Source organism: Bos indicus x Bos taurus, chromosome 1 (assembly GCF_003369695.1).
Source record: "Bos indicus x Bos taurus breed Angus x Brahman F1 hybrid chromosome 1, Bos_hybrid_MaternalHap_v2.0, whole genome shotgun sequence".
NCBI classification, from domain to species: domain Eukaryota; kingdom Metazoa; phylum Chordata; class Mammalia; order Artiodactyla; family Bovidae; genus Bos; species Bos indicus x Bos taurus.
The window spans coordinates 1,949,107-2,021,195 of record NC_040076.1 but is presented as its reverse complement, the minus strand read 5'-3'; the positions used below and the strand labels follow the sequence as shown (position 1 = coordinate 2,021,195).

The window sequence follows — 72,089 nt, the reverse complement described above, 5'->3', positions numbered from 1 at the left end:
CACACTCAGCTGCATTTCTTCAAATCCCACACTGGTTTATTCTCTTCAAAAAAAAAAAAAAAAAAAACTGAGAAGTTGAGAGCATCCCATTCTGGGCAAGTGGGAGTGAGATACTATATTTAGAGAACTCCTTCATCCAATCCCCCTCCCCTATCACAGCTTTTCTCTCCCTGCAGCACTTAACTTGGCTCAGTGTATATCAATAGAATACATCACTGTGCAAAGAGGTGCTCTTGAACCTGGGTATCCCTTCTCTGTCGGTCTCTGCTCCCTGGCTCAGGCTCTCATGAAATTCCTTCTCCTTGGGCTGAAATACAGAGACCAAAACAAACCAACAACTACTGGCCAAGGAACAGGGCACAACTGCAGACAACTACAAGGAGAGGAGTGGGGGGAAGGCGAGGGGAGGAACAAGGTGGGAAAGAGGGGAGAGGAGACGGAAGGAAGAGGAGCAATTGTGTTTGATTCATCTGTTTTCCTGGGTTGAAATTTCTGAAACTGTGGGGGTTACAACAGGGGAAATATTAAAAATCAATGAACTAATAATTGCACTCCTTGGTATTTACCCAAAGGAGTTGAAAACTTACGTTCACACAAAACCCTGTGCACCTAATGTTAATAGCAGCTTTATTCATGACTGCCCAAAGTTAGAAGCAACTGAAATGTCCTTCAGAAGGTGAACAGGACAAACAAAACCAGACAATGGAATATTATCCAGCACTGAATAAATGAGCCATCAAGCCATGGAAAAAATGTGGAGGAAACTTAACCACATATTACTTGGTGAAAGAAGACAATTTGAAAGGCTACAAGCTGCATGAGTGAAGTCGCTCAGTCGTGTCTGACTCTTTGCAACCCCATTGATGGTGGCTACAAGGCTCCTCCGTCCATGGACTTTTCCAGGCAAGAGTACCAGAGTGGATTGCCATTTCCTTCTCCAGGGGATCTTCCCGACGCGGGGATCAAACCCAGGTCTCCCGCATTGCAGGCAGACGCTTTACCGTCTGAGCCACCAGGGAACACAAGCTGCATAATTCCAACTGTATGACATTCTGGAAAAGACAAAAAACTAAGGAGACAATAAACAGGTTGGTGGTTGCCAGGGGTTGGGGGGTGGGCGAGGGAGTGGGGACAGCAGAGCACAGAGCATTTTTAGGGCAGTGCAACTGTTCTACCTGATACGATGATGGTGGATGCCTATCACTACACATTTGCCAAAACCCGTACGTGTCCAACACCAAGAGTGAACTCTAATGTAAACTATGAACTTTGGGTGATAATGTTGCATCATTGTAGGCTCATCGATTGTTTCAAACGGATCCCTCTGGTGTGGGACGTTGGTAGTGAGGGACGCTGGGCTAGTGTGGGGTCAGAGTGTAGACAGGAACTTGGTCCTTTCCACACAGCTTTGCTATGGATCTAATACTGCTCTAAACATAAAATTCACACAGCAGAAATTAACATACCATTGTAAATCAACTATACTTCAACGTTTTTAAAGGTTATTAATTTTTCAAAAAAAATTAATGAACATTGGGAAATAACTGTAAGGGAAGAAGGTAAATGCAGAGATGGTTAGATAGCATCACCGACTCAATGGACATGAATTTGAGCAAACTCTGGGAGACAGTGGAGGACAGAGGAACTGGGTGTGCTCCCGTCCTTGGGGTCACAAAGAGTCAGACACAGCTTAGTGACTGAACAACAACTTTTTAAATCATCTCGTATTCTCGCCAGTAGTGTAGAGCTTAATCAGAGCTCTAATTATCAGTGCAACTGGTGGGCAAGGACTAACCTGTTCATCACTGTATTTCATCATTTAAAGGCTCTCAATAAATGTTTGCTTTCTCCCATTTAACTGAGGAAGTTGAGGATTTGGGGGATGTTTTTGAGTCAAAAAGCCAGTCATTGGATTGTCATTTAGACTTGAAATAAGGGTGTGTTATCCACAGATGAGTCTGCAAACTGCCAAGGGGTGCAGGGAGGTTGGCAGTACCCAAGGATACGTTAATGCATGCTGGCATTACCCACGGACATGTAGAGGCCTTGATATCTCCTAGAGCCACAACACCTGTCCTTTGTAAGATTCTGGCATTACCAGAGAACCCTGGTGAATGCAGCAGTAATCAGAAGCCATCTTACTTTGGATTTCTGGAAGTTAGGGCTTGGCCGTCAGGAGGAGAAATTCCTTAAGAAGGAGACAGCTGTTTCCTATGTGTGGCTGTCCCCAGGCCCCTGTGGCAGGGCAAGTTACTAACACAGAGAAATCAAATGCAACTGAACACACAGTTTGCAAATTCTCTGCCACCTGCAGTGCCTTCAAGTGCCTCTTAGAAGCTGTCCTGGGAAAGGGATCTGCCTGGCCAGGAGTGGTTTGGTGTACAACCTCGGTGCTCACTGAGCGGACTTTGGTTTTCTTGGAAAACTAAAAGACAAGCCTCTGACTGCTAACCATGTTATCTGTATAACTGGAGATGATTTCAGTGGTATTTCCCTCTTAAAAAAAGATAAATTGTGCCACTTGAGTGCAGCTGTCACTGATTGGGTCTATGTGAACAAGATAAAAGAGTTATGTTCCCCAGCAGCTCTGTGATAAATTGTTGAAGAGCCACAGCAATAAACAAGAAAAGCTGACCACAGGAATGTCCCAGACAGAAAGGAAAAGGCCAGCAAGGAGGCTCCCTAGGGGGCTGTCATGGTCTCTCGGGGACCATAGTCAGACTCTCTGCTGTGGTGCAGCCCACACACCAGCCCAGGACCACCATCCTCTGGTACCCTCCTACCAAGAGCACCCCAGACCCACCTTTTGCACTGAGCCATGAAAATCAGATTTCCTTTGGGAAAAGCAGGTGACTCCCACTATAAAATACTCTTAAAAATAGTAATAATAATCTTATTTATTTATTTTTGGCTTGCTGGGTCTTTGTTTCTGGGTGGGCTTTTCTCTAGTTGCAGCAAGTGGGGGCTACTCTCTCGTTGTGGTGTGCGGCTTTTCACTGTGGTGGCTGCTCTTGTTGCAGGGCAGGGGCTCCAAGATGCATTTGGGCTTCAGCAGTTGCGGTTCCCAGGCTCTAGAGCACAGGCTCAATAGTTGTGGCACATGGGCTCAGTTGTTCCGAGGCATGTGGGATCTTCCTGGACCAGGGATGGAGCCCGTGTTTCCTGCATTAGCAGGCGGATTCCTCACCACTGAGCGACCAGGGAAGCCCTCCTTCCAAAGAATGTTCTTGAAATGAACCAAAGTTCACTCTGATATCTGGAGGAGGCGACCCCACACACCACACTCAGGTCTTTTCCAGGACTCCACATCCTTAAATACGAGAGGGTGAAGCCGCGAGCACCAGGGGCTGAGGTCGGAGAAGAAGATGGGAATCCAGGAAAGAAGCTTGTGCCCAGCACAGAGGAGTTGGGGTTCCACCTGAGTCAACAGTGGACTCTGTGGGCTGCCCTCAGGGACTGCCCAGTGGAGGGCTTGTGGTGGGAAAAGCGGCAGGAGGCCCTTGCTGTAGCCAAGCTAGAGATAATGGTGGGGTCTGCTGGAGGTGGGGGCAAGACAGCAGCGGAGGGATTCTCGGAGGCAGAAACAACCAACTGAAAGGGAGAAATCTGGGCTACAGACCAGGCTTCTAGCTCTGGACAACTGGAAAGAAGGGGTGCCATTTTCCTCAATGGAAAAGGTCAGCCGGAGAAGGAGCAGCTATAGAGTGAGCTGAGAAACCAAGACATCCATTCTGGCCATGTCGAGTATGAGATGCCTGTGAGATAATCAGGTTAAGATGACAAATCGGTAGCTGGTTGTATGAGCCAGAAGTTCGGAAATCATTTTGGGCTAAAGACATTAACATTGGCATCAAAGACATAGTTTGTTGTTGTCGTTGTTTCTGTTTTGTTTTTTTCTGTTTGTTTTCTCTCTTTTTTTTTTTTGTAATTTGCCTGCACCGGGTCTTAGCTGCGGCACGTGAACTCTTAGCTACAGCATGTGGGATCTCATTCCCTGACCAGGGATTGGCCCCCTGCACTGGGAGCATGGAGTCCTAGCCCACTGGACCCCCAGGGCAGTCCCAAGGATGTAGTGTTTTTTAAAAAGATAAGACGGTACAAGAACACTTGAGAAGAAGAACCAGAAGAATGGAATGCCCAAGAGAAGAAAGGGAGCTTCATGAAACGGCCTGAGCAGAAATAGTCAAACAAGTAAGAAAAAGAAACCCACAAGAGTATGACATTCTGGGAATTGAGGAAAAGGGATTTTTCTAGAAGGAACTGGTCAGCTGTGTTGAAAGCTAGTAAGGTAGGTAAGATAAGGACAGGAGGTGTAATAGATGTAGTGGCCCAGAGGACATGTAGTAGACATGGTGGGGTACCTCCCAGTCCCTCCGTCAGGACAGAAGAGCTGAGGGAAGGGCTTTGTGCAAGCTCCCACCTCCCTCGGGGGAAGCCCACATCCCTTGGGGGAAGCCCACGTCCAATGTCTGCTTCAAGCAGGAGTGCAAACCCAGTCCTTGCCTCGACTCCAGCATCTCCGAAGTATCACCCCTCGGCAGAGCTCCCTGAGGGTTTGGCTGAGATGTGACCGAATCCGAGTTCAGCGGTTCCCTCTGCCCAGCCGTCCATTCCTCACCTCTTACAAAAGTTGTTCCCAAAATCATTTCCAGATGCCTTTCCCTTCTGGGTCCGACTAATAGGCAATTACAAGGCTTTACCTGGCAGGACCTGAGGAATGTTCCCTCCCTACCTGAGAACTGGTGACAGCCAGGCCTGAAGTCTCTGACCGGAGCTGCAGTCCGGGACTCGGGTCCCTGGCTGATCATGCTCTGACGCTCTGTGCTTGCAGCCCTGGCACCTTCATTCCTAGGTCTCTTGATCTGTGGCCTTCTTCAGGGGCCTCTGCTGAGGCCCCCTTATGAGGGAGGAGGAGAAAGCCTTGAGGTACGGTTGGCCACCGTGCCTTGCACCCAGTCGCCCTCCCCTCTCTCCAGGCCCAGATCCACAAAACTGCAGAAGCCTTTGATTCAGGCTCCCTCAACAGCGAGACAACCCCCACTGATCCATCTGACCTGGACCAGGGCATGTTCTACCGGAGGATATGGAAGGGGTGCCTCTGTGTATGCCATCGCTGTGAGAGATAGAAACCTCACTGGTACTCTCGTCTGGGGCTGTTGCTTTATCAGCTACCCCGATCCCTGGCAGCTGGATCTCCCTCTCCAGCTCAGCTGAGCCCTGGATGCAAACACTGATGATACCCATGGGAGCTGGGAGGATGCCCTTGGAAAGGACAGGAGAGGGTGGCAGGACCCAGAGCCCTGGTCCTGGCCTTGGGCAGGACAGACAGAAGAGAGCATGGGTCGTCACAGGCAGGCTCGCCGACTGGGGAGCAGGGAGGGAAATTCAGAAAGTCTGGCATCTCCTCCATTCCTAATAAATGTCATCAGCTAAAGGAGGGAGCAGAGGAGTTTGGGGGAGAAATAAGGAGACGTGAAATGATTCTCCGGGACAGTGATACAGTGAACTCACTCAGTGAGGGAGCAGGCTAACTGGGCAGTGCTGGGAGTGTACTTGAAAACCCAACTATCTGCAAAGTGCCTGGCTCTGCGATGGGCAAACAGCAGGTGCTTCGCTTCATTAGCTGGAAAAAGGGCTAGAAGAAGAGCCCTCCCGGGGGTGATGCTCACCTGTTGCTATGTTTCTTGTTTCCACAACAGTCCTGGGAGAAAATGATCCAGCAAGTAGAAGAAAGTGTGTCTGAAAGTGACTTAGAGGCACCCAGTTGAGCAGCCCACGTCCACAGGTGGGGAAATTCAAATATCAAATTGGTTTTCACAGTACAAGCAGTAAAACTGCCACACCTACTCACACATAACAGTTTGTATCAGAAAGTTCTCAAGTGTGAAATCTTGGGGTCTTTCTCTTCTTGACCCCCGGGCAGCTAATGAGACTCATCACTATGGTTGTTCTCTTGAAAGCCTGAAATTGCCCCAGGCAGGCTACCCTAAAAGGCCCTGTCATTTTGACCGTACTCGCCGCCCTGGAGGCTTCAGTTGTCCCTGAGGTCCTAAGCAGACGGAGAGGTAGAAAGGCCTCTTCTTGTCAGTCTTAATGATTACTGAGAAATAAAAATCATTGTCTATCCCATACATGCGGAGTCTAAAAAGAAGTGATAAAATGAACTTACAAAACAGAGACTCACAGACGTAGAGAAAAAAATGTATGGTTACCAGGGGGGAAGGATGGTGGAAAGGGCTTCTTAGGGAGTTTGGGATGGACATGGACAGGCTGCTATACTTAAAATGGGTAAGAAACAAAGACCTACTGCATAGGCACAGGGAACTCTGCTGTGTTATGTGGCAGCTTGGATAGGAGGGGAGTTTGGGGGAAAATGGATACATGTATGTTTGTCTGGGTCCCTTCACTGTTCACCTAAAACCATCACATTGTTAATCAGCTATCAAGTGCTCAAGTGTTAGTTGTTCAGTCGTGTCTGACTCTTTGCAACCCCGTGGACTATATCCCGCCAGGCTCCTCTGTTCTTGGAATTCTCCAGGCAAGAATACTGAAGTAGGTAGCCATTCCCTTCTCCAGGGGATCTTCCCAACCCAGGGATCACAGCACTGTTAAATCAGGTTAACAATGTTAACCTGTTAATGTTAATCATAACACAAATTTTTTTTTTAATTTGTAATTTTAAAATTAAAAAAAAATATCATTGTCTAGGTCCATTGAATTGACCATGATGAGTCAATCCAAACCAGGCACTTCTTGGAACAAGCAGTGGCAAAATGACTTCTATTGGATGCATCATAAAGACTTATGTAATTGGACATAGTCCATTATCAGCCTCTACTTTCAAGATAAGACCTCCAAACAGCATCATTTCTCAAGGAATTACAAGACTGAGGACATTAAAAAAATTGAACTGAAACTATTTAGAGCCAATAACCCGGGCAGGGTCTCATGTAATAAATAAAGTCCATGCAAAAAAGATAAAGAGGCTCTTCTGCCTGGACACGTCCCTTGGATGGCAGATCCAAGTCTCCTGTCCCTGGTTCTGAGCTATCAACTGATAATGCTGTATTGATTATCGTGGGCTTCCTATGTGGCACTAGGGATAAAGAACCTGCCTGCTAATGCAGGAGACATAGGAGACACAGGTTCAATCCCTGGGTCAGGAATATCCCCTGCAGGAGGGCACGGCAACCCACTCCAGTATTCTTGCCTGGAGAATCCCATGAGATTCTTGCCTGAGAATCCCACAGAGGCGGCTGCTGGGCTAGGGTCCATATGGTTGCAAAGAGTCAGACATGACTGAATCGACTTAGCACACATGAATGCATTGAACAGCCTAACTGGTCAGCAAAGGTCACTCTGCTTTTGAAAGTTAGGCAACTGAAATTGTAACCTGATTATCAATCAGGGGTCTAAAAAGAAAGAGACATCACACTCCAACAGAGCAGTTGAAGAGGATCACAAGAGGGAATATCCTTAGCCGGGTGGACAGGGTAAGCGAAACCAACAGGAAGAATGCTGTAGCATGAGGGTGGTGGAGAGCTTACTAGCTCCAGGCCTGGAGGGGAATGGGAGGAACCATTATTCCAGAGAGAGTAAAGGGGTCGGCAGCAGGGTCTGTAGCCAACCCACGGAGACCCTCCAGGAAGGGATCTTGCCTCAGTGTCCCCCATCCTCCAATCTCTGTCTGATGCCTCCCCCTGGCAGGACCCAACCAGAGTCATAAGGTAAAGGACTCCATTGCTGCATTTTATACAAGTGTATCCCAGGGCAGACCAGGGGGAGAGCGGATCTGGAGGGGCAAATGGAGGGCTCCAGTACCCCAGAAAAGCAATAGGAAAAAGAAGGAGCTCAGCTTGGTCCTCTGTGGTGACCCAGATGGATGGGATGAGGGTTGAGTGGGAGGGAGATTCAAGAGGGAAGGGACACAGGTACACATGTGGCTGATTCACTTTGTTGTACAGCAGATACTAGCACAACATTGTAAAGCAACTCTACCCCAATTTTAAAAAAGAAAATAAGAATAAGAACAGAGATAATAAAGGAGAAAATTTAGATATATGACAGTGGCATTTTTGCAACAAAGTTTTGTGGGCTGAATATTGAAAATTTCATAATCATTGCATTATATGTCAGATTTTTAAGATATTTAAGGCATTTTATACTATTATATGGGGACTTCCCTGGTGGCTCAGTAGTAAAGCCTGCCAACACAGGAGACCTGGGTTCCATCCCTGGGTTGGGAAGATCCCCTGGAGAAGGAGATGGCAACCCACTTCAGTATTCTTGCCTGGGAAATCCCATGAACAGAGGAGCCTTGTGGGCTACAGTCCAAGAGGTTGCAGAGTTGGACACAACTTAGCAATTAAAGCAGCAGCAGCAGATACTAACTCATAATTTGGCTTATAATTTTCATCAAGTTTTCATTTGGAATAGTTTAACTGATTAAGATAACTGTTAAAATGTTTGGGGAACACTTGTTTGTGAAATTCATGTTTTTGATATAATAATCATCTAGAGAGAATGTGAATATTTAGATAATTGTTAACTTTGAAAAAAAATAATTTAATGTGCATTCCTATCGGTATACAAGAATCCCTTGGACATTAAGATTTCTAAATGGGGTAAGTGCAATGTCATTATAAGCCAAGAAGGAGGTAAGTGTCAGGTGACCTTGAAAATCTCCTTTCCCAAGTTCCTAGCTGATTCTGTCCTGGGTTGGCCTTCAGAGCCCAGTTCCAGAGCCGTTTCTTAACCTGAGGTCTTATACAAGTTGTTCTAAGTAGAAGCACTGGGGCTTTCAAGAGCCTCACAGGGTAAAAAAAGACAAATAATCCAATTTAAACATGGGCAAAAATTCTGAACAGACATTCCTCCAAAGAAGAAACACAGATGGCCAAGATGCACGTGAGAAGTTGCTCAACATCATTAACCATCACAGCAACACCATCCAAACCACAGTGAGATACCACTTCACGTCCAATAGGATGGCCGTAATTTAAAAGACAGATGATAACAAGTGTTGGCAAGGATGTGGAGAAGTCAGAACTCCTGTTCCCTGCTGTTAGGATTGTAAAATGGTGCAGCCACTTCAGAGAAGAGTCCAGCTGTTCCCTAAACAGAATTGCCATTTGACCCAGCAATTCCACCCTTAGAGATATACCCAAGAGAAAGGAAGACGTGTGCCAATATAAAACTTTTACTCTTGCTACCCAAAAGAAAAAGAAGGCAGCTAGCAGTTGACCCTCAGGGCATGCTAGTGTTAACTATGACCTCACTTGCTCCTCACCACCAGCCTCAGATGGGTGCATTTCACAGATGAGCAAACTGAGGTTTGGTCCTTCCATTTCTGTGTATTGTCCAGTGTTCCTTAGAATCTTGGACTCTCAGTGCTGGAAGGAGTGTTAGACATGGCCTAGTCAAATCCCCCTCGCTTTAAATATGAAGAACCAAAGACTTACAGAGTCAAGGACCTGGCCAAAATGTTGGAGTCATCTTTTTCTCCTCTTTGTCTCTCACTCTTAAATACAATCCATCACCAGACTTGCATGGCTTACCTTCAGAACAGTCCAATGTGGAGCTTTTGGGGGAGGGAAGGGTGCTGTGCAGGGTCTTCGTTGCCTCTCATGGGCTTTCTCTAGTAGTAGCTAGCGCGGGCTACTCTTCGTTGTGGTACTCAGCCTTCTCCTTAAGGTGATTTCTCTTCTTGGGCTCCTTATGGTGGCTTCTCTTGTTGGGGGGCACAGTAGTTACAGCACACAGGCTCAGTAATTGCGACTCCAGAGCACAGGCTCAGTAGCTATGATGTATGGGCTTAGTTGCCTGGAGGCATGTGGGATCTTCCCAGACAGGGATTGAACCCATGTCCCCTGCATTGGCAGGCAGAATCTTAACCACTGGTCCACCAGGGAAGCCTTTTTTTTTTTTTCCTTTTTTTGCTGCAATGTGCAGCAGTTCTGTCCACCCCAACCAGCTCTCCTTTAACCAATCACCTGGATTACTACAGGACCATCTCAACAGGTTTCTTTACTTCCTCTCCAGCCCACCACTCAATACTGTAATCAACATACAGAAACCAGAGTGATCCTTTTGAGACACAAGTTCATTCCTCTGCTGAAATCCCTATAATGGTCTCCATTTCACTCAGGACAAAACCCAAACCCTCCCCAGAGCCTGCAGGCCCTACAGACTACTTGCCTGGCTCCTTTCCTCTGCACCCCTCCCTCTCTGCACTCCAGCTCCTTCATCCTCCTTGCTGTGCCAACGACATGCCACACATGTATGTCTCAGAGGCTTCACACATGTTTCTCCTTATGCCCAGAACATTCTCTGTTTACACAGCCCTCTCTTCATGTCCTTGCATTTCTGCTGCAATGTCTCCTTTTTGGAGAGGTCTTACTTATCTCTGTCCCTTGTCTTGCTTGGTTCTTTCTCATAGCAGGTATCATTACTTGACCTTCAGTTCAGTTTAGTCGCTCAGTTGTGTCCAACTCTTTGCGACCCCATGGACTGCAGCATGCCAGGCTTCTCTGTCCATCACCAGCTCCCAGAGCTTTTACGTTATTTCAGTTCAGCTCAACAAATATTTGTTTACAGAGCTGTTTGTGTCCATGTTAAACTGCAGGCTCTGGGAGGTCAGAGACTGTGTGTCTTGTTCACTGCTAGATCCCCAGCCCTTAAGACAGAAAGCTTCGCGTTATAGTTGAATCCACTGCACCACAGGCAATGTTTTTTCTTTTTCCCCCACTGAAGTGAAATTCACATAACATAAGATTGACCTTGTGAAAGTGTACACTTGAGTTTCATTTAGTACATTCACAGTGTGGAACAATCACCACCCATATCAAGTTCCACTTTCATCACCCATACCTATTAAGTAATCACTCCCCATTCTCCCCACCCCCCAGTCGGCAACCACCAATCAGCTTTCTGTCTCTACAGATTGGCTTATTCTGACTGGAATGTGTATAAATGGGGTTACACAACATGTGCCCTTTTATGTCTGTCTTCTTTCACTTAATGTGAAGAATAATAGTCATATATACACATGCACACAGCACTTGCTCATTCACCCATTGATGAATATCTGGGTAGTTTCAGGCAATGCTTTTTGCAGGGGATCTGTAAAGATAAAGGTAAGACAGGAATTTAGTGCTTTCTAAGTAATGAAAGAATCTCGACCACAGTGAAGAATTAAAATAACACATCACTGGTTTAGCAGATCAGTTAGTTTTGGCATAGATTAGAGTGGTATGTTAAGTATGACTAGTGTGCTTATTTACCATCTTTGGAGCAAATTCCATTTCCAAAAACAAACAGACCTCATGTATTTGTCATCAAATACATTATATTTCTCCAGAAAGCCTCATTTCCTTTTTCATCTTAACTCTTGATAAACTTGAGAAGATTTGGCATGGCAGAATGGATACACGCGTATGCATGGCTGAGTCCCTTTGTTGTCCTTCTGAAACTATTGCAACATCATTAATCAGCCCTAGGCAATATAGAATGAAACATTTAAAAAAATAAAATAGCCTCTAACCTTTTCTGTATCTTGCTCTTCAACAGAGCGGTTGAAGCTTACAGTGTTTCTTATTACAGAAAATGGTAGCATATTTCCTGATGAGGGCCCTTCAGAGACAATTTCTGCTTAAGTCACACTGGTGGTGCGACAAGCAGCTGCATCTCTGCTGCTTCCAACTCGGGGAGTTCTTTTGGCTCCCCACCCCACCCCTGGGACCACTTTTCTCTCTCTCCTGCGTCTGTTCCTTGCTCCGCGCCTCCCTCCTCAGAGCCGCCTAGCCCCTGTTCCTTTGCTCCTCCTCTCCAACCTGCCCGCACCGTCTGGGTCCCCACGGTGCACCGGTAAGCTCTGCTGGTGGCATTCCTGTTTGCTGGCCACGCTTGCCAGGGCCTCGCAGCACGGGTCTTCCCTCTCCTCTCTCCACCCCATTCCTGGTACCAATTTTCTACCTTCCAGAAACACTGCAGTCCACAAACTCCTTAGGGGACTTTGTTCTTTATTCTGGGAAGTACAATACAAATTATTCAGACTTAGGAAAATCAAAGCTTTTCCTTCAAAGGCAATCACTTTATGCAGGTAAAGAGTGTCCTAAAAGATTGGAAACTTTGTACCTTTGACAGAAACTGAACTGCCTTTGCAATATATTTGGCTATATTCATTGTCACATCTGAGAATAACGAGATTTCCGATGGCATTTAAAAATCAACGCAGTAGGCTAATATTTTATTGGGACTAAAGAAATGCTAGTGGAAGAGGCTAGCCTGATATAGTAGAAAATTCTGAACATCCTATCATCCCTAATAAGAAACTTTGAATCCACTAGATGTTGGGTTAGCCAAAAAGTTCGTTCAAATTTCCCATCACATCTTATGGGTTAAAAAAAAAAAAACAAGCAAACTCTTTACCCAACCCAATACAATACAATCACGTGGAAAACTAGAAAGATTGTGTTAGAAAATTCCATGAAAGGAACAGAGGCTAAAAAAATATAATCACCAGTCTCAAAATTTCTTAAAGCAATGATTCTCCAAATGTGCTCATTGGACAGCAGCAATCACCAGAAAAACCTATCAGAAATGCAAACTCTCTGGTCCCAGCCTGACGGTACTGAATCAGAAGCTCTAGGAGTGAGACTTATAAATAACTCTCTGTCCTGACACAGGGACTCTGAGGCACACAAAAGGTGGAAGGATGCTCCCTTAAATGATGCAGCAATTGTTAATTTATTATGAAATTTGCAGATTTCTGTATTGTTGTGCCTTCTTATTTTGCAGGACTCACAAAGCACCCACTGTGGTGGAGATAGTGGATGTGAAACACCAACATCAGCAGAAGAGATTCTTTCTGACAGCTGAGGTCTGTGCTGCTGCCCGGCCGGCAGGTTTGTGTTCTTTGTGGTTTAACAGTCTTAGAGACAGATCTGCCGCATTCTGAGTACAGGCATTCTTCCTCCCATTAGCAGGGGTAGATACACCCTCGGAAGCACAAGAGTAGATATCTGTCCCTCCTCACCAGACTCTCTTTATGAATCTCCAGAGAGAAAGGACTGGGGCTTTTGGTAGAGGTAGAAATGGAGAAGGTGTCAGCTTTCGGTTCACATTACGCTCTATCTCAACTGGATTCCCCGCCGAAGAAGATCCTAAGGTGATGACTGACAGCATGTAGTTTTCCTGGCAGGTGCAAAGACAAGAGCAGGGAGAACATGACACAGGGAAAGGAAGATTTCCAGTGAACCAGCTTTCAAAGTGGATGAGCAAATCTTAATCCCATGGAGAAGCTCAAGAAAATGGTGTAGAACACATTCCTCAGAAGTATCCTGTCAAGGGATTAGGAAGCTGGGGTATTTGTACCCCCACGTATCATTCCTGACAACTTCTAGGCTGGATCCAACACAGGTATAGATGTGTTCCCCAATAGCAGATGTACACAGACAGGTCAAGGGATCCCCAAGGGTCATGGTTTACAACAGCATCGGTATACTCAAGACCAGGCAATAATGTCTGGTCCCAACTCTAAGATGGAAAAATAGGACTCAGGCCCTCTTAGGATGGAGTGCTATTTTAGTTTATTCCTGAAGCAGGAAATAAGCATTGCAAATGATCAAAATAAAAAACAGGTGGGTACACATGGCTCTCAGTGGCTTCCCTTATGAATCACTTTCATAATTCTGTGGTCTCAGCAGTTGCACCAAAAAGAGCCTACTGTTGTGGATTCATAACCTTTTATTACCTCCAACCCAGACACAACATATTCTATTAAATAATACATCAGTTATGATGCTCAACAACCATTTTTGGTGCGTTTTGAAAGAAAAAAACAACTTTTGATCAGTTAAATATATGCCCAAAGATTACCAGACAATGAGAAAAGCTAGTGGCATAAAAGAAAAGTATAAAGATAAGCAAATAGAGCAAATTGACTCGGGACAAAACAGACTATTGGAACAGAAAAGAATGTCACAAAAACCCAAGTTCAAAAGATTTGAGGTGCTTGTGGATCCATAAAACAAGAAAAGGTGCTACTTTAAAAAAAAAATCAGAATAATAACGTGCTTTCACAATTGCAGAAATAAAAATTTCATTAGAATTCAAATAAGTCCTCCAAAATCATGCGCAGAAGTACAAAGAAATTTAAAAATAGATAGAATAAGCAGATTGAGAGACACTGAGGGTCAATGAAGAAAGTAAAATGTCCTAGTAATAAGAAAGCAGAGAAAATGGAGAGGACAAAGTAGCTGAAAAACAGTACAATGGTGGGACTTCTGGTTCAGATGATCACAGAACTTCCGGTTCTGATCACAGTCAGGACAGCGATCCTTGAGAGAAGAGAAACAACTGAAATAAGCTCTGTGATTGCCCAAGCTGATTTTCCAGAGAGAACTGCCAGGCATCAGCAAAGAGAGGAGGAAGAGGAACCCAAAGCCCCTATGGGTTGAAGAGATGGAACTAGGAGCCCACAAAGACTGAGGCAGCTGGATTTCACAGGGCAGGATAACAGGGAGGAGAATTCTGACAGAGAGAAAGCTCTAGATATCTGCAAAGGGGCTCCCTCAAATGTTTGCTTAAGTACTGATCAGAGCATGTGTTATGAGAAAACTTGAGGCTATGGGAAGACCCACCCAAAGAAACAGTGAGGTCAATACCTCGGATTCATACAGAGTAGGGATAGTTCTCCCACCAGAGCAGAAAACCTGATGACTCATGGGACATCAGGCAGTCGGGCAAATTTAGGACATACTGAACACTTCTCCACTCCCACCTAAGAAAACCAAGCCTCAAAACAACCAAGCTCTTTCAAAATGCCTCAACTGCATCTCAGAAGAAAACTCAAGCATACTTACAGGAACACAGAAACTTCAAGCACCAAACAATATAAAATTTACAATATATGTCATCTGATCAAAAATTACCAGGCATGCAAAGAAGCAGGAAAATATAACCCATAATGAGGAAGGAAATCAATTTTTTAAAAAGCATGAATAGAATTCATAGGTTGGAACATTAAAACCATTCAAGAAAGTAGAAGGAAGCATTCTTATGTTAAAAAAAGAGATATGAAAGCTATAAAAATTCAGACTCATGACGATGAAAAATACAATGTCTGAGATGAAAAATATACTAAATTAACAGCATATTAGACTCTGCAGGAAAAAAAAAAGACCAGTGAACTTGATGACATAGCAACAGAAACTATCTAAAATGAGAGAAAGAGAGAGAAAAGATTGGGAGAAAAGTGAAAAGAATATCAGTATGCTGTGGCACAACTTCAAGCAACCTAATATATGTGTGTTTAGAAAGAGGGAGCAGTAAAGAAAAAAAATCTTTGAAAAAAATCATGCCTAATAATTTCCCAGGCTTGACGAAAATTATAAATACACAAAGATCTAGAAACTCAACAACTCTATTTCCTTAAGCCAAAGAGAGACACAGTTTTCAAATTGAAAGGGCCCAGTGAATTATGTCAAGCAATCAAAGTGTCCAGGTAGTCCATTAGGGCAAGAGCCAAACTGAAAGTAACAAGCAAGCCTTTATTCACTTAATTCTATGAGCCTGCCAAAGAGCCACCATGGAGGCTCTCCTGTGTTCCCTTTCCCCGCAGCACTGCTCAGGCCAGTCAGTTTCCCGACCCAGGGATCGAACCCAGGTCTCCTGCATGGCAGGTGGATTCTCTACCATCTGAGCCACCAGGGAAGTCCCAGATACAGCGCAGACAGGAGAAATGTCTCACTTCCAAGGACCCCTGAACAAAGGAGGTCAGGGAGGGAGAGAAAAGGTACTGAATCAAAGCAGAGAAAAGGTGACTTCCCAGGTAGTCCAGGGGCTAAGACTCCACACTCCCAATGCAGGGGGCCCAGGTTCAATGCCTGGTCAGGGAACTAGATCCTGCAGGTCGCTACTCAGAGTTCCAGTGCTGCAACTAAAGATCGCGCGTGTCACAGCTAAAAAGACCCCACGTGCCGGAACTAAAGAACCTGCATACTGACACAAGGGTCAAAGATCCATGTGCCGAAACTAAGACCCAGCACAGCCAAATCAATCAAACAAACAAAGTAGACGAAAGTACCTCAGCTGAGACCTCTGAACAGACATCCCTAGAATGTAGATATGCCTTTGAACTCAGCTAGCCTTGCTGAAGGTGGGGGGCTGGTATATGGAACTTAGCTTCCCTTTACTGAGGACCCCTGCCAGGCAAAGCTTTATTCTTGCCTGTGATCTGGACTGAAAAGTCACACTAGGATTTTGGCCTGGAAGCAGAATCCTCAAATGGGATGCAGAACGACTGAGAAATATTTCTGATATGCTGCTGGGTATCAAATCTGGAAATCAAGAGAGAGATCTAAGCTAATAACAATTTGGGGAGCTATCAGTGTATATGACAGTCAATAAAGTCATGGAGGGGAAGAGATCATGAGGGGAGATCGTTTAAAATGAGTAGAAAGAAGGCCCAGGACAAAGCAGTTGAGGACATTAATATTAACTAAAAAGCACTGGTGTGAGTTTGCAATGGAGATTGAGAGTGGCCAGAGGGATGGAAGAAACAGCAAAAGAGTGTGAAATGAAATGAGGCCTGAGAAGAAGGGAACAGGGAAAGATAGACAATGCTATTGAGAAGTCAGATAAGATAAAGCCTGGAAAGAGTCTTAATAGCTTTGAAGAAACTAGCTGGTGATCTTGCTGAGAACAAGGTAAGCACAATGGTAGAAGGGACAGCCAGACTTAGTATGTGGAGGAATACCTGGGAAGTAAGAAAACAAAGACAGTGTGGATAAATGTATCTAAGTTCAGTCCAGCCACTCAGTCCAGTCTGACTCTTTGTGACCATGGACTGCAGCACACCAGGCGTTCCCTATCCATCACCAACTCCCAGAGCCTGCTCAAACTCATGTCCATCCAGTCGGTGATGCCATCCAACCATCTCATCCTCGGTTGTCTCCTTATCCTCTCACCTTCAATCTTTCCCAGCATCAGGGTCTTTTCCAATGAGTCAGTTCTTCACACAGGTGGCCAAAGTATTGGAGTTTCAGCTTCAGCATCAGTCCTTCCAATGAACATTCAGGACTGATTTCCTTTAGGATGAACGGGTTGGATCTCCTTGCAGTCCAAGGGACCCTCAAGAGTCTTCTCCAACACCACAGTTCAAAATCATCAATACTTCAGCGCTCAGCCTTCTTCACAGTCCAACTCTCACATCCATACATGACTACTGGAAAAACCATAGCCTTGACTAGACGGACCTTTGTTGGCAAAGTAATGTCTCTGCTTCTCAATATGCTATCTAGGTTGGTCATAAGTTTTCTTCCAAGGAGCAAGTGTCTTTTAATTTTATGGCTACAGTCACCATCTGCAGTGATTTTGGAGTCTACGGAAATAAAGTCTGTCACTGTTTCTATTGTTTCCCCATCTATTTGCCATGAAGTGATGGGATTGGATGCCATGATCTTTGGTTTTTGAACGCAGAGTTTAAAGCCAGCTTTTTTACTCTCCTCTTTCACTTTCATCAAGAGGCTATTCAATTATTCTTAATTTTCTGCCATAAGGGTGGTGTCATCTGCATATCTGAGGTTATTGATATTTCTCCCGGAAATCTTGATTCTAGCTTGTGCTTCATCCAGCCCAGCGTTTCTCATGATGCACTCTGCATATAAGTTAAACAAGCAGGATGAAAATACACAGCTTTGCCCTACTCCTTTCCCAATTTGGAACCAATCCATGATCCCATGTCTGGTTCTAACCGCTGCTTCCTGACCTGCATACAGATTTCTCAAGAGGCAGGTAAGGTAGTCTGGTATTCCCATCTCTTGAAGAATTTCCCACAGTTTGTTGTGATCCACACAGTCACAGTCTTTGGCATAGTCAATAAAGCAGAAGTAGATGTTTTTCTGAAACTCTCTTGCTTTTTTGATGATCCAACAGATGCTGGCAATTTGATCTCTGGTCCCTTTGCCTTTCCTAAATCCAGCTTGCACATCTGGAAGTTCTTGGTTCACGTACTGTTGAAGTCTAGTTTGGAGAATTTTGAACATCACTTTGCATGTGAGATGAGTGCAATTGTGCAGTAGTCTGAGCATTCTTTGGCATTGGCTTTCTTTGGGATTGGAATGAAAACTGACCTTTTCCAGTCCTGTGGCCACTGCTGACTTTCCCAAATTTGCTGGCATATTGAGTGCAACACTTTCACAGCATCATCTTTTAGGATTTCAAATAGCTCAACTGGAATTCCATCACCTCCACTAGCTTTGTTCATAGTGGTGCTTCCTAAGGCCCACTTGACTTTGCATTCCAGGATGTCTGGCTCTGACTGAGTGATCACACTATTGTGGTTATCTGGGTCAAGAAGATATTTTTTTGTATAGTTCTTCTGTATATTCGTGCCACCCCTTCTTAATATCTTCTGCTTCTCTTAGGTCCATACCATTTCTGTTCTTTATTGTGCCCATCTTTGCACGAAATATTCCCTTGGCATCTCTAATTTTCTTGAAGAGATCTCTAGTCTTTCCCATTCTATTGTTTTCCTCTTTGCATTGATCACTGAGGAAGGCTTTCTTATCTCTCCTTGCTATTCTTTGGAACTCTGCATTACAATGGGTATAGCTTTCCTTTTCTCCTTTGCTTAGCTTCTCTTCTTTTCTCAGCTATTTGTAAGGCTTCCTCAGACAACCATTTTGCCTTTTTGCGTTTCTTTTTCTTGGGGATGCTCTTGACCCCTGCCTCCTGTACAATGTCACGAACCTCTGTCCATAGTTTTTCAGGTACTCTATCAAATCTAATCCTTTATATCTATTTGTCACTTCTACTGTATAATCTTAAGGGATTTGATTTAGGTCACACCTGAATGAAAACCCAGTAGTTTTCCCTACTTTCTTCAATGTAAGTCTGAATTTGGCAATAAGGAGTTCATGATCTGAGCCACAGTCAGCTTGCGGTCTTGTTTTTGCTTTATAGAGCTTCTCCATCTTCAAATAATGTAATCAATCTGATTTTAGTGTTAACCATCTGGTGATGTCCATGTGTAGAGTCTTCTCTTGTGTGGTTGGAAGAGGGTGTTTGCTATGACCAGTGCGTTCTCTTGGCCAAACTCTATTAGCCTTTGCCCTGCTTCATTTTGTACTCCAAGGCTAAATTTGCCTGTTACTCCAAGTGTCTCTTGACTTCCTACTTTTGCATTCCAGTCCCCTATGATGAAAATGACATCTTTTTTTGGGTGTTAGTTCTAGAAGGTCTTGTAGATCATCATAGAACCATTCAACTTCAGCTTCTTCAGCATTAGTGGTTGGGGCATAGACTTGTATTACTGTGATATTGAATGGTTTGCCTTGAAAACAAACAGAGATCATTCTGTCATTTTTGAGATTGCATCCAAGCACTGTATTTCTGACTTTTTTGTTGACTATGAGGGCTACTCCATTTCTTCTAAGTGATTCTTGCCCACAGTAGTAGATATAATGGTCATCTGAATTAAATTCACCCATTCCATTCCATTTTAGCTCACTGATTCCTAAAATATTGATATTCACTCTTGCCATCTCCTGTTTGATCACTTCCAATTTACCTTGATTCATGGACCTAACATTCCAGGTTTCTATGCAGTATTGTTTTTTACAGCATCAGACTTTACTTCTATCACCAGCCACATCCACAGCTGGGCATTGTTTTCGTTTTGGCTCAGCCTCTTCATTCTTCTCTGAGCTACTTCTCCAGTTTTCTCCAGTAGTGTATCGGGCACCTACCCATCTGGGGAATTCATCTTTCAGTGTCATATCTTTTTGTCTTTTCATACTGTTCATGGGTAGCTAAACTTGGCTGTAAATGACAGGAAAGAAAAACTACTTCTGGGGAAGTAAAGGATACATACTTTTTGAAGATGGGAGAGACCTGGGAATGTTTTATTGTTGATGAGAAGGAGTGAAGGAGAGAAAATGGAAGTCACGGAACTGTTTTTGTTCAGTTGTTATGTTGTGTCTGACTCTTTGCGACCTCATGGATGGTAGCATATTGGGCTCCTCTGTCCTCCACTGTCTCCTGGAGTTTGCTCAAATTCATGTCCACTGAGTCAGTGATGCTATCTAACCATCTCATCCTCTCAAATAAGCCCCAAATTTCTTACTTTTCTTACTAGAAACTCAGCCTGATTTAAATTTATTTGAGGAAGATAAATCTTGAAAATATATCCAAGTTAGTCTCCAGGCCATACATGCAAATAAAGTTGGATTAATACTCAGTGCAGACATGAAAAGATGCTCAACATTGCTAAATATTAGGGGAAATGCAAATTAAAATTATAATTAGGTTTTTCCCCTCACACCAGTCAGAATGGCCATCATTTAAAGCTCTTCAAATAAGAGATGCTAGAGCTTATGTGGAGAAAAGAGACCTCTCCTATAGTATTGGTGGAGATTAAGTTGGTGCAGCCAGCACGGAAAACAGTATGGGGTTTCCTCAGAAAACTAAAAATGCCAATCTCACTTCTGGGCATATATCCAGACAAAACTATTGGGCTGATCACAAAGTTCATTTTTCACTAAGACTAATCTTATGGAAAAACCTGAACAAACTTTTTGGCTGATGTTGGGAAAGATTGAAGGCAGGAGGAGGAGGGGACAACCAAGGATGAAATGGCTGGACGGCATCACCAACTCAATGGACATGAGTTTGAGCAAGCTCAGGAGTTGGTGATGGACAGGGAAACCTGGTGTGCTGCAGTCCATGGGGTGTCAAAGAGTGGGACACAACTGAGCGAGTGAACTGAACTGAATATAATCCCAAAAGATTCATGCACCCCTAGGTTTATAACTGTGAGGTAGAAATTACTAGGCAGTTAGTGTAGAACTCTGAGTCTTGTTTTTAGTAAGCATCCTGCTCCATTGTCCTGAATTCCTAGAAAGTGTCTTTCAGTTCAGTTCAGTTGCTCAGTCGTGTCTGACTCTTTGTGACCCCATGAATCACAGCATGCCAGGCCTCCCTGTCCATCACCAACTCCCGGAGTTCACTCAGACTCACGTCCATTGAGTCAGTGATGCCATCCAGCCATCTCATCCTCTGTCGTCCCCTTCTCCTCCTGCCCCCAATCCCTCCCAGCATCAGAGTCTTTTCCAATGAGTCAACTCTTCGCATGAGGTGGCCAAAGTACTGGAGTTTCAGCTTTAGCATCATTCCTTCCAAAGAAATCCCAGGGCTGATCTCCTTCAGAATGGACTGGTTGGATCTCCTTGCAGTCCAAGGGACTCTCAAGAGTCTTCTCCAACACCACAGTTCAAAAGCATCAATTCTTCAGCACTCAGCTTTCTTCACAGTCCAACTCTCATATCCATACATGACCACTGGAAAAACCATAGCCTTGACTAGACAGACCTTTGTTGGCAAAGTAATGTCTCTGCTTTTCAATATGGTATCTAGGAAAGTGTCTTTAGTCTGATAAATTATCAGCACTCAGATCCAGGGAAGGGCAGTAATTAAATTCTGTTCCACATGCTTGAGGGAAAAACAACTTGTGATCATTAACCTTAAGCCCATACATCAGGTTCATGGCAAAATGGCCAGAGGTCATGAAAAAGGGTGGTGACTTAATTCAAGGATCAAGAGAAAATGTTAAGTATCTTGACCTTTAAAAAATTGATTGGTTATGAATAATGCGATTTAAGGAAGGATATAAAAACTGCTGTAAGTCCCACCATGGGGGGACCCTTTACCCCCTCTCGGTGTCTATGCTGAGAGTTTTGTACTTTCCTCCTCTTTAATAAATCCTATTCACTTGCTACTGTGAGTGTTTGCATGTTCATGGATTCCATTCTTCAGCGCCTCAGACAAGATCTCGGATTCCCGTCTCAATAGCATTATTCACAATAGCTAAGACAGCCTAAATATCCATCAACAGAGGAGTGGGTAAAGAAGATGTGGCATGTACATACAATGGAATGTTACTCAGCCATAAAAAATAAATAAATAATGCCATTTGCAGCAACGAGGATGGACCTAAAGATTATCGCACTAAGTGAACCAAGTCAGAGGAAGACAAATATTGTATATCACTCATATGTGGAATACAATTTTTAAATTATGCAAATGAACTTATTTACAAAAATAGAAACAGACTTACACATGCAGAAAACAAACTTATGGACACATGGTGGGAAGGGATGAATCAGGAGCTTGGGATAAATGTGCACACACTGCTGTACAGAAGATAGAAAACTAACGAGCACCTACAGTATAGCAGGGAATCCTACTCAGTATTCTGTGGTAGCCTATATGGGGAAAGAATACGAAAAAGAATGAATGTATGTTTATGTATGACTGAATCACTTTGCCGTACACCTGAAACTAACATATTGTTAAAAATTGTTCATCTGAAGCATATAACATTCTACATCAACTATACCTCAATTTTTTAAAAAATTTAACAAATAAGTAAAAAGAAAGAAAGACTATGCCACTCCCTTGGTTTCTCTTTTTTCTCTGGTTAGCCCTTCTGGGACGCATTTGCAGATTTTCTTTTCCTTTCTGATTTTACATGCCTGTTCCTCAGTTTTCTGTCATTCTCGTTCTATAAGCCTTCCCTCTTAGGGACCTCATACACATGCATGGATTCATTTAGTAAAATATAAGGCGGATGACTATGAAATCTATTTTTCCAACTCAGACTTCTATATACAGCCATTACCTGCTCTAACAGGTCTCAACATAAACTCATGTTTTCCACCTTTTTCTTTATTCCTTTTCTATTTTATGTCTCGGTTATGGGCTCACCATCAAGTCATTCCTCAAGGTGGAAACTTAGGAGTCATCCTTATTGACAGAAATAAACAGTCTATAATTGGAATAGAAAATAGTTCTATTTGAGCCAAACTGAGAACTGGAAATGGAACAACAGACTGGTTCCAAATAGAAAAATGAGTACATCAAGGCTGTATACGATCACCCTGCTTATTTAACTTATATGCAAAGTACATCGTGAGAAACACTGGGCTGTAGGAAGCACAAGCCGGAATCAAGATTTCCAGGAGAAATATCAATAACCTCAGATATGCAGATGACACCACCCTTATGGCAGAAAGTGAAGAAGAACTAAAGAGCCTCTTGGTGAAAGTGAAAGAGCAGAGTGAAAAAGTTGGCTTAAAGCTCAACATTCAGAAAACTAAGATCATGGCATCCGGTCCCATCACTTCATGGCAAATAGATGGGGAAACAGTGGAAACAGTGGCTGACTTTATTTTGGGGGGCTCCAAAATCACTGCAGATGGTGATTTCAGCCATGAAATTAAAAGATGCTTACTCCTTGGAAAGAAAGTTATGACCAACCTAGATGGCATATTCAAAAGCAGAGACATTACTTTACCAACAAAGGTCCATCTAGTCAAGGCTATGGTTTTTCCAGTGGTCATGTATGGATGTGAGAGTTGGACTGTGAAGAAAGCTGAGCGCCAAAGAATTGATGCTTTTGAACTGTGGTGTTGGATAAGACTCTTGAGAGTCCCTTGGACTGCAAGGAGATCAAACCAGTCCATCCTAAAGGAAATCAGTCCTGGGTGTTCATTGGAAAGACTGATGTTGAAGCTAAAACTCCAATACCTTGGCCACCTGATGTGAAGAGCTGACTCATTTGAAGAGACCCTGATGCTATGAAAGATTGCGGGCAGGAGGAGAAGGGGAAAACAGAGGATGAGATGGTTGGATGGCATTACCGACTCAATGGACATGGGTTTGGGTAGACTCCAGGAATTGGTGATGGACAGGGAGACCTGGTGTGCTGCGGTTCATGGGATCACAAAGAGTCGGACACGACTGAGCGACTGGACTGAACTGACTGAGGACTATAGCCTGGAAGATGCAGATTCAAGAAGTACTTGAACTGTGCTCTGCTGGATGACAAGATAGGGGAGGCTTATAGAGGCAAAACCCACAAAATTATATAAGTTTGTCAAGAATTATAATTGGAACTGACAAGAAATATGGGTGCTTGTCAAGCAAGGATTGGTTGGGTCTGAAACAGTTGCCTGGTTACAGAGAAGAAGTTGAGACCAGAAGGCTCCAGCTGGCAGCTGCTGGCAGATAATTGTTTTGAGAATGGTCTGATGGTGTCTTCAAGTTAAGAAAATTCAAGTTCCCAGTAATGCTGGAACATGTCTGAAACCACATCCACAGGGACTAACCAGTTCCATTTTCAATGCTTGAAGTATAGCTACTCCATATTGAGTTTTAAATGCATTCTTTCCTTTAATGGTTAAAGCAGATGTACAATGCATGTTTAATAGGCCACAAAACAAGCTGTTCTGGTTAGCATAAATTTAAATCATGTGTAAGCTAGAATGACTTCCTCATTCCTCAATATGTGAACATTTCTTCCATCATCCTCAACTACAACCTCTTCTACAACTAATTAGCAAAAGATAGATGCTACTCCATGATATTCACTAGCTCCTTCCCTTATCCATGACTCCAGTTCTGCCTTTAAAGGCCAACCCTTTCATCCAAGCCTTATTGTAACTGTATTTTTTTGAACTCTTTATTTTATATTGGAACAAAGCTGACTCACAATGTTGTGATAGCTACAGGCTCTGGTTTCTCTTCAGATCCTCTAAATCTTTCAGCTGTTTAACAATGTTGTGCTAGCTTCAGGTGTACAGCAAAGTGACTCAGTTATACATATACACGTATCCATTCTTTTTCAAATTGTATTCCCGTTTAGGTTGTTACATATGGAGAGCAGTATGGAGGTCCCCTAAGAACCTACAAATAGAGCTACCATATGATCCTGCAATCCCACTCCTGGGCATATATCTGAAGAAGAACGTGATCCAAAAGGATGCATGCAATCATACTTTAAGAAACCTTTCCTTCTCCCACTGTTCTCTCTAACTCACTCTCCACCCTGCTGCCAGAATGTTTCTACATGGAAAGTTGGAGCAAGTTATTTCTCCTTTTGAAGAACGCCTTTCGGATAATCTCCATAGCCTTCAGTCTAAAAATCAAACCTCTCAACTTAATAAAGGGCTAAAAAGAGAGAGAGAGAGAAGGGCTGCAGTTTCAGGTGTGTGTGAGATTTTGGTGGTGAGAAACTGCAGTCTGATCTGTTGGCTGCTTGAATTTTCGAAGAAGGTAGGAGTTGGGTGGGACATCTGTTGGAAGTGGGAAGCAGGGGGGCAGAGATGTGCAGTGAGGGCAGAAGGTTTAAATTTCAGCCCAGCTGAGGTTAGACAAAGAAGTTTCGATCTCTGGGGCTGTGTGATCCTTCAGAATAGCAGACTTGGGTGCACCCCCTGAGCCAAAAGAGAGGTAGCCAATGCAAGAAAAAACTGACCCTCCTCTGTCCCCTTGAAAAGCAGGAAATAAGTCTCCCATGTGAAAAATAGAAGTAGGACACCTTTATCAGGAGAGATGGGGAATTCAGAAGACAGGGAATCCAACCTTGTTATTTCTTTAATTTACTACCCAAGCCCAAATTCTGTTTAGATTAGTCACTAACTAAGCACCTAAAACCAAGTTTCTTTGTCCTGTTATTCCTCAGAGATTTATTTCTTTATTGAAAAAGTACAGAAGCTGCCTGCTTTGGCCACTTCTTAGAGTACATTTCTATGAGAACTCCGTGTGCATGAATTTATGTTTGTTTCTCTTCTCCTGTTAACCTGTCTGTGTCTATTTCATTAGTAATCCACCTGCAAGAACTCAAGAGGAGGATGTTTCCTCCTCCCTGACAGTTGGTAAGCCAGCCAGGAGACTGGCCAGACTGCCACCCTAAGACTGCTACAGCTGAGAAATCCTGGGACACATAACAAAGACCAGCTTGTGGCTCAGAGGGTAAAGAATCTGCCCGAAAGGCAGGAGATCTGGGTTCAATTCCTGCGTTGGGAAGATATCCTGGGGGAGGAAATGGCAACCCGCTCCAGTATTCTTGCCTGGAGAATTCCATGGACAGAGGAGCCTGGCTACAGTCTATGGGATCACAAAGAGTCAGACATACTGAGCAACTAACACACACGCACCCAGGTCTCTGCCTACAAGGTCTGGTTGAGGGGAAAGTCGTGGGAGTTCCCTTTCTCTCTTCTGTTTAGATTTGCAGGAGGTTTTGGAGCCAGTTCCTTATGACATAGAGCCTCCACCATTTGGTAAATGAGTATTCTTGCTTTATATTGATTCCTTGCTCCCAGATGGTCACTGTTTTCCCTTGTCTCTCTCTGTTGTGTCATTTGTCAGAAGGAAGAAGAAATACCGGCCAGAACATATGCATAGGACCCGTAAGTCTGCTGTTTAAGCAATACTAGAGGTCTTTCCCCCAGAATTACTTGGTCTGAGGTGGAATTATACCCTCAGAAGAATGGAAAGCATCCAAAGTGTTTGTTAAATGTTTTATACAAACTTTTCAAGGGCACACAGCACTGCAGCTGAAAGCCTTAGGACACAGGGATCTCCTCATGTCTGCTTTAGTGGGAAATGTTTTCCCTATTATTAAAAGCAAATTAAAAATAGTGTGGTCAGGGACTTCCCTGGTGGTCCTTTGGCTAAGACGCCACCTTCTTCCTGCAGGGGGCCCAGGTTCCATTCCTGGTCAGGGAATGAGAACTCTGCAACTAAGGGTTCACGTGCCACCACTAAAGATCTCACAAGCCTCCAAGGAAGATAGCAGATCCTGCATGCCACAGCCAAACAAATAAATAAATAAAATGTATTTAAAAAAAAAAAAAACACATGGCACTAAAAAAAGATGGTGTGAGATTGGTTTGTCTGGGCAACCACTAAGCTAATAATGGAAGCTGCAGCCAATTCTTTGAAAATAGTCTGCAGGAATAAATGCTGCAGGGGGAAAAGAGTTATTAATAAAAGAAACAGTTCTTGCTTTGCAACTGGAATCTTCAGAAAAACAAAAGCAAGACCCTAAGAGCAACTCCAAGACTACTCAGAGATCTTCCTATTTGCCTCCAGACAATTGCAGATATTGTAAGAAATCCAGACATTGGAAGAGAAATTGTCCTGCACTTAAGAGGAAGGAAGGTTTAAGACCCCTCTAGGCCCCAGTACTCCCACGTTCATTTTTCTCCTCCTGAGGGACAAAAATTCCCTCAAATGACAGTGTCAGCTGATCCTCAATTCAACCCCGAAAGCCTACCATTAAGCTTAGAATAGAGGCTCCTAATTGGATTTCTTAATTGACACTGGTGAGACTTTCTCCCATCCACTCAAAAGCCTTCTCTCTACCTGTCACTTCTGAATCTATTCAGCAGCTGGAGTCTGCGGGCATTGCCTCATCGCCCATGTCTCAGCCCACCCTAATATCTTCAGGGCCTCACCAGCAAGCCTTTTGCTACTTTTCTGGCAGCCTCCAGATAGACTGTGGCTACACCTCCAGCTGTTGGCTTACCTCCTTTTGACAGACCTTTTCATCATGCTGCCATGAAAGCAATAGAGTGGCTACAGGCATTACAGGACAGCCTTTTGCCTCTTGGATGAGTCTGTAGCTTATCTCTCATGCCAAAAAGACCCTGTAGCATTAGGTAAGGCCCCACGCTGACCTGCGTGGGCACAGCTGCCACCTGGATTGACAAAGCTAGTACTCTAACCCTGCCAGGCTCCTCTGTCCATGGGAGTCTCCAGGCAAGAATAGTGGAGTGGCTTGCCATGCCCTCCTCCAAGAGATCTTCCCAACCCAGGGAAGATCAGACACAGACACACAGGTTCAATGCGTCTCTTACATCTCTTATGTTGGCAGGCAGGTTCTTTACGACTAGCGCCCCCTGGGAAGCCCCAGTACTCTAAGAAGAGGCTCCCAAATGCAGGTTTCTGTTGCCCACTCTGTGTCCTCTACCTTACAGATCATAGTGCGCAGCATCTCCCTACAGAGGAAACAAACCACCCATGAGCAGGCTCTTTTAACTCCCCCTTCCTTCATCTTCCATCTTCGTAATACTCTAAATTCAGCTATTTCATGCCCCTCCCTGGTGACGGAGAGCCCAGTTCATTCCACATGATTGCCTTGCAGCCACGAAACAGTCTCAAAGCCACAAGAAGACCTCTCAGACATCCCTCCAGACAACCCAGACTTCTCTTTTGTGATGCCTCGTACAAGTGAAATTTTCACAGAAACATAATAGCTAGTTATGCCATAGTCTCTCCACAAGAAACACTTGAAGCCACTGTAAAGCCAGTCCAGGCTGCTGAACTCATAGCCTTTACTAGAGTGTGCGCATTAGCGAAAGGGAAAACCGTCACTTTCATCAGAGTCTGCCCTGCTGTTGGCTCAACTTGGAAATCCCCCGGATTCTTAATCTGTGCAGGCACTCCTACTGCTAAAGGGCATGTAATTGCTGCCCTATGACAAACCACCCACTTCCCTTCTAAAACTGCTGCCAGTCACTGTTCAGCCCATACTAAGAAAACAGATTCTACATCTTTAGGGAACAGTTGAAGAAGGAAATGACAACCCACTCCAGTGTTCTTGCCTGGAGAATCCCAGGGATGGGGGAGCCTGGTGGGCTGCTGTCTATGGGGTCACACAGAGTCGGACACGACTGAAGCGACTTAGCAGCAGCAGCAGCAGAGTCCACCTGCAATGCGGGAGACCACCTGCAATGCAGGAGACCTGGGTTTGATCCCTGGGTCGGGATGGTCCCCTGAAGAAATATGGCAACCCACTCCAGTATTCTTGCCTGGGAAATTCCATGGACAGAGGAGCCTCATGGGCTACAGTCCACAGGGTCTCAAGACTCAGACATGACTTAGCGACTAAACTAGCACAGAGTTGACAGAGTAAAATGGACTTCCTTATCCTTTATCCACCCAATTTTTAAGCCTACCTTTATCCTTGACTGATATTATTATCAGTCAAATGTTCCACAGTCTGGAAAAAAAAAAAAAGAAACAAAATGGTGCTAAATGGTTATCTGCTGGATTAGACACTAGGCCAAACAGACTTCCTTAGCTCATTTCCTTTTGACTTTGTGATTTGCATTTCTGTAATTAAAACCAAAGTTTCAGGGCCCTGATCTTGGTTTCTAAATACTATAACCCACTAAAAGAAGCCTGGGTCCCTTGGAGAGATGGCTAATTTCAGGGCTGGGGCAGGAAAAGTATAAGATGAGCCTAGAACATCTTATCCCTGAAAGTAAAGAAATGATTAAAAAAAAAAAAAAAAGAGGTAGAAAAAAGGTAGATTGTATCCAAAGAAACAGGAGCCAGCTTGAAATGGCTCTCACTGGTCAAAACTGGGACAATCTGAGCACTAATAATGAAGAGGGTGAAGGGATTTCCCTGGTGGTCCAGTGGTTAACCGTCTGTCTTCCAATGCAGGGTATGTGGGTTCGATCCCTGGTCAAGGGAACTAGATCCCACATGCTGCAACAAAAGAGCCCATGTGCCACAACTAAGACCCAATGCAGCCAAAAAAAAGAAAAACAAAAAGTTTTCTTCATGTAAAAAATAAATAAATAAATAGGGTGAATAGCTGGAGTACAGGGGATTTTTGGAGCAGTAAAACTATTCTGTATATTACTGCAGTAGTGGATAAATGACATTAACCATTTGGCAAAGCCCATACAACTATACAATACAGAGAGAGAATCCAAATATAAATGATGCACTTTATTTTTTTTAATTTTATTTTTAAACTTTACAATATTGTATTGGTTCTGCCATATATCGAAATGAATCCGCCACAGGCATACATGTGTTCCCCATCCTGAACCCTCCTCCTTCCTCCCTCCCCATACCATCCCCCTGGGTCGTCCCAGTGCACCAGCCCCAAGCATCCAGTATCGTGCATCAAACCTGGACTGGCGACTCGTTTCATATATGATATTATACATGTTCCAATGTCATTCTCCCAAATCATCTCACCCTCTCCCTCTCCCACAGAGTCCAAAAGACTGTTCTATACATCTGTGTCTCTTTTGCTGTCTCGTATACAGGGTTATTGTTACCATCTTTCTAAATTCCATATATATGCGTTAGTATACTGTATTGGTGTTTTTCTTTCTGGCTTACTTCACTCTGTATAATAGGCTCCAGTTTCATCCACCTCATTAGAACTGATTCAAATGTATTCTTTTTAATGGCTGAGTAATACTCCATTGTGTATATGTACCACAGCTTTCTTATCCATTCATCTGCTGATGGACATCTAGGTTGCTTCCATGTCCTGGCTATTATAAACAGTGCTGTGATGAACATTGGGGTACACGTGTCTCTTTCCCTTCTGGTTTCCTCAGTGTGTATGCCCAGCAGTGGGATTGCTGGATCATAAGGCAGTTCTATTTCCAGTTTTTTAAGGAATCTCCACACTGTTCTCCATAGTGGCTGTATTAGTTTGCATTCCCACCAACAGTGTAGGAGGGTTCCCTTTTCTCCACATCCTCTCCAGCATTTATTACTTGTAGACTTTGGATCGCAGCCATTCTGACTGGTGTGAAATGGTACCTCATAGTGGTTTTGATTTGCAGTTCTCTGATAATGAGTGATGTTGAGCATCTTTTCATGTGTTTGTTAGCCATCTGTATGTCTTCTTTGGAGAAATGTCTGTTTAGTTCTTTGGCCCATTTTTTGATTGGGTCATTTATTTTTCTGGAATTGAGCTGTAGGAGTTGCTTGTATATTTTTGAGATTAGTTGTTTGTCAGTTGCTTCATTTGCTATTATGTTCTCCCATTCTGAAGGCTGTCTTTTCACCTTGCTTATAGTTTCCTTTGTTGTGCAGAAGCTTTTAAGTTTAATTAGGTCCCATTTGTTTATTTTTGCTTTTATTTCCAATATTCTGGGAGGTGGGTCATAGAGGATCCTGCTGTGATGTATGTCGGAGAGTGTTTTGCCTATGTTCTCCTCTAGGAGTTTTATAGTTTCCGGTCTTACGTTTAGATCTTTAATCCATTTTGAGTTTATTTTTGTGTATGGTGTTAGAAAGTGGTCTAGTTTCATTCTTTTACAAGTGGTTGACCAGTTTTCAAATGATGCACTATAGTTAATAATAATGTGTCAATGGCTTCCCACGTGGCTCAGATGGTAAAGAATCTCCCTGCAATGCTGGAGACCTGGGTTTGATCCCTGGGTCAGGAAGATGCCCTGGAGTAGGGAATGGCAACCCACTCCAGTATTCTTGCTTGGAGAATCCCATGGATAGAGAAGCCTGGTGGGCTACAGTCCATGGGGTTGCAAAGAGTCAGACACGACTGAGCAACTAACAGTTTACTTTATCTTGTAGAATCATTATTTGTAACAAGTGTACCATACAAGATATTAGCAACAAGGGAAACTGAGGTGGGACGGAAGGGGATGGAAGGGAACTGCCAGTACTTTCTGCTCAATTTTTCCAAAAATCTAAAACTGCTCCAAAAAGTGAAGTCTAATTAATTTTTAAAGTTTTTAAATAAATAAGGATAGTAATAAACTATAAACATTAAATAAAATAAGAATCTATAAATCCATGTTGTTGCTGTTGTTGTTGTTCAAGTCATGTCCGACTCTTCACTACCCCATGGATGGCAGCACACCAAGCCTCCCTGTCCACTATCTCCCAGAGTCAGCTCAAGTTCATGTCCATTGAGTCAATGATGCTATCTAACCATATTGTCCTCTGCCACTCTCTTCTTTTGCCTTCAGTCTTCCCCAGCATCAGAATCTTTTCCATAAGTCAGCTCTTTGCACCAGGTGGCCAAATTATTGGAGCTTCAGCATCGGTCCTTCCAATGAATATTCAGGGTTGATTTCCTTTAGGGTTGCCTGGTATGATCTTCCTGCAGTCCAAGGGACTCTCAAGAGTATTCTCCAGCACCACAGTTTGAAAGCATCAATTCTTTGGCACTTAGCCTTCTTTAAGGGCCAACTCTCCCATCCATACATGACTACTGGAAAAACCATAGCTTTGACTATCCAGACCTTTGTTGGGAAAGTGATATCTTTGTTTTTTATGCACTATCTAGGCTTGTCATAGCTTTCCTCCCAAGAAGCAAGTGTTTTCTAATTTCATGGCTGCAGTCACCATCCACAGTGATTTTGGAGCCCAAGAAAAGACAAGCTGTCACTGCTTCTACTTTTCCCCGATCTATTTGCCATGAAGTGATAGGACCAGACACCATGATGTTAGTTTTCTGAATGTTGAGTTTTAACCAGCTTTGCCACTCTACTCTTTCACCTTCATCAAGAGACTCTTTAGTTCCTTTTCACTTTCTACTGTTAGAAAGTGAAGTATTATCTACTTGAATGAGATGGTTGGATGACATCACCAACTCAATGGACATGAGTTTGAGCAAACTCTGGGAGATGGTTAAGGACAGGGAAGCCTGGTGTGCTGTAGTCCATGGGGTCGAAAAGAGTCAGACATGACTTAGCAACTGAACGACAACAATCAGTATATCTGAGGTTGTTGATATTTCTCCAGGCAATCTTGATTCCAGCTTGTGAGTCATCCAGCCTGGCATTTCTCATGATATACTCTGCATATAAGTTAAATAGGGTGACAATGTACAACCTTGCTGTACTCTTTTCCCAGTGGATCCATACTGATAATAAATGGAAAGAAGAGAAATCTCTCTCCGACAATGTGTCAACCAGTACTTGCATTTGGAGAGACAGTTGAAAACGACCATTTCCCAGCCATCAGAGTAGACTGGCTCAGGCAGAGATCATCAAAGGATGTTCTTTCTAGATGTAAAAATTTGCTAAGAGCTGAGTATTTGCAGGATCTCAGGGCATCTCTCCACAGATTATTGTGAGGAGGCAATAGGACATTGGATAGCACCTTGACCATCTGCTCAAAATTAGCATCACCAAACAGGCACTAAGGAACACAGTGTGGCTTCAGGTGAAATATCAGACGACACAACACAATTTATGCAGTATTCCATTCAGGAATGCGTTGTTATTACTGTTTAGTTGCTAAGTCATATCCGACTCATAACCCACCAGGCTCCTCTGGAGTGGGTTGCCATATACTTCTCCAGGAGACCTTCCCAAACTAGTGACTAAACAATAGATAAAATAATTAGTTGTATTTAAAAAAGTAAAGTAGGCGTTGTGAAAGACCAAGACCAGGTAACTGCTCCAGATTAAAGAAAGCTAAAGAAGTTCAAGGAAAAAGAAGTTTGTGTGCATACTTGTGTGTGTAGCCAGAGATTACAAATACGGCAAAATATCAATTTGGTGAATCTGAGTAAAGGATGTACAGGAGTTCTTTTATTATTTTTGCAACTTTTCTCCAAGCTTGAAATTATTTCAAAAGTTAAAAAGACCATGCATGCATGCTAAGTCACTTCAATTGTGTCCAGCTCTTTGCAACTCTATGGACTGTAACCCACCAGGCTCCTCTGTCCATGGGATTCTCCAGCCAAGAATACTGAAGTGGGTTGCCATGCCCTTCTCCAGAGGATCTTCCCAACTCAGGGATTGAACTGGAGTCTCTTAAGTCTCCTGCATTGGCAGACACATTCTTTACCATTAGAGCCACCTGGGAAGCTCCAAAATACTACGCTTTATAGAAAAACTGCAAGTGTCACTGATGCCAAATCTCAGCCTCTGTATACACTGGCACTGGATTACATTCTGGAGACAGAGTTTGCAATGAAATAGAAAGAAAGGGCTTTATTGCTTTGCAGGGCAAAGGGGGCCACAAAGACCTAAAGCCCTCAGACTCTGTGCCCCTCCCTGGTGGAGGGAGATGGTGAGGAGTCTTATGGTGTTCTAGGAGTGGGGTGTGATTGTGGACAATCTTCTGACTGGTTGGTGGTGAGGAAATCGGGGGTCAGCATCATCAACATTCAGTTCCAAAAGGTCTGTAATGTGTGTGCTTGTGGGCAGTTTACGGTTAACTTCTTCCACCCAGTGGGGCTTTCAGTATCTGCAAAACAGCTCCAAGGCCATGGCTCAGAATATTATCTATAGTCTCTGAGGAAGAACTAAAGGTCTTTGACTTTAATGGCTAAAGTATTAATACTACTATTTTGTTTTGCTGGACTGTTTTCCTTTCTTTCTGCATTTTCTCACTTCTCTGGCCAATTTTATTCTTTGACCAAAGTTCTTCTACAGACAAAGGGGAAGGTGGAGAATACAGACGTGGGGGCTCTATTCTGGGAAGGCCTCACAGGGTCCTGCTCAGTTATCTAACCTCAGATGGATTGTTTTGACTTGAATAAAAGGGGTAAGAGAGGTTCTAGGCTAAGGTTACAGAGCTAGCACCACACAGGAAATTAGTTAATGCTTCACCCAGAGACAAACTTTTACAGCAAGTAAGGAGAAAATGAAGTGCACAAAGTAATACAGGGTGTCATGCCTGTGGTCATGTTTTTTAATTCAATTTTATTAAAATACAATTCAAACTTTACAGTTATTGTATTAAGATGGGAAAGACCATGAAAGTCTTCTGTGCCATGCAAGTACTGTCAACTTAAAGGTGAATTGTAGTTTTATAAAATATGATTGACCTTTCTTTAACAAGTGGAAAACATTAGCATGTCATGTGGCAATACTGAAAAACAAAGCATTAAATCCCCTAAAATTGTTTTTATTGTATAAAAATGAAAATCAAAAGAAACTCTATAGGTATTCACTAAATATAATTCTTGCATTTAAAAATGTATTTGAAAATATTTCCATTTGAATGTGATTCTCATTGCCAAATGTTATGTGCATCTAAAAAACCTCTATCAGTTCAGTCACTCAGTTTTGTCCAACTTTGCGACCCCATGGACTGCAGCACACCAGCCTTCCCTGTCCATCAGCAACTCCCTAAGCTCGCTCAAACTCATGTCCATAGAGTCGGTGATGCCATCCAACCATCTCATCCTCTGTGGTCCCCTTCTCCTCCCACCTTCAGTCTTTCCCAGCAACAGGCTCTCTTCCAAGGAGTCAGTTCTTCACATCAGGTGGCCAAAGTATTGGAGTTTCAGCTTCAGCATCAGTCCTTCCAATGAATATTCAGGACTGATCTCCTTGCAGTCCAAGGGACTCTCAAGAGTCTTCCCCAATATCACAGTTCAAAAGCATCAATTCTTCAGTGCTTAGCTTTCTTTATAGCTTTATAAAAACCTCTAGCTGCCCACAAAAGTGGAGGGAAGTTTTTCAACATATTTTAAAAGACTTCAAATGAAATATTTCCGTTCATGAGATGTTTTGGGCCCACTGTTCTATTCCAACTAGTTTGTAAAAACAACTTTTGAACAGCAGGAAATAAAACTTTTAATGTAAACTGTAAGTCAAAGAGTCATTGTCATAGATTTCAATGAGAGTATGATTAATAAATGCAACCAAGAACTTCCTTCTTCCTTTTAGATCCACATGTTCTCACCGGGTATTTTTCCATCTACAACCTCACTGAAGCAAACACTGACATACTTGGAATCAAACCTAAAAATTTATGAATCACAGAGTACTAATACGAAGTTTTTAAAAAATAGGCCTAACAACTAGACAGATTCACTAAAAATCACTGTGCACTTGGAATGAGTGAATTTCATGGTATTTAAATTATGTGTTAGGACTTCGCAGGCAAGCACACTGGAGTGGCAGCCCCCACGGCTTGAACCCAGGTCTCCTGCATTGCTGGTGGTCTCCTAACTCTGAGTCACTAGGGAAGCCCCTCTAAATTATACCTGTTGTTTACAAGGCCACACTCAAGAGCAAAGTTCTTTACAAAAACTCATTTTACCTTACAGTTGATAATTAAATTGATTGTTAGAATTAACAGCTACATCTTTGACTGCTTATTTCATCACTCATCCTTTATATTTTCCCTTTTATTTTTATAATGTGCATAATCTATTATTAAGGTACTTAATCTTGGATTAAAAGTTTGGTGCTGCAGTCCATGGGATCGCAACAAGCGGGACATGACTTATGGACTGAACTACGAGGGCAGACGACCAAAAGAGCTTACAGACCTCTGTTCCAGACAGCATCCCAAGGCCATCCTCTGGATCCTCGCCAGTAGGTAACCACGTTCGCACCCAGGTCGTCCCCCCAAAAACGAGCTCTTTACATCAGTTCAGTCGCTCAGTCGTGTCCGACTCTGTGACCCCATGGACTGCAGCACGCCAGGCCTCCCTGTGCATCACCAAATCCCAGAGTTTACTCAAACTCATGTCCATCCAGTCGGTGATGCCATCCAACCATCTCATCCTCTGTCATCCCCTTCTCCTCCCGCCTTCAATCTTTCCCAGCATCAGGGTCTTTGCAAATGAGTCAGCTCTCTACGTGCCTAGTCTTAATTCTGGACACACCTACCCAGATGGCAAACGACTCCAGTAATTCTTGCTTGGGAAATCCCATGGACATAGGAAGAAGCCTGGTGGGCTACAGACCATGGGGTCGCTGAAGAGTTGGACACGACTTAGCAACTAAATATCAACAAGCCTTGGCTCACAGAAAGAGAAAGTGAAGTCGCTCAGTCGTGTCCGACTCTTTGCGGCCCCATGGACTGTACCATTCTACCAGGCTCCTCCATCCACGGAATTTTCCAAAGCAAGAGCACGGGAGTGGGAAGCCGTTCCCTTTTCCAGAGGATCTTCCCGACCTGGAGATCGAACCCCGGTCTCCCGCATTGGAGGCAGACGCTTTCCCGTCTGCGCCACCAGGCAAGCTCTGCACAAAGGAAATGGCTTGACCCGCTCGGAGAGTCTTCATTCCTTCCCCACTTAGCCTCCCCGACACCGTTCCCCCAGGCTCCCCAGTCCGTGACGTGGCCTCCCAGCCCCCCGGCCCGCCCCCAGGGCCAAGAGCGCCCAGAGTGCCCTCCCACTGCCACTAACAAGAAGGGCGGACAGCGGGCCTCGAGGTTTGCGCAGGCGCCCTGGCGACCTCCGCGTTCCCGCCCGGGGTCAAGGCCTCCAGTGAGGCGCGGTCTTCCCGGAACCCGGTGTTGCAAGGCTTAGTAAGCAGTCAATGCCGAGAACCAGGGGGCGGGCGGCGGAGGCGGGGCCGCCCCTCCCCCCTCGACACCACCACCCCTTCCCCCGACACCACCCGCCTCCGACACCACCCCCTCCCACACCGCTGTCCCGCGCGCGTGCGCGGACCGGGACACACGAGGTGAAGGCACGGCGCGTGCGCAGGTCGGAGGGCTGAGGGAAGGGCCGACGCGGAGTGGGCGGGGCCGGAGCGGCTGGAGGGACACGGCGAACTAGGGGCGCTGGCCTTGGCGGGACGGCCTGGGTGCCTCAGTCTCTGTCGCGGCGCCGCGCGGTGCCTGCCGCGGTAGTGGGTGGCCGAAAGATGTGACTGGAGGGCTACCGGCGGCCCGCGGACGATGCTCGCTCTCCTGGGCGCGACGACCCTGATGCTGGTCGCTGGGAGATGGGTGCTGCCCGCCGCCTCAGGTGAGAGAGAGAGGGATCCCGGCGCTGCCGCGTCAGCTGGACTGCGGTGGCGGCGCGGGAAACGTCGGCCCCGGGGACGGGGGTGGAGGGACAGACGCCCTCATTGGGAGACCTCTGGTTGTCCGCGGTCGCAGTGCCTCATTGAAACGGACTCAAATCAAACTTCAGTTTCAGTCGCTCATTCGTGTCCGACTCTCTGCGACCCCATGGACCGCAGCACACCAGGCCTCCCTGTCCATCACCAACTCCCGGAGCTTACTCAGACTCTTGTCCATCGAGTCGGTGATGCCATCCAACCATCTGTCGTCCCCTTCTCCTCCAGCCCTCAATCTTTCCCAGCATCAGGGTCTTTTCCAAGGAGTCAGGTGGCCAAAGGATTGGAGTTTCAGCGTCGGTCCTTCCAAAGATGAAACAACAGAAAGTGATGTTCGAGATTCTTCCCCAGCCGCTTGCTCTGGGGCGCCCTCGCCTGTGCCTGCTGCCTGCCCCCACCTTCCACCCCCGCAGGGCTGGGTGTGCACTGCTTTGGTGACCAGTTTGTTTCCTTCCTAAAAGTCAGGCAGCTCCACTGCACAGTTAAATAATAAACAAGGCTTAGAGCTGTGCTGCTGGTTTACTCTATTCAGTAGAGAGTTCTTGATCCCACGGGTAAATGCCCAGTAAGGTGTGCAAGGATTTCTGTGCCCTCAGGATTCAATCAGTCTAATAATAATAGTAAGACCAAGTGAAGTCTCTCAGTCATGTCCGACTCTTTGCGACCCCATGGACTGTAGCCCACCACGCTCCTCCATCCATGGTATTTTCCAGGCAAGAATACTGGAGTGGATTGTCATTTCCTTTTCCAGGGGACCTTCCCGACCCAGGGATCGAACCCAGGTCTTCTGCATTGTAGGCAGACGCTTTACCGTCTGAGCCACAAGGGAAGTCCTAACAACAAAATCCCCCAACCAGAGATGGAACCCTCCTCCCCTGCATTGCAAGGCAGACTCTTAACCACCGGACCACCAGGCAGGGCCAAATAGGAAGGCTGGGAGCCACCAAGCTAACTTGCCATCTTTCTTAATTTAGGGGGGATACATGGGGGAAATAGCTATTGGAAGATTGACGTGGTAGTAAGAAGATATACCAAAGACAAACAGGGCCTCGCAACAGAGCAGAAATCTGGGAGTTGGTGAGGCCACCTGCATGCTTGCTAAGTCACTTCAGTCCTGTTTGACTCTTTGCAACCCCATGGACCGTAGCCCACCAGGCTCCTCTGTCTCTGGGTTTCTCCAGGCAAGAATACTGGAATGGGTTGCCATGCCCTCCTCCAGGGGATCTTCCCAACTCAGTACCTTTACCTACATTGGCAGGTAGGTTCTTTACCACTAGTGACACCTGGTAAGCCTAGTGGCTTAAATGCTTATTTGCTTTGAAAATCATACTCTGATTTTCTGGGGTACATGATATCCTATCTATCTTGTCCTAAAAATATGTTGTTTTTACCAACAAAATGGGTTTATTCCAGAATAGCAGAGGAATTGCAATTTAGGGCAACCAAGCTTATAGCAAGGGCTTCCCAGATAGCTCACTGGTAAAGAATCCACTTGCCAGTACAGGAGACATGAGTTTGATCCCTGGGTGGAGAAGATTCCCTGGAGAAGGAAATGGCAACCCTCTCCAGTGTTCTTGCCTGGGAAATGCCATGGACAGACAAGCCTGGTGGGCTACAGTCCATCTAATCGCCAAGAGTCAGACACAACTTAGTGACTACAACAACAAGCTACAGCAAAAACCATAGCCAAGTCCAACAAGGAAAGGAGAACATTACTTTATAGAGCAAAAGAAGGAAGTTGGTGGGGTTTTAAAAGAAATTCCGTTGATTGAAGGTGAGAGTTCGGGGTGGTGCTACTCTTCGCATTGTCTGTGTTGGTTGCTGGGAGAGGAGAATTTTTCCTTTTGGGGTCTGGAATTGCTGGTGAGTGAACATACATGAGGGCTCTGGCTTCTGGCCTCCTGACTTCATTTTAAATGAGGTTTCCTTTATTATGTTTCACACCTATTTTTCAGACTGTCCCACAAATATTGTATATAATATATGGGTACTAGGGTCCTGGTGTAACCCCTAATAATTGCTTTGGAGTCTTTTGTTCATGAAAATTTTGCATTAACTTATGTTTGCTTTCATATCAAAAGAATTTCCCCAGAATTTTCATGTAAAATTAACATTCCAGGAAGCTGTTCATTAAGATCATAATTGTAATCTGTATTAGAGGAGAGCTAAAATAAACTTCATACACAACTGGCATTTTTTGCTCTCTTAACTACGTACCAGACACTACTCTGAGTGTTTTAAAGGTACAAACTCATTTAGCTTTCAAAATAAAGCTGAGCACCGTTATCCTCATTTTATAGAGAAGCAGGCTGAGGCCATATAGCTAGCCTGTGCTTTAGGGAGAAATCAGACCCTGAAAATCTGGCCCCAAAGCCCTGGGGCTTACAGGCTAGCTGTTTTCTGAAGACCACACAATTTAGTTCTTGATTATCCACCTATATGTTAAGGACTTAGTTCTCTTTCAATTAACTAATCTAGTTTTTTTCACAAAGGAAGAGTAATGTTCAAAACTAAATGTAATGTTAGCTCTGACCTGAGATCATAATACTGCTCTGTGTTTCAAAGTAATCAAAATGTTTGTACTTTCAAACCTAGTAAATGCAGCTCTGAGATCCTAGTCTAAGAAAACTGTCCAAAATATAGTAGGAAATTTATATTTGTATAGATGTTATGTGTTTGGGTTTACGTCAGACTTGAAAATACAGTAAACTGTTTCTAGTCATCATTATGAATCTGAAGGGCTGGAAACAACCAATTGTATAAAAAGTATTGGATTACATACCCATTTAGGGCTTCCCTGGTAGCTCAGTACATAAAGAATCTGCCTGCAGTTCGGGAAACTCAGACTTGAGTTCGATTCCTGGGTCAGAAAGATCCCCTGGAGCAGGGCATGGCAACCCACTCCAGTATTCTTGCCTGGGAAATTCCATGGACAGAGGAGCCTAGCAGGCTGCATGGGGTCACAAAGAGTCAAACACAACTGAAGCAACTGAGGACGCATGCATGCAGCTACCCATTAATATATTTTACATGCTAAAGGTTGAAGTAAATTATTATTAAAGGGCTATTGCTAATACTTTACTGTCTGAGCCACCAGGGAAGTCCAACAGAACAAAATCTATGAACTCTAAAAGCTTATTTAATAACTATTTCCAAGTCCCTGTCCACGCCTGATAGCTCAACTGGTAAAGAATCTGCCTGTAGTACAGGAGACCCCAGGTCGATTCCTGGGTTGGGAAGATCCTCTGGAGAAGGGAATGGCTACCCGCTCCAGTATTCTTCACTGGAGAATCCCATGGACATTTGTTGGTCTCATAAAAGCCAAGATGCCTGTAATTCCAGGGTCTCCTTCCATTAGAACAGAAGGATTTCATCCCAAAGGAAATGCCTGGCTGTACCCTGGGTATCAGATTTCCTTATCCTCTCTCAAGGCTGTAGACTAAAAATGCCATCAAACCTTTTATTAATGCCATAAACCCAGTCGCTCTCTTTTGGCTGCATAGAATCTAAAATTCCAACAGCTTGGCATGGGAATTAAGTTTAGAGTGGGATAAAGGGAAGTAATTCTATTTGGTAATGAAGTCTCAGAGAATACAAGTGTAAAATAGGTAATTGAGGGTGGGGAGACTCAATAAATACCTCCCCATTTTAAAAAAAATTCAGAAAATATTTTCTCAGGCATCTCCCTCTTTGACTCCGTACCATAATATCTCTAAATGGAAACCAGAGGCAGCAATCCATTTTTTTAAAGTTCTTTTTTTCAGTTCAGTTCAGTCGCTCAATCACATCCAACTCTTGGCAACCCCATGGACTGCAGCGCACCGGGCCTCCCTGTCTATCACCAACTCCCAGAGTTTACTCAAACTCAAGTCCATTGAGTTGGTGATGCCATCCAACCATCTCATCCTCTGTCGTCCCCTTCTCCTCCTGCCCTCAATCTTTCCCAGCATCTGGGTCTTTTCCAATGAGTCAGTTCTTCACATCAGGTGGCCAAAGTATTGGAGTTTCAGCTTCAATATCAGTCCTTCCAATGAACATTCAGGACTGATCTCCTTTAGGATGAACTGGTTGGATCTCCTTGCAGTCCAAGGGACTCTCAAGAGTCTTCTCCAACACCACAGTTCAAAAACATCAAATCTTTGGTGCTCAGCTTTCTTTATAGTCCAACTCTCACATCCATACATGACTGGAACAATGTATTTCTGTATGTATATATTTATTTTCATGTTTAACACCAGAAACATTTTATATTAGGGTGTAGCCGATTAACAATGTTGTGATAGTTTCAGGTGAACAGCGAAGGCATTCAGCCGTACATATTCCCGTTCTTCCCTAAACGCGCCCCCCACCCCACATCCAGGCCACCACGTAACATTGAGCAGTGTTCCGTGTGCTATACAATAGATCTTTGTTGGTTATCCACCCCTATAGTAGAAAGTCTGTAAGGAGATAGCATCCTTGTCCTATGGCAGAACTACCGTAGGAAAAAGAATAAACTTAAAAACTGGTCTTTTAAAAATTGCAATTTATCATAGTGAAAGATCAGTCTTCTCTGATGAGGAAAAAGTTCTTCTGAACTCAGCATTAGTCTGAGGATGCTGAGAAATGCTGATTAAGTTTAAAGCTGTACAGACCCTGCCTTAAGGAACTTGTGTTCTGGTTGGAGGTTGTGTTTAACATAAGCAATTTTTAAAAAGATGTCTTCACCTTCACACATCAAGTTTTTAAGCCTACTAGATGTCAGTACTGTGCTGAGTACATCTGCTTCAGTGTAAAATTGAGTGGTGCAGATTCATGGTGCAGAGTGTGAAAAGAGAGCAAGGTTGCATTTGCTGCAATATTTGAGAAAGGTTTTCTCTTGGAGGGCAAGCTTGAGCTGGGTCTTGGAAGGTTTGAGTGGTCAGGAAGAGAAATGCTTTTTGGGTGGGGGGCCAAAAAGGAAGAATCAGAAGAGACAGAGAGAGCATCCAGCTGGTGGAAGATTTGTACTAGAAGTAGAAATATAAATATGGACATATCACCAAATCACTTTGCTGTACACCTGAAACTAACACAATACGGTAAATCAACTATACTTCACATTTTTTAACAGTATAGGAAATGAAATAGGTCTCTAGATGGAAGTCTGTAAAATAAACAGAAGGGCTCAGACTTCATATGTTAAGCAGTCAAGACCTTTTCAGGGTGCTAAAGGACCTGGCTGACATGATGAACTTTCATATCTCTTATCAATTTTGTATGTGAATGTTTGGCTTCTATAAATAGTTGTCAGTTCTGAAACCACATCTGTTCAGTTCTGTGTCAGAGTATATCCCTGTCTGAACACAGTATATGAGAAAAACCAAGTTGAGGGTGTTAAACAGCCGAGCCCATGTCCTTTATGTCAGTATCACTTCTAAGACAAAAGAAAAATACTATTTTTATACACAGACTTTTCTTCCCAGTTAAAAGACAAGTACCTTTTTACAGTTCATTTTTTCCACCTTTATGGAGCTATAATTGACATATAATATTTGCTTTTTATAGATTTTAAAAACTTCAACCATTTTCCAGTTCTCTTGAATGCAGAGATAGAGGTAATTAGCAGTCTTCCCATGCTAGGTTTTTTTTTAGATTTTTTTATTTACTTAATTTTGTTATATTTAAATGTATTCACTGTCCAGTCAGTGATGTCAAGGAAAGAATGATTTTTTAAAATATCTATAGCATGTATATACATATAACTGTATGGTATGTCTGTCTAACTGTCTTCTGTCTTATTATCTTGACAGGGGAAGCAAATCTGAAGCCTGAAAATGTCGAGATCCACATCATTGATGACAATTTTTTCCTGAAGTGGAACAGCAGCAGTGAGTCTGTCAAGAATGTGACTTTTTCAGCAGATTATCAAATGTACGTTACTGTATACTCAGGGATCTGCTGAATAATTTTTATCACTTTAACACCATAAATTTTCAAATTTGGGAAACATTTGGTGTTTCCTCTTTTTTTAAAGAAAATATATGGCAGTTTTGCATACTAAGTATAACTTCTTTGCTACAGTTAGAGACTTAGTCTAAGAGTGAGAGTTCAGATTTCATCTTTGGGTTTTGAAGCAAAAGATTTGGGGGATTGTGCTAGCCATACGCTCTCTGTTCTGGACGCTTCAGCTTCTTAAAGCAGAAATTAGGGTCTGACCTAGAGCATACCCTGAGAATATGGGAGACTGTCCCTAAAAGCCTAGCCACTGTCTTGGAATCAGCCACCAGGTCTTCTGTGGTCAGGTTTTCCTCTTTCCTCCATCACGCACAGTCTTAGTTCTGGACACCCTGGCTGAGTATCAGTGTGCTGGGCCCTGAACTTCCTCAGTGTTTCTGGAGGTTCTGCCTCCTCCCTAGGGCTAACTTTCCACCTAATGATTGCCAAGAGGGTAGGCAGACTGGGAGTTGACAGCGGAAAGGATTTCCGAAGCAAAGAGGAAGTATAGCACTTTGTTTTGGGTCCTAAGACCCTGTCTGCTCACTGTGACCCTTGTCCCAAGCGTAGGCAGGAAGTCAGGCATGAAGAAACAGGGTGTGGGGTCTCTAGAACCAGGGTTCCGCCATTTCAACCACAGCCCTGCTGTTCTCTGCATGTGTGCGTGCTCAGTCGCTCGGTCCTATCCGACTCTTTGCAACTCCATGGCCTGTAACCTGCCAGGCTCCTCTCTCCATGGGATTTTTGTAGGCAAGAAGACTGGAGTGAGTTGCCATTTCCTTCTCCAGAGGATCTCCTTGACCCAGGAATTGAGCCCGCATCTCCTGTCTCCTCCATGGGCAGACAGATTCTTTACTGCTGAGCCACCTGGGAAGCCCCAGCTGTTCTCTAGTTGATTGTGAATAAGCTGTTAGTGTGTGTGTGGGTGTACAGCTGACCCTTGAGCAATGGCAGGAACAGGGGTGCCTAACCCGCTGCTCCTACCCACTGCCGCTGCTGGCTACAGTCAGAAATCTGAGTATAACTTCACAGTAGACCCTTCATATCTGCATCCGTGGATTCACCCACCCCCAGATCTTATAATACTGTAAAGTGTGTATTTACTGAAAGAAATCTGCGTGTAAGTGGGCTCACATAGTTCAGACCCATGTTGTCAAGGGTATATATGTATACACACACTATATATTGTTTTCCTCACAATGGATCGTGTAAAATTTTTCATCTTTTTCTTTAAATTGAACTTTGAGTTTTGTTACCAATTTTGTTCTTTGCCTTAGTTCTTATTAAACAACTATTTTTTAGGCATAATAGAGATTATTTCATATTCCTTTATTTTAAATGACCATTGTATTAAAAGAGCAGAGTCATAGACCGTGGTCTCGTGTTCATGTCCCTCACACATTCTGTTGCTTTTACTAACTGCTCCAGTTCATGACAATCTCTTACTCTTTGTTCTAACTTTGGTCCAGGGCACTGTTTCAGTGTGTTCTTAGTCGGTCCTTTCTCTATTCTGTTCTGCTAGCTTTATAAGCACTTGCCTTGTAAGAATATGCCAGGTTACAAGTTTGGAGAGCCAGTTCAGCAGTTAGTATGGGATAGTATAGTATGGGCTTGAGCCAGGCTTGTTGTTGAGTCGCTCAGTCAAGTCCAACTTTTTGCAACCCCATGGACTGCAGCACACCAGGCTTCCCGGTCCTTCACTATCTCCCAGAGTTTGCTTAAACTCATGTCCATTGAGTCAGTGATGCCGTCCAACCATCTCATCCTCTGTCACCCACTTCTCCCCCTGCCCTCAGTCTTTCCCAGAATCAGGGTCTTTTCCGATGAGTCGGTTCTGCATGGGTTTTAGTCCATCCTCTGCTACTTACTCTATCAGTTTCCTTATCTGTGAAGTAAAGATAAAAAACTAATATGACCACATGTAATTTATCTTTCAAACCAAGATACTTCTGAGAGTGAACAGAAGCACTTGATTTTAGATAAGCTGCAACAACAAATTTAAAGCAGGACAGTGCCAGGCAGACTGGTCTGGGACACCCCAGTGATGAAGCATCTAAGACAGAAGCCTGTTGCAAGTGTTGCTAATTGTGTATAAAGTGCACAGAACAGTGGTACAGAGTATGTGATCAACTAAAATGAGGTTAATAGCAGCAGCAGACACATTCTTCAGTACAGTATTTCTCAGAACATAAGACACATCACTGGTGATGAATGATGCACAGACACACGAATAAGCTACTGGGATGCTAGTGCCTGTAGAATATACACCACCTAGGCTGGATCATGGAAAAAGCAAGAGAGTTCCAGAAAAACACCTATTTCTGCTTTATTGACTACGCCAAAGCCTTTGACTGTGTGGATAACAATAAACTGTGGGAAATTCTGAAAGAGATGGGAATACCAGACCACCTGACCTGCCTCTTGAGAAACCTGTATGCAGGTCAGGAAGGAACAGTTAGAATTGGACATGGAACAACAGACTGGTTCCAGATAGGAAAAGGAGTACGTCAAGGCTGTATATTGTCACCCTGCTTATTTAACTTCTATGCAGAGTACACCATGAGAAACGCTGGGCTGGAAGAAGCACAAGCTGGAATCAAGATTGCCGGGAGAAATATCAATAACCTCAGATATACAGATGATACCACCCTTATGGCAGAAGATGAAGAGAAACTAAAAAGCCTCTTAATAAAAGTGAAAGAGGAAAGTGAAAAGGTTGGCTTAAAGCTCAACATTCAGAAAACGAAGATCATGGCATTCAGTCCCATCACTTCATGGGAAATAGATGGGGAAACAGTGTCAGACTTTATTTTTTTGGGCTCCAAAATCACTGCAGATGGTGATTGCAGCCATGAAGTTAAAAGACGCTTACTCCTTGGAAGGAAAGTTATGACCAACCTAGGTAGCATATTCAAAAGCAGAGACATTACTTTGCCAACAAAGGCCCGTCCAGTCAAGGCTATGGTTTTTCCTGTGGTCATGTATGGATGTGAGAGTTGGACTGTGAAGAAAGCTAAGTGCCAAATAATTGATGCTTTTGAGCTGTGGTGTTGGAGAAGACTCTTGAGAGTCCCTTGAACTGCAAAGAGATCCAACCAGTCCATTCTAAAGGAGATCAGCCCTGGGTGTTCATTGGAAGGACTGATATTGAAGCTGAAACTCCAATACTTTGGCCACTTGACGTGAAGAACTGATTCATTGGAAAAGACCCTGATGCTGGGAAAGATTGAAGGCGGGAGGAGAAGGGGATGACAGAGGGTGAGATGGCTGGATGGCATCACTGACTCGATAGACATGAGTTTGAGTGAATTCCAGGAGTTGGTGATGGACAGGGAGGCCTGGCGTGCTGCGATTCATGGGGTCGCAAAGAGTCGGACACGACTGAGCGACTGAACTGAATTGAACTGAAGGCATCAGTGTTTGCGTTGTTATTTAGTTGCTCCGTCATGTGTGACTCTTTGTGACCGCCTGGACTGTAGCCTGCCAGGCTCCTCTGTCCATGGGATTCTCCAGGCAAGAATACTGGAATGGGTTGCCATGCCCTCCTCCAGGGGGTCTTCCAACCCAAGGTTCAAATCCACGTCTCCCGCATTGTGGGGGGCAGATTCTTTACTGTTGAGCCACCTGGAAGCCCTCAGTGTTTTTGACTGACATCTAAAATGTATAATGGCGGGGCTTCCCTGGCGGTCCAGTGGTTAAGAGTCCACCTGCAATGCAGGGGACACTGGTTGATCCCTGGTCTGGGAAGATTCCACATGCTGTGAAGCAGCTGGGTCCATGCACCACAACTACTGAGCCCACACTCTAGAGCCCGAGAGCCACACCTACTAAAGCCCACGGGCCAGAGCCTGTGTTCCACAACAAGAGAAGCCACGGCAATGAGAAGCCCGTGCCCCGCAGCTGGAGGGCAGCCCCTGTTCTCCACAGCCAGACAGAGCCCACATGCAGCAGCAAAGAGCTGGCACAGCCAAAACTTGTAAAACGCTTTTTTAATTATAAAATGTATTATAGGTAGCATGGAGTTTTCATTCAACAAATACCGATTGCCTTTTATGCCGAATACTTTCCTCAGTACTTGGGATTACGTTAGTGAATAGGAGAGACAAAGATGGCATGAAGTTTTATTATGACACTGGTTTCATGAAATGAATTTTCTATTGATTGCATATTTATTTTCAAATTATATTTCTGCTCTGATCTAAGTACTGTATATGATAAAGTTTTTTTAAAAGAAAATGTAAAAGAAGCTGCAGTAGCCCCCTTACGTGCAAAAGCAATTATAATAGAGCAAGTAGCTGTGTCTCCCGAGCAGAAAGGACAGACGTGGAGTGAGGGTGGGTTGAAACCATATCAAGGCTTAGTTACTAACTTTTTATAACGTTTTCTGCTTATAATAAGAGCTCTCCAGGTAACAGGAGAAGAGATGCGTTACTGGCTTTTTGCCTGGAGCTCATTTTATTTGGACCCTCTGTGCCCCTGATTGAAAGAAGTCTGTGTACCCTTCCCACTTCCCAGACGTCCTTATATCTCCTGATTTCTCTAGAACTGTATTTTCTAATAAATGACATGGGGGGAGGACTGAATTTTGGTTTAGATGTTTAAAATCTGAATTTTAAAAAATAGATTCTGATGTGGAGGAGTTTCTCAGGAAGATTTGCATGTGAATTAAGGTGTTAATACTGCTTGTGAAAGGGAAGCCACAGCTGCTTGACGCAGGTCATTCTGTTTGGGAGCACTTCTCACCGCTGTGGTTTTTCTGACTAAATCCAGACTTGTCCACATGTTACATATACAGTCTCAGGAAACAGACGTTTCTGGGCAAAGGATGTCCTGAGTGAGGGAATATCATGTATGCCACATACGCAAACAACTGGCAATCAGGGTGCCAGTCATGATTTCCAGAAGCTTCATGAAGGATTTCTATCCAGACGAGTTATCTTTCCGAACAGAATTGTAGAAATGCCACAGCACTTTTGTGTACTCCACTGTTGTGCTGTTATTTGTTAAGTTATTTTTGATAATTTAATAAAAGGTTGTGAACATAAATAAATAAACAAAGGTGTTACTAATGCCAAGTCTACTCTCAGGGTTCAAGCAGGTAAAGTTAGAAGAGCAGACTGGCCAGGAATGAAGTGTGCCCATAGGGTAGTTTTTATTATTGGCACCTTTTTTAAAATGCTTCTTTTTTTGAAAAATAAGGTAGACTTGAGTTGGAGTCAGCACACAAATTATTTAGATATCACTCCTAGTTTCTATTGCTTTTAGTAAAGAATATCCTTAGCTTTTTAAACAGTTTTTATTTATTTTTGGCTGCACTGGGTCTTTGTTGCTGCACACGGGTTTCTCCAGTCGCGGCCGGTTGGAGCTATTGTTTTTCCAGAGCACAGGCTCTAGGTGCGAGGTCTTCAGTCGTTGTGGTGCATAGGCCCAATTGCCTTGGAAACTTCCCAGACTAGGGATCGAACCCATGTCCCCTCCACTGGCAGACAGACTCCTAATCACTGGACCACCAGGGAAGTCCATCCTTTAGCTCTTTATTAAAGACACTTTGCTGCTGCTGCTGCTAAGTTGCTTCAGTCATGTCCGACTCTGTTCGACCCCACAGACGGCAGCCCACCACGCTCCGCCGTCCCTGGGATTCTCCAGGCAAGAACACTGGAGTGGGTTGCCATTTCCTTCTCCGATGCATGAAAGTGAAAAGTGAAAGTGAAGTCGTTCAGTCGTGTCCTACTCTTAGCAACCCCATGGACTGCAGCCTACCAGGCTCCTCCGTCCATGGGATTTTCCAGGCAAGAGTACTGGAGTGGGGTGCCATTGCCTTCTCCAGAAGACACTTTAGCATCTTTAAAATGAGGTCTATAATATATAAACATGAGCTTATGCTAGAACTGTGCATTAGGCTTAACAAAAATGTCTTCTCAGAGGTTAGTTTCCCTGTTTGATATGAGGCAGACAGGGCTTTCCAGAGGCAAACATTTTGAAATCTAGTATTTGTTTTCTGTTGCTCACCTTCACTTCAGCCTCTCCTCTTTGTGGCAGCATGGCCTTTTTGTTTTAGGCACCGTGTGTCAACTTGATTTCTTCATGTGCTTTTAAAAAAAAGTCTAGTATCAGTCACTTAAGCTTGCTTCATGATGGACTGAGTCCACATGGAGAAGTTTGTTAGCTTATGTTAACATGTTAAGTTCTTTGTTTCTGGTGGTGTAATAGAAGGAATTACAGAGATCAGTATGCAGAAGGGATGGTTTGGTTTTAAGGAGAGCAGAGGAAGTTCTCAAACCATACTGATTCTGAGGTCTTGCTTAGGGCTAGTAAATCTCTTCCTAGGAGGAGATCAGAAGGGAATCAAATCCACTTTACAGATTTTCAGTGGGGAAGAGAGGATCCAGAATAGAAAGCAGTTGGCCAAAAGTGACACAACTGTTTTTAACAAAGCCAACACTAAGTCCTCTTTCGTCTTAGGGGTTCTTTCTCTGCTTCTTTGAAATCCTAATGCAACCACCCACAGAATTACAGAACTTTATTAAGTTGACTGTATGTTAGAATGATTCCACTGTATAAATAATAACTTGGCTGTGTATGCAATGAAAAAGAGTAGTAGAATGTTACACACAAAAATATTATCAAAACATTAACTGAAGTAGAGTTACTAGAAGGAATAACTACTTGCCTTAGCTTAGAGGCTTCCCTAGTGGCTCCAATGGTAAAGAACCCGCCTGCCAGTGCAGGAGACACAGTAGACGTAGGTTCCATCCCTGGGTCAGGAAGATCTCCTGGAGGAGGAAATGGCAACCCACTCCCTTATTCCTGCCTGGAGAATCCCACAGACAGAGGAGCCTGGTGGGCTACCGTCCATGGGATTGAAAGAGTCAGACACGACTGAGAGACTCACACACACACTGGCTTTATAATGTTAATGTCAATAGAAAACATGTTTGTCACTCTTGTATTTATAATGTTCATTCATTCCTTTGCTTTTTTATCTTGAAGACTAGGAACGGATAACTGGAAGAAATTGTCTGGGTGTCAACATATTACTAGTACCAAATGCAACTTTTCTTCAGTCGAGCTTGAAAATGTTTTTGAAAAAATTGAATTGCGCATAAGAGCAGAAGAAGGAAACAACACTTCCACATGGTATGAGGTTGAGCCATTTGTACCATTTCTAGAAGGTAAGAAAAAGTTGCCAGCTGAATTATATTGAATTCTTTATTAAATATTACCAGCACAGCTCACTTCCCAAGCCCATTCATTTGCATAATATAAAATCTCCCATCTTTAAAAAAATCAAAAAGAACAAAGATTCCCTTAAACTGGTATCTCCTTCCTGCTATGACTTCATTTTCCTGCTTTCCTTCTAGTGGTGGTTCTCAGAGTGTGGTCTCCAAGAGATCTATCAAGTCAAAACCATTTTCCTAATGGAAACTTACTTAATAAAACTTACTTGCCTTTTTCATCTTCATTCTGTCGTGGGTGTACCCTGGAGTTTTCTAGAGGCTGTTTGATGTGAGATGGCGACTGACTGGTGATGCAGAAGTAGGTGTGAGACACAGCTGTCTTCCTTATTAGGCCAGACATTAAAGAGATTTGAACAAAATGTTCAAACTGCTCTTCTAAGTTTTTTGGCTTGTTTGTTTTGGAAAATACAGACATTGTTTTATCATACAATAGGTTTCATCATTACTGTTTTTTAATGAATTGATAGATATTTTACATTTTTGTCAATTTTGACATCTGATATGCTGAACATTGAAAGACACAGCCCATGTAAACAAGAACTCTTTAGGACCCTCGATTTCTCTTAAGAGTGTAACGGATCCCAAGACCAGAAAGTTCAAGAACCACCACCCTATTCCATAACTCACACAAGGATGATCCGTATCCCTTCTCTGTACATGTACACTTTCCCTCCCACTCCCTCTCCAGCCCTCCGCGTTGGAGCTTTGTTCCCCATCACTACACTAAAACCACTTGCCAAGGTCACCGTGACCTCGACAGTGCCGGGTGGATTCCCAGGGAGTGAGTGTCACTCCCTTCTGAAACCCTTCCCTCTCAGTTCTCGAGGGCACTGTGCTTTCCAGGCTCTCCTCCTGCTCCTTGGTTGCTCCTTTGCCAATTTCTTCTTGTCTCCCAGACCTTAAAATGTTGGACGGCAGCGGGCCTCAGTCTGCAGGGCTCCGCCATTGAACCTCCTCTCTCAGTGCAGCCTCCACCAGGAATCGTAAGGCTTTCAACACCCTCTGTGCTCTCAACTCCTCAGTTTACGTCCCAGCGCCATCCTTCTCCTACCTCAGCGAGCTGCGTCACCAGCTCTCCAGTCAGCATCTCCTCTTAGAGGTCCGAAAGTCATCTCAAAAACTCTTTTTAAATTTTATTTATTTATAGCTGGCCATGCTGGATCTTCGTTGCCTCTCATGGGCAGGTGGGGGTACTCTTCAGTCGCAGTGCTCGGGCTCCTCATTGCAGTGGCTTCTCTCGTTGCAGAGCACAGGCTCTAGATGCTCAGGCTTCAGTAGTTGCCGCACACGCGCTTATTTGCTCCAAGGCGTCTAGAATTGTCCCGGACCAGGGATCAAACCCATGTCCCCTGCTTTGGAAGGCGGATTCTCAACCACCAGCCCCAGGGAAGTCCCTCGTCTCAAATTTAAAATGGCCAGAGTTCTAGCTTTCCCCCCTCCAGACCCACTCTTCTTGCAGTTTTTTCCATCTCTGTTAATGACGTCACCTATTATTTGCTCAGGCAGGAGCCCTGACATCACCTTTGATACCTCTCTCTCATCTTCCATCCAGTCCATCAACAGATTCCGAGCGATCAGACCGCTTCTCACTTCCAGCCCGGCTGTCAGCCCTCCCTGCTGCTCTCACCTGCCCAGGAGCTTTCCTGCTTCCTGACATGCTACCTGGGGTGGTCTTTCCCAAATGTAAATCAGGTTCTGGCGACCTTACAGTCCCAGACTACAAGTTCTGCCTGTTAGCCAGAGTCTAGCTGCATCTCGCATCTTATTTTCTACCACCCAGGCACTCGAGTGCCCCCTAGTGTCTCTTGAAAACGGTGAGCACGTTCCGGAGCCCATGGGGTGCTCTCAGCCTGCCTTGCTTGACCTCACCGTATTCAGACCTCACCTCGATCAGGCCTCAGCTCAAACATCTCAGGGAGCCTTCTCCTCACTGACTCACCTAAAACAGTCGTTGCCACCCTTCTCTGTCCCTTTATATCGCTTCATTTCTTCTTACAGCATGCATGACATTATAACATTATATATATATATATATATTTGGGATTTTTGGCCACATTTCTCAGTAAAGTGTAAGCTCCATGAGGGATTTTCTCCTTTTTTAGATGCCAGGCACATATTTAAGTGCTTAGAATTATTTATTGTATGAATGTTTTGACTTGTATTAGTGAACTTACATAGTAAATGTTTTGATTTTCACAGCTCAGATTGGTCCCCCAGATGTGCATTTAGAAGCTGAAGATAAGGCAATAATACTGAGTATCTCTCCCCCTGGAACAAAAGATAGTATCATGTGGGCTATGGATCGTTCAAGCTTTAGGTATAGCGTCGTTATCTGGAAAAACTCTTCAAGTCTAGAAGTAAGCATTGTTTTTATCTTTGTTTGATGTGAGAAAAGAATGACATGAATTAATTGTAAAATTTGACTTTTTTTAAAGAACAGACTTCTCTTTTTTTAAATTATAGGAAAGAACGGAAACTGTTTATCCCGAAGATAAAATTTATAAACTGTCACCAGAGATTACTTATTGTTTAAAAGTTAAAGCAGAACTGCGTTTACAAAGTAGAGTTGGTTGCTATAGTCCAGTGTATTGTATAAATACCACAGGTAAGAAGGAAGTTTTGCTTTCAATTCAGTAACTATATATATAAGTTGTTTGTTGTTGTTCAGTTACTAAGTTGTGTCTGACTCTTTGCAACCACATGGACTATAGCCCACCAAGCTCCTCTGTCCTCCACTACCTCCCTAAGTTTGCTCAAATTCATGTCCATTGAGTTGGTGACTCTATCCAACCATCTCGTCCTCTGCTGCCCTCTTCACCTTTTGCCTTCAATCTTTCCCAGCATCAGGGTCTTTTCCAGTGAGTCAGCTCTTTGCATCAGGTGGCCAAAGTGTTGGAGCTTCAGCTTCAGCAACAGTCCTTCCAATGAATATTCAAGGCTGATTTCCTTTAGGATTGACTGGTTTGATCTCCTTGTAATCTATTAATTAATTGGCAACCTTTTAATTTTGGCATTTTTCCCATAGTTGCTGAATTTTTTGTGTTGGTTTAGTAGACATCAAAACAAAAACATTCTCATGTTGATGTAGGCAGAATCCAAAGCAATATTGTAAAGCTATTATCCTCCAATTAAAAAGAAATACCTTTTAAAAAAAAAAGCACACATTTTAACAGCATTTACACAAGCAAGAATGTTATTTGGGATTTTTGTCTCAAGTAAACAGTAATGAAAATTCTGTGTAAAAGTCCAAGTATTTTCTAATGACAGAAATTGTTTTTACTTGTTCAGAATCCATGAGAAGGGGAGATAGTCACTAGAAAAGCAGTTAGTATTCCAAAAAGCATACGTTTATAGGTGAAAAGTTAAATTATGAAAGCATCCTGATACATTTTATCTGTGGCATCTTGCCAGCAATTAAGGTTTAAGGGTAGGAACTTGAATTTATTGTTTTAATTATAAATTTAGTATGCTTTGTTCTTAAAATCAAGCAGTGTAGAAGGGAGTTAAAGGAAAGATCTCCTCTCCTGCTTCCTGACCCCACTCTGTTCACCAGAGACAAGCATCCCCAGCAGTGTGCACACAGTGTTCCCTGCGTTTCCTCAAGGCTTATATTAGCATATACTCAGACTTACAGTTTCGGGTTGTTTTATCTTTTAAATTAAGGAATAAAGTTCTGTGTACACTCTTCTGTATTTAAAATGGATAACCAACAAGGACCTACTGTATAGCACATGGAACTCTGCTCAGTGTTACGTGGCAGCCTTGATGGGAGGAGAGTTTGGGGGAGAATAAATACATGTGCATGTATCTCTAAGTCCCTTTGCTGTTCACCTGAAACTATCATAGCATTATTAATCTGCTATACCCCAAACAAAATTAAAAGTTTTAAAAAATAAATAAAGTCATGTCAGATATATTTTAAACTTGCTTGCTTAACCCAATATATTGAGGTTCTCTTTTTATGTCAATACATATAGATCTATCACATTCTTTTAAATGGCTGTATAGTATTACCTTGTGTGAATACACACCATTATTTAGCTATCCTTTTCTCTTCTTGCCCATGCTGTTAAGAATTCTTGCCATCTGTTCTCTCACTAGAGTAAATGTGTGTGCTTTCTTGTGTGTTCCTTGTCTTCTAGAGAGACATAAAGTACCTTCACCAGAAAATATACAAATCAATGCTGACAACCAGATCTATGTTCTTAAGTGGGATTACCCATATGAAAACGCAACTTTTCAAGCTCAGTGGCTCCGGTAAGTTCTTTCCCATAAATGTCCTTTTGCAGTTTATTTTTGCCCAGTGTGTTAGGTTTCTTTTCACTCTGCTTCAGCCACCTGTTGTTCTTTGCACACATTCGGCCTGATGGAAAGGTGGTTATGATGCATTGGAACTGGGGTGTTTAATTCTAGTCCCAGCTCTGCCAATAACCGTCTGGAGTGTCAATGAGACCCAGTCACTTCTTTTGGCCTCAGTTTCTTCACTTCTGAAATGGGTGTATTATAATATCTAGTATTCTTAGTAATGTTAGTTGTTCAGTCACGCCCGATTCTTTGTGACCCCATAGACTGTAGCCCGCCAGCCTCCTCTGTCCATGGAATTCTCCAGGCAAGGATACTGGAGTGGGTGGCCATTCCCTTCTTCCAGGGATCTTCCCGACCCAGGAAATGAGCCCACGTCTCCTGCATTGCAGGCAGCTTCTTTACTGTCTGAGCCACCAGGGACTTACTGGCTTTTTTTTTAAGGTGTAATTCTAATTACATGTGTATTTCCTCAGTCTGGAATATTTGACAGATGACCAAGATATTTTCTTCAAAACCCACTCCTTCCATGAGTCTTTGAAATTATCTCAGTCCAGTCACTCGGTCTAGTTCAGTTCAAGTCAGTCCTCCTACTGTCTTGATTGTTGTGGTGGCTTTGGCAGGTTCCTTAGTGATTAGTGGGAAACTGAGGAAGTTGGAGAGAACTGTGCTCTCTGTGCTTGAGTAGAGACCAGCCAGACAGGAGCAAAGCTCAGCACGACAGGAGTGGAAGAGGACCGGGTGTAGTTTATATTGATTGGAAAACTGGAGAGGATAAACGGAGAGGGAGAAGAGAAGAGGGTCATCAAGCGGAAGGTGAAGTGAACTCTGGGGGAAAAGGGGGCCACAAAGACAGTTACCGAGGGCAGAGGAACTGCGGGACCAAAGGCGAGTGTAGGTCAGGTAGGGAAGAAAGAGACTAGAAAGACAGAGAAAAGGTGAGGGAGAAGGGAAGTCGATACTGCTGCAATTGATTCCTCTCCACTCTTCGGTGTTAGTTTTGAAGCAACAACAGTCTGGATAATAAATGCATTCGTGTGTGGAGTACAGACAATAAAGGTTGCAGAGGTCAGAAATGTAGAGGTGAGCACAGGACTGGAGAGTCCGCAGAAGCCATTTGGAAGGAGAGGTTTCGTGAAGGAGGTTTTTCAATGACGAGAGATGGCATTCCAGGCTGGGGCTACACACACATCGGAAAGCTTGGATATGAAGAGACAAAATCAGATCAGGGTAACGAGGAGGTATCCATTTCCCTTTGCTCTGTAGTAAACTAGCACAAACTCGGCAGCTTAAAAAACACGCCTTATTATCTCTCAGTGACTTCGGGTCAGGAATTCAGGTGTGGCTTAGTGGGGTCCTCTGCTTGAGGTCTCACAAGGCTGCGGTCAGGGTGTCAGCCGGGTCTGCTGTCTCATCCAGACTGTCTCGTGGTGTCTCCTAAGCTCACGTGGTGGTTGGTAGAATCCATTTCTGGCAGCTATAGAATGCATGGTGGCCTGCTGCCTCAGAGGCCGTCAACAGAGACAATCTCTGCCCCATAGACCTTCCTTTAAAGGCTCATCTGATCAGGTCAGGCCCAACCAGGATAGGGTCTCATGTGATTAACTCAAAGTCCACTGGCTTGGGACTTTGATTTCATTTGTAAAATCCCTTCACCTTTCAAGTAATGTAACCTAATCAAGAGTTCATGGATTCTGCCTGCCCGCAGTCAGGGGGAGGGGATGATGTCCGGCTCATGCACCAGAGGGTAGGAATCTTGGGGGCCAGTTTGGAATTTTGCCTACAAGAGGGGAAGACCTGCTTCGAGAATAGCAGAACACTGGGTCTGGGAGAGCAGCGAGAGGGAGCCTTGAGTTAACAGGATGGAGTAAAGTCAGGCTTCGCCTTAGACTCTGCTGCAGGCATTCAAGAGCCACTGGGAGTCTGGTGTTGAGCGATGGGTAACATGAGGCCTGTGTTCGAGGAGCGTGACGATGGCCGTATGGTGTGTGGTGTGGGGACTGAAGACAGGGGAGCCCGCTTGCAGGCTGCCATGGTTCCGGGCTTGAACTGACAGGCTTGGAGCTGTTGGTCTCAGAGCAGTCCATTAACCTATCCAGACCCGCTCTGACTGTTCAGACTCACTCTCAGAACCCTGGTGTGTGTCTTAGCACTGACCCATGGGTATGCTGGTACACGTCTAGCAGCTGGCCTTCCAGAAGGGAAAAGTTTTACTTTGGTGTTTGCCGGGTTTTATAACACAGCTAATCCTGCTGTGGCCACTTTGAGGCTCCCAGCAGCGTATCTGTCCACTGGACATGGAGTCGGGAAGAGGCACAGTAAGCCCTCCACCATATTCCACTGTTCAGACACGATAGATGTAAATAGCATTGAGCATAGATAAAATGTAGGGAAAACAATTAGGAGAAGATGAGTTTTGTATTTTTATCACTTTAGTTTTTAATACAACATATTTATTTATAAGTTTACGTAACTTTTAACAGTGGCTGCATTTAACAGCTAGCTGGTTGCATTCCTGAAAATTTAGCAGTTGTTTTTGTGCACTGGCATGAGCCAACCCTTCACACTACTTCCTTATTGCACGCTTGAGCACGGTCTTTGGTTTTCTTTTGTGAACACATCTCTTCCAGTGTCCTGTGAGTTTCCCAAGGCTGAGTAGAGTTTACCTCTGTGACTTCGGCCTCTAACAGAATGTCTGGCCTATTACAGGTGCTCAGTAGATGTTTACTGAACTAATGTGTTTAGAATGAAAAATATCTTTTTGTCTTAAAGTGCCTTTTTTAAAAAGATTCCTGGGAATCATTCAGACAAATGGAAACAAATACCGAACTGTGAAAATGTCACAAGTACCCACTGTGTCTTTCCTCGAGAGGTTTCCTCAAGGGGAATTTACTATGTCCGTGTACGAGCATCTAATGGAAATGGTACCTCTTTTTGGTCTGAAGAGAAGGAATTTAATACTGAAATGAAAAGTAAGCCAGTAGTTTTTATTTTACTTTGTGATTCTCCAATTATGAATTCTTACAGTTGTTTTGTAGTCTGATTTGAACTTTGTGTCTTTACACATTTTTTTCCCCTAGCTATCATATTTCCTCCAGTCATCAGCGTGAAATCCGTTACTGATGATTCACTGCATGTCAGTGTTGGTGCTTCAGAAGAGTCTGAAAACATGTCTGTGAATCAGCTCTACCCGCTAATTTATGAAGTAATTTTTTGGGAAAACACTTCAAATGCTGAGGTAAAAAGACTGTGTAGTATAGGTTTATAACTTAGAGTTATGACTATGATTTGGGTAAGCAAAGCTTGAAGTTAAAATTGCAGGGAAATTTTTAAACTTTTAGGCTATATGATTAACTCAGATATTTTCCGTAGGAAGAAATTGGCATTTCATGTTTTACTTGGTAAGAGTTACGGTCATCTGCATCTGGGTCCCAGTTAGTTGCTGTTGGTTTGGGGGAGTTTCTTGGCCTCGCCAAGTGGCATGCAGAACCTTAGTTCCCTGATCAGGGAAGGGAACTCGCCTGCCCTGCCGTGGAAGCATGAAGTCCTAACCACTGGACCACCAGGAAAGTGCCCCCAGCTAGTTTCTAAACCTCAGATCCTGAGTTCATTTGTACTCAGTCAGAACCTCTGAGGGTAGAGCTCAGGAGTTTTTATCATGACCCTCAGGGATTCATGAACCAGAGTTTCTCAACACTGCTGACATTTGGGTTTTCGGTCAGTTGCAGGAGCTGCCTTGTGCATTATAGGAGGGCTAGTAATGCCCTCCCCACTCCTCACTAGGTGCTGGTAGCCCTCCCTCCCAGGTGTGACAACCCAGACCACCTCCCTGCAGTGCCAGACATTGAGGCACCTCCACGAGGACAAAGACTGGCTTTTAGGGGACAAAAGACTCTTAGCTGTTATTATGCTTTGTCAGACCCTAAAATTCAGAAACCACTGACAGGCTAATGCACATCAGATAATCCACATTATTCCTAGATCACTTTTCCCTGTGGAATTACCATCAGGGAATCAGCCTTTAAAAATCTGGTACAGTTAAGTTGGTGAATTTTGTAACTTCATTTTCTGTTGAAAATCTAAGAAAAGTCCAGTGATTTGGATACTTTGATTTTAACTATCTGAAAACTCTGCACAGTTTAGCCTTGTTGAGTATCGTGGTTCTAAGTCCTCCCTAGATCTGGAAAACCTAAATTTGTGTCTCAGACTACCAAATGGTGTAAGCTTAGGCAAGCTGCTTATCCACTGAAACTCGTTTCCTCTTCTCTAAAGTGGCAGGGGTCATAGCAACTTAATTTTTTTTTAAACAGATTTTTTTAAGGTTTAAAATGAGGTAGTATTTATGGAAATACCTACCGCATTGCTTGACAAATAGAGATTCAATAACCTTTGTTTGCCATCCTGTCTTATGCTGGGTAAGACGTCAGTAATTACAGTCATAATAACAGCTCATACGTCAGTAATTACAGTCATAATAACAGCTCATATTTATTGGATACTCATTATGTATGGGGTGCCGGGGCTAAGTATTTTACATGAATTGTCTCAATCGGTCTTCCAAACAACCCTGCCAGACAGTTGGATCGATTAAATTACTCTTCAGCAAATACTTAGGATGGAGTATCCATTACTGCTTCGCTGATGCTGGGCCATAGGCAGTGAAACATGAGTGGATGTGGTATAACTGAGGCCCTAAGTGCGCCTGTGGGGTTTGGCTTGGCTCTTGCACTTCTCACATTTGCCAAGAGGAAAGCAAGCTCCAAAGAATGCTCAAACTACTGCACAATTGCACTCATCTCACACGCTAGTAAAGTAATGCTCAAAATTCTCCAAGCCAGGCTTCAGCAATACGTGAACCATGAACTTCCAGATGTTCAAACTGGTTTTAGAAAAGGCAGAGGAACCAGAGATCAAATTGCCAACATCCACTGGATCATGGAAAAAGCAAGAGAGTTCCAGAAAAACATCTATTTCTGCTTTATTGACTATGCCAAAGCCTTTGTCTGTGTGGATAACAATAAACTGTGGGAAATTCTGAAAGAGATGGGAATACCAGACCACCTGACCTGCCTCTTGAGAAACCTATATGCAAGTCAGGAAGCAACAATTAGAACTGGACATGGAACAACAGACTGGTTCCAAATAGGAAAAGGAGTACGTCAAGGCTGTATATTGTCACCCTGCTTATTTAACTTCTATGCAGAGTACATCATGAGAAACGCTGGGCTAGAAGAAGCACAAGCTGGAATCAAGATTGCTGGGAGAAATATCAATAACCTCTGATATGCAGATGACACCACCTTTATGGCAGAAAGTGAAGAGGAACTAAAAAGCCTCTTAATGAAAGTTAAAGAGGAGAGTGAAAAAGTTGGCTTAAAGCTCAACATTCAGAAAACGAAGATCATGGCATCTGGTCCCATCACTTCATGGGAAATAGCTGGGGAAACAGTGTCAGACTTTATTTTGGGGGGCTCCAAAATCACTGCAGATGGTGATTGCAGCCATGAAATTAAAAGACGCTTACTCCTTGGAAGGAAAGTTATGACCAACCTAGATAGCATATTGAAAAGCAGACATTACTTTGCCAACAAAGGTCCGTCTAGTCAAGGCAATGGTTTTTCCAGTGGTCATGTATGGATGTGAGAGTTGGACTGTGAAGAAAGCTGAGCACCGAAGAATTGATGCTTTTGAACTGTGGTGTTGGAGAAGACTCTTGAAAGTCCCTTGGACTGCAAGGAGATCCAACCAGTCCATTCTAAAGGAGATCAGCCCTGGGTGTTCTTTGGAAGGAATGATGCTAAAGCTGAAACTCCAATACTTTGGCCACCTCATGCGAAGAGCTGACTCACTGGAAAAGACCCTGATGCTGGGAGGGACTGGGAGCAGGCAGAGAAGGGGACAACAGAGGATGAGATGGCTGGATGGCATCACCGATTCGATGGACGTGAGTTTGAGTGAACTCCGGGAGTTGGTGATGGACAGGGAGGCCTGGCGAGCTGGGATTCATGGGGTTGCAAAGAGTCGGACACGACTGAGCGACTGAACTGAACCGAACTGAACTGAAGCAAGCTCCACATGGTCTGTCGGCCAAGGCGGATGAGAGGCTGTAGAGCACACCTGAACGTGGTCCACGGCCTCAGAGAGAGCTCCCCGGGCCGATCAGCGCATGATCTGCTCATGAGTAACAAAAACAAATACGTCTGTATACATGTATATGCATGGCTGAGTCCCTTTGCTGTCCACCTGAAACTCTCACAGCACTGTTAATTGGCTATACCCCAATACAAAATAAAAAGTTTAAATCTTTTTAAAAAAGAAAAATATGTTTTGAGCCACAGCTGTTTTGTTACACAGAGTTGCACAGTGTTATTTTGCTGTACTTGCTGTGTTTTGTTACACCACAGTAACAAAACAATAGCAATAGCTAGCTGATTAATACAAATAGGAGTAGTAATTGTCCTCACTTTATAGATCTGGGAATAGGGCCCAGGAAATTAAATAACTTGCCTAAGGCTACATAGCTATAAGTAACATCTTGATACAGGCAGTTTGAGACCAGAACCTCCCCACCCCCGCGCCCCGCACTTAATTGTTCTGCCTCTAACCAGAGGTAACACGTGGTAATTCAGCCAAGTCGATATGTACTGATAAAATAACTTCAAGTTGTCTTATGGTATTCTTTTGGCAGGAGCATGTTTCACTTTTGAGTTTGGTAATGGCGTATTGTCCAAAATAAATTTATATTTCTTAAAATATACCAACCAAGTGTTTGGAAGAGGTTAATCTTAGAATGAATATTTAAGGAATTCAGAAAACAGATATTCCCTCTATGATTTCTTGGGGTTCTAAATTTTATCGATGATTTACTTATTTTTTTTATAGAGAAAAGTTCTAGAGAAAAGAACCAATTTTATCTTTCCTGACTTGAAACCGCTGACTGTGTATTGTGTCAAAGCCAGAGCACTCATTGAAAATGACAGGCGGAATAAAGGGAGCAGTTTTAGTGATACTGTGTGTGAGAAAACAAAACCAGGTCAGGATCTTTTATTATACTTTTTCTTTTTTAATGTTGCTAGATTTAATTAAAAAAATAACCAATTCATTGAAAACTGTAAAATGTTTGTGTTTTGCTGCGAAAATATAGAGAATATTTTCTTAATGGACTATGTAAGTCAAAATCAGACCTTCACACCTTCACAAAACTTCACACTGAGTTTTAGAAAATATTTTTAATACTCAACTTAGTTCAGTGGTTTCTGCATGCTTTATATTTCATGCATAGCCACATAATTAATTTCTTGCATTACTCTTAGAATTTAATGAGACTGCTATTTTTATATAACCTTTGATATAATTATCATGTGGAAATCCCTTAGTTGTGAATTTTTTATGTTATTGGTATTATTTAACAATGTAAATTTCCTTTCACATGGCTGTATTTCTTTCACACAAACTGTCAGCAGTCTTAATGTATTTGTGTGTCAAAACCTATATTGATGCTAAACACCATTTATTTCTTTTCAGGAAATACTTCCAAAACCTGGCTTATAGTTGGAACTTGCACTGCATTGTTTTCTATTCCTGTGGTCATTTATGTTGTGAGCGTCTTCTTGAGATGTGTCAAGTATGTGTTCTTTCCATCAAGTAAACCTCCTTCCTCTGTTGACGAGGTAGGTTACTTTTCTTGGTCAACAGCTAGCTGGATTTTTCTGAAAATGAAAGGGAAATATATTTGATTGCAACAGAATATAAATGTGTTCCTGATATTCAAAAAATAATACAGACAGACCTGGGTTTTTTTCTTCAGAGTTTTAGAAAATTGACTTCAGAAGCAGCCATGTAACAGAGTAACGTGGAATAGAAGGATGTGTCCTTAATCCCGTGTTTTTCTGGCAGTTTGGCTGCTGGGGCACTTGTTTTACCATCTATATTCCCAAAAAGGTTAAAACATTGTCGCCAGCGCAGAAACTTTATTCTGTGGATGAAATCACCGAAAATGAGACAGAGAAAGGCGCGTTTCCTCTCGCAGCACCTCGGTGTTTTGGCTGGCACGTCTGTGTGGTTGGCACAGTTCGTGGAAGCACAAAGCGATGACCGTCAGCGTGGACGCTGCCCGGGGTGGCGTCTGCACCTGGAGTGGCTCCCACGCTGCCTGCCTTGCTGCAGGTTCTCAGGCCGTGGAGCTGGAGGCCAGAAGGTGGCTCACTGACGGGCTGTAGTGTATTTGCACTGACTGGCTCTGAACTTGTGCAGCTCAGTCATGAGCACTTGCACAAGTGCCCATAGCTGTACAGCAGCGCCAGCAGTGCCATCCCGTAGAACTGTGAGGAGCGAGGGCGGGGGACCAGAAAGACCCACCGCTGCGCCAGCACTCTGTCCACGTGAGCTGTCTCACCCTCTTATCCCTGAGTTTTCTAGTGTCATTTCTATGTGCTCTTCTATTCAGAGCTGTTACTTAAAGAACTTTAAGACTAGCAAGTTACTCTTAGCGGAACTGGGAAAAAGTTAACTCTCCCTTGTGCCTCTTCTGGATGTTTTCGGATTGGATACCAGCATTTTATTATTTCACAACAAAATGTCCCCCATCCCAGTGCCCTCCCGTTCCTTCCTTACCCACCACGCTCTTCCACCCTGACCCCTCGTAGCACAGTGGACTTTCTTAGAGACTGTTTGGATAATTTCCCCAAAACAGTACTGAGATGTGCGTGACCTCACTGGTGGTGCCTTTATTCTAAACACGATAGTGCGGTGGATATGCTCTTAGCTCGCTTTTAATACGCGTGTCAAAAGATAGGATTTCTAGATAAAGGATTTAAGAAACTGAAGCTTATTGGAACTCGAAAACCACTTTTTGTTCTTTTAAATAATCTGTTTCTGTTCTTTCCCTTTTGAATTAGTATTTCTCCGATCAGCCACTAAGGAATCTACTCCTTTCCACTTCTGAGGAACAAACGGAAAGATGTTTTATAATTGAAAATGCAAGCATTATTACTGAAATAGAAGAGACTGATGAAATTGATGAAGTTCACAAAAAGTACAGTTCCCAAACTAGTCAAGATTCAGGAAACTATTCAAACGAAGATGAAAACAGTGGAAGCAAAATAAGCGAAGAGTTTCCGCAACAGGACAGTGTGTGACCAGGAATGACCCTGAAACATTAGGGAGTCTTGCAAGAGTCAGAGTGGGAGCCTGGGCTTTTTGCTCTTCTCAGTAACTGTCAAAAGAAGATTGTCCGTGTCGGGGAAGAAAAAGCGTCTTCAGATCGCAGGTCCAAAAAATACAGGCAAGCACTTCACTATTTAAAATGAATTTCAAGAAGTTTTCTGCGTCCTTTGCCACGTGTCAAGTCTTGAAAGGCCTGTCATTGGACCTGCCTTGGATGAGAGGCGTTAAGTCCAGAAGATACCCTCTGTCTCCCTCACGCTACTGTAAGCAGCCCTGTGCTGGTGCTGTCGCTGTGTAACGCTGCGCTGCTCCCTCTCCCCCACAGCATTATAGTTCACTATTTTTCAGGAGATATTCAGAACATTTGGTCTTCTTCAAAGAAGAACCTGAATACCACCATCACTTGATTTTCTGAAAAAGTAGCTTACTCTGGAAAACAGCTGCAGATGCCAGAAACGAGGTTCTTATAGATTTTTCAGGGGGATTCTCTCTGTTTATACCAATCACATTTATACCAGTTGCAAGAAATGTGGGTTCAGTCCTTGGGTCGGGAAGATCCTCTAGAGGAGGGCATGGCAACTCACTCCAGTATTCATGCCTGGAAAATCCCATAGGCGGAGAAGCCTGGCGGGCTACAGTCCACGAGGTCACAGAGAGTCGGACACTGAAGCGACTGAACGTGCATACACGCGTACCAATTACATTGGCCTCTGCATCACAGTTACCCATCCCTTCTACAGTTTAGAATTAAAACCATGTCATCTTTTACTATATGTACATTAAGGCTTCCTGTTTCAGAACATTAGGACACTAGCTTCTGATTAGAAGGCATAATCCCTAAAATTACAGAGAAATGGGGAACAGGCTGAGTAGAGAAGTTACTGTTATCTCTTAGGATATGGGAGTGTGGAACGTTAGTGGCAGTGTATGTAAAGTCTTGGGATCAGAAAATGCTACTGAGAAACAGTAAGTAGTGTGAGTCAGTGGGAAAGAAGCAGGTAGCTTTAGTGAAAAATAAGAATAATGTGCATCGTCAGCTTCTGATTACTAACATCCGGAGGGGTGGCATTTGTTTTCACGGCTCATCTGTGTCACTTCTTAACATAAGCTGGCCGGCTTCTGTCCACTGTGGGGCAATATTCACAGGCATGCAGGTATCGCTTCCGCTCAGCCTGCATGCACTCAAGGAAATGCAAGTTATTTATCATCAGAGTGTGGGAGGAAATGAACTAGGAAGGAAACCTGAGTTTTTAAAATTATGTAAAACCTCTCAAAGGCATCTATAATTTATGTTTAAATGATTTTGCTGTTTGGGCTTATTCATGGAGTTCCTGCAGAGAAAGGAAGTGTAGGAATTCTGGCTACCTCTGAGGCCAAGTTCTCAGCTTCAGTCGTTGCAGCAGGACTGAGGAAAGAGAGATGGCACCACCCAGCACATCAGGTCTGGCTGGGCTCATTTAGACTGGTCCGCAGGGTCTTCTGGGTGGAAGAAGAGGTTGAAAGCAGCTGCGCTGAGAAGGGCTGTGGCGCCCCGCCTGTCCTCTCCAGAGCACCTTGGGCTCCGCTGGGCCTCCGTCCAGCTCCTCAGGGAGTGCATGGTCAGGAGGCCCCAACCAGGGCGTTTCTCTGCTGCAGAATCCTTCCAGAGTCCCAAACGCACCTCAGATCCTCTGACCAGAGGCATTTGGTTTAAAGCAGATCAGGACTCGCCCTTCGCTGGGAAAGGCCCCGTCCGTCCTTGGGAACTTGTCACTGTCGAGAGGACCCTGCCCCCGCCGGCTTCCGCGCTGGGTCAAGGCGGCCGGCCTGCCCTGCAGTCGGGCCTGGGATTTTCCACAGGAAAAACACTGCTTCGGACTGGGAACAGTGCCTTTGTGGGACGTGGCAGAGGGAAAACTAGGGCATTATAAGGCAGAGATGCTGCTAAAGTCGCTAGGTCCCTGGATGTAGGAGTATGTGTGTCTGGGGTTTAAGATCCCCTGTGGTTTTCAATAAACAAGCATCTGAGCGGCCTCGAACAAAAACCCCTCCGTTTTGCCGCATCTTGCAGACCTGAAAATGCAGTTCCATCCCATTCTTCATTGTGGTCCACATGTAGCTTAATGAAGATGTGCTTACTTGTAAGATGGTAAGTATTTTTTCTGAAAAAATAGTTTGCTTGCAAACACTATATACTTGAGAGCAGCAATAAACTTCCTCAAATCTGTGATACTGATAACTCTTGGAGAGGCTGGATATAATGTAAGCATTTATGTAGAAGATTTGTGTCATTGCAGCCAGAAATCAGGTATTCATATGTAATGTAGATTAATATATACATAGTGACACGGGTCTGTAAACATACATGTTCACATATGATGCTGGCTACTGTGCCACTGCTGCTGCTCCTGCTAAGTCACTTCAGTCGTGTCCAACTCTGCGACCCCATAGACGGCAACCCACCAGGCTCCCCCATCCCTGGGATTCTCCAGGCAAGAACACTGGAGTGGGTTGCCATTTCCTTCTCCAGTGCAGGAAAGTGAAAAGTGAAAGTGAAGTTGCTCAGTCGTGTCCAACTCTTAGCGACCCCATGGACTGCAGCCCACCAGGCTCCTCCATCCATGGGATTTTCCAGGCAAGAGTACTGGAGTGGGTGCCATCGCCTTCGACTGTGCCACTAGTACATCCATAAACACTTAGCATAGGTTCTAGTTAGAAAAGGGTAAATGCTGCTCTAGAACTATGAGCTTCTAAATCTTGACCAGAAATTTGCAACATATAAAGTTATTTCTATATATTTAGGGACTTCTTGGTGGTCCAGTGGCTAAGACTCTGAGCTCCCAATGCAGGGGCCCTGGGTTTGATCCCTGTTCAGGGAAACTAGATTCTACATGCCACGACTAAGACTCGGCACTGTCCAATAAATTTTTTAAGTGTATATGTGTATATATATATATATATATAGTTTGTATAACATCTTTTCCCCAAACCTACCTTCAAAGCAGCCTCAGATTGCTTCTAAGAATTTGGAAGTGTCCAGCTCTTCCTACCTCCTCCCCATCCCTGTAACCCTTGGACTACCTGACACGTTTGTGTTTGTTTCAGCTGGTGTCTGTCTGCCCCTCGCAGGGGACCAGAAGCTCTGTGAGCTCAGGAATATACACTTAGCACTGTATCCCCAGTACCTACCAGGGTGCGGTGCTCACGCGGAAGAATTGCATAGGAAATAATTGTCAAGTGAGGGAAACCTAGAATTTGAACCAAGTGGGTGTTTCCGTTTGTCTGTCTTATTGAGGCAGAGGACACGGCCATATTTCCAGTGTTTCTATGAAAACACAGCGAGTGTTGCCAGTGTTTGTGTCTTATTTCGTGGGTACTTTGTCTTAATGCCCACTGCCATTGTTTTTTAAACATTTGTAACAGTTTCTGTAATAAACACTGAGGCCAAAAGTCTTGGGTTCCATGGTGGTTTTGATTGAACGTAAGCATCACGGGTGCGGTGGCTGCTGCCTTTGTGAGGTGTTCATAACAGAGGGGGCTGGTCCCGTGCCGGGTGGGCCGCGCCCAGCGTTGGTGTCCTGAAGGGGCCACCCCGGCGGGGAGCTCTCGCACAGTCTTTGCTTTATTTTCACAACCTTGTGTTTAGACTTGGCCGGACACAGCCTTGAGCCAGTGGGTCTGCAGTTGTAATGCAGACCCTGCCCCCTCAAAGCATGCTGTTCCCTTTGACCAACGTTTCTTCTCCAGGTACGCTCTTGAAGGAGACTCCGCAGTCCCACATGTAAATTGATCTGAAGTTAAACACCATTGACATTCAGGCTGAGAACCCTCATGTGTTTTTAGTAAGCGTCCTCAAATACTTTCCCAAAATGTACAGGGAAGTGAATGTTAATAATTTCATCTCTGATGCACAAGAGACGCCCTGTTACTTAACACTAGTGACAGATACTGGTAACATCCAGTTTTTTTTTCTTCTGCATGGTAGCTCATGTCAACAGCTCATGGTAGTTGACCAACCATGAAAAGAAAGAGTGGGCAGAGTCGATATTCTGGCTTAGAAAAAGGTCTTAGGAAGAGGGAGAAAATGGAAAATTAGGTCTCTCAGTGGCTTAGAAAAAGGTCTTGGGAAGAGGGAGAAAATGGAAAAATTAGGTCTCTCAGTAGCACTTTTAAATTAAACATTTCTTAGTCTTTCCTGGTGGTCCAGTGGTTAAGACTCCAAGCTCCCTGTGCAGGGGGCAGGGGTTCAATCCCTGGTTGGGAAAGATCCTGCGTGGCATAGCCCCAAAAAAGTTACTCAATAAACTTTTTCTCCTCACAGTGACTTGCCAATCCCTCCACGGTCCTACTTCCCCAAATTTCCTGGATCCCTCAGAAGGAGCAGAGGAAAAAGTGAATGACTGAAGAAGAAGAAAACATTTTCCTATCTCTCCACTAGAAAGATGGACCATTTTTCCAAAAGACTGGATTTAGGCCTTAAATGTATGATAAAATAGCAAAGTGTCTTTTTGTGTACCACTGTCTGATCCAGATTTTATAATGCTTTAATCCTCTGGAATTTAACTTTTAAAAAGACATGGAGAATTTCCTGGTGGTCCAGTGGTTAGGACTCCGAACTTTCCACAGCTGTGGGCCCAGGTTCAATCCCTGGTCAGGGAACTAAGATCCCTCATGCTGTGGTGGAGCAGCCAAAAAAAAAAGATGATTCTGAGTGTTTCAGAATAAAGGGGCACCATCCAGTCTGAAGTCTTCCTGGAAGACCTCCACGATGTGCATACATGGAAGTCACTTTTGTGCCCACCTGCCCCTTCATGTCTGTCAGAGACACTGCCTTAGGAGAGATTTTATAGCATCCCCCAGAATACATCCCCTTCTCTAGGCGGTGAGCTCCATAAACGCAAGGACCTTTTTTTTTTTTTTCACACTTTGCAGCTGACAGTAAGTGTTTAGTTAAAGTGATTAAGTGCGACCTTGAATTACCACTTGACTGGATTCACCACTAGGGGAAGACAAGTCACCCTCTTTAGGTTCACAACTAGCTGGTATTTTCAAAACCGGTTCCTAAATGGTTGTATCATGAGGAAACGTGAAGAAAGTGGTATGTATCTGAAGACTGTATACTGTTTAGGGTTGCTACATTTAACAAAAACACAGGACACCCAGTGAAACTGAGTTTTCATTTCAGTGAATAATGAATAATTCATAAACAGTGAATAATTGTTTAGTATAAGTGTGTTTCAAATAGTGCATGGGACATTACTAAAAATGTTTTGTTGCTACACAATGCTTTGAATACTCTGGCATTTTACCTATGGAAAGAGATGATTATGAAATTTTATAAAAAAAACTTTTGAGGGACTTCCCTGGCAGTCCAGCAGTTAAGACTGCGCTTCCATGCTGGGGGTATGAGTTTGATCCATGGGCGGGGAACTATGGTCCCAAATGCCACATAACATGGCAAAAAAAGAATACCTAGGTCACTATGTCACTCACAATGGCTCTGCTTCTCTGATTGAATCGTGATACATGCCGCAAACCAAGGGCTCCATTTTATGTCAAAATGGGCATGTGATAATGGGATCCAGTGATCCTGCTGTGTAGAACATCACCTGAAAGTTACCAGTTTGATTAAACATTGTGATGGCCTGAAATGGCACAATGAAGGCACCCGTTGGTAGGCGAATCCTGAGGGATGGGGGTGCTGGATTCCAATTGGTAGAATCCCCAAAGTTCTGGGAACCAAGGGATGGATGTCTAGTGGCATCTCTCATCACCACTCCCAGGGTCTCCCTGAGGAATCTGCGCTTCAGGTTTGGCTGGACTAGAAGTCTCAATCTCCTGATGGGGGATAAGGAGGTGTTCTGCAAAAGGATATAGAACTCCACTGTGTGGCTAAAACCTGGTTATTCTGAGCTCCTCATGCCAATAGGGGCTTCCCTGGTGGCTCAGCAATAAAGTCCACCTGTGATGCAGGAGACTTGGGTTCAGTCCCTGAGTTGGGAAGATCCCCTGGAGAAGGAAATGGCAACACACTACAGTATTCTCGCCTGGGGAATCCCATGGACAGAGGAGCCTGGTGGGCTACAGTCCGTGGGGTTTCAAAAGAGTCGGATACAGCTTGGCAACTAAGCAACGTGCCAATAAACCAGAAGACAGAAAAGGGAAGTGCTGTAGGCCAGAGTAATTCATCTCCAATTATTCTGAGGAGATACAGTCACGTCTACATAATGAGGTAAGAAGGAGTGTTTGCAGAACACAGGGAATTCCCTGGGGCGTGTCTTCATGCTTTCATGTCAAGTCATGACTGGGAGTGGATAATTACCATGACAGCCTGGTAAGGCCCCAGTTATGGGGGTACAGTCTGGGTCACCCCCCCAGGTGAGCAGTTCAGACCAGAAGTGCTAGATGAGGGCTGCCCTGGTGGTCGAGTTAAAATAACTCTGGAGGCTACAATTCCTGTCCTTCTATTGCAGGGGGAACAGATTCCATCCCCAGTCATGGAAGTTCCGCAGGTCACATGTTGTGGCCAAAAAGAAAAAAATTGCTCACCAAGAGTGAGGAGAATCTCAAATGGGTGGAAGAGGAGGGAGAAGATGAATGTCTAATATGGCCTTAAGACCATCTTAAGAAACAGGAAATATAGCTGTCCCCCTAACCTCTCTCTCATGATGATTTTTTAAATTCTTTTTCAATCGTGAGCAGCCATCACCTGGAAGAACCAGTACAGCATGAAGTGAGTTAATGTAGGACAGAAATGGTTCTGAGTGCTGTGTGTGTGCTCAGTCATGTCTGACTCTTCACAACCCCATGGACTGTACCCTGCCAGGCTCCTCCGTCCATGGAGTTTTTCAGGCAAAAATACTGGAGTGGGTTGCCACTTCCTTCTCCAGGGGACCTTCCCGATCGAGGGATCAAACCCTTGTTTTTCGTGTCTCCTGCTCTGCCAAGCAGATCCTTTACTGCTAGTGCTACCTGGGAAGCCCATCTGAGTGCTATAGGGGTTAACTGTAGCAGATGCTGCTGGTGCCTCCCCACACCTCCTTGGCATATAATGCTTCCAAGCCTGAGGGAAATTCCAAATCTCTAGTTTCCAAAGCCCATTTTACCCAAGAGTTGATGAGAATTGGCATCAAGCAAGTAGAAACCAGTTGCTGTTCAGTCGCTCAGTCATGCCTGATGCTTTGTGACCCCGTGGACTGCAGCACGCTAGGCCTCCCTGTCCATCACTCCTTCCCTGAGTCTACTCAGACTCATGTCCATTGAGTCGGTGATGCCATCCAACCATCTCATTCTCTGTCACCCCGCTTCTTCTCTTGCCTTTAGTCGTTCCCAACATCAGGGTCTTTTCCAATATGTCAGCTCTTCGCATCAGGTAGCCAAAGGATCAGAGCTTCAGCTTCCGCTTCAGTCCTTCCAGTGAATGTTCAGGGTTGACTTCCTTTAGGGTGGACTGGTTTGATCTCCTAGCTGTCCAACAGACTCTCAAGAGTACAGGTCAAAGGACTCCAAGGTAGAGGCTAGAGATGCTGCTAACTATCCTACAAAGCACAGGACGACAAAGAATAAATTTTAGGAGCAGCTTTTCAATTTCTACAAAAGAACCAGCTAGATTTGACAGAAACTGAACTGAATCTCTAGACCAAGTTAGGGGAATAGTGCCACACTGACAACATTAAGTCTTCCAATCCATGAATACGGGTAGCTTTCTGTTTAGTTTTCTTTTAATTTCTTTCAATCTCTTTTAGTTTTCAGTATGATAGCCTGGTACTTCTTTAGTTACATTTATTCCTAATTGTTTTATTCTTTTTGATGCTTTGAAGTAAATGGAATTATTTTCTTAATTTAAATATCAAATTATTCATTGCTAGTATGAAACAAAATTAGTTTTACATTTATCTTGTATCCTCTGTGTGTGTGTGCATGCTCAGTCACTCAGTCATGTCTGACTCTTTGCGACCCCATGGCCGCTCCTCTGTCCATGAAATTTTCCAGGCAAGAAAATTGGAAAGGGTTGCCATTTCCTACTGTAGGGGATCTTCCCAACCCAGGGATC

General features: G+C 43.9%; 1 protein-coding gene across 1 annotated transcript; it reads left to right on the top strand.

The window, feature by feature from the left end:
• Positions 1-37,052: 37,052 nt before the first annotated feature.
• IFNAR1 (interferon alpha and beta receptor subunit 1) lies at positions 37,053-67,488 on the top strand. The gene is made up of 11 exons (XM_027522477.1): positions 37,053-37,303; positions 43,169-43,289; positions 50,343-50,524; positions 52,790-52,947; positions 53,054-53,195; positions 54,733-54,847; positions 57,665-57,864; positions 57,973-58,130; positions 61,775-61,925; positions 62,417-62,562; positions 63,790-67,488. Exons 1-11 carry the CDS (start codon positions 37,234-37,236, stop codon positions 64,027-64,029), a joined length of 1,683 nt encoding a protein of 560 aa, XP_027378278.1. The 5' UTR covers positions 37,053-37,233; the 3' UTR covers positions 64,030-67,488.
• The last annotated feature ends 4,601 nt before the right edge of the window (positions 67,489-72,089 follow it).

Bases quoted from the DNA above. Each gene is read 5' to 3' on its own strand.
- IFNAR1 (XM_027522477.1), top strand. From the start codon at position 37,234: ATGCTCGCTCTCCTGGGCGCGACGACCCTGATGCTGGTCGCTGGGAGA. The intron at 37,304-43,168 runs GTGAGAGAGAGA...TTATCTTGACAG, and splicing joins GGTGCTGCCCGCCGCCTCAG to GGGAAGCAAATCTGAAGCCT. The intron at 54,848-57,664 runs GTAAGTTCTTTC...TTTGTCTTAAAG, and splicing joins TTTCAAGCTCAGTGGCTCCG to TGCCTTTTTTAAAAAGATTC.